We start from the raw sequence: 67,431 nt of genomic DNA on the forward strand, positions 1-67,431 counted from the left end.
CACTAGTAGTGCTGTGCTCCTAGAGACAGACTGCATATTACTGTTAGCCCAGGGACTGGCACGTGCTGCTCTGTGTATTACTGTTAGCCCAGGGACTGGCACGTGCTGCTCTGTGTATTACTGTTAGCCCAGGGACTGGCACGTGCTGCTCTGTGTATTACTGTTAGCCCAGGGACTGGCACGTGCTGCTCTGTGTATTACTGTTAGCCCAGGGACTGGCACGTGCTGCTCTGTGTATTACTGTTAGCCCAGGCACGTGCTGCTCTGTGTATTACTGTTAGCCCAGGGACTGGCACGTGCTGCTCTGTGTATTACTGTTAGCCCAGGGACTGGCACGTGCTGCTCTGTGTATTACTGTTAGCCCAGGGACTGGCACGTGCTGCTCTGTGTATTACTGTTAGCCCAGGGACTGGCACGTGCTGCTCTGTGTATTACTGTTAGCCCAGGGACTGGCACGTGCTGCTCTGTGTATTACTGTTAGCCCAGGGACTGGCACGTGCTGCTCTGTGTATTACTGTTAGCCCAGGGACTGGCACGTGCTGCTCTGTGTATTACTGTTAGCCCAGGGACTGGCACGTGCTGCTCTGTGTATTACTGTTAGCCCGGGGACTGGCACGTGCTGCTCTGTGTATTACTGTTAGCCCAGGGACTGGCACGTGCTGCTCTGTGTATTACTGTTAGCCCAGGGACTGGCACGTGCTGCTCTGTGTATTACTGTTAGCCCGGGGACTGGCACGTGCTGCTCTGTGTATTACTGTTAGCCCGGGGACTGGCACGTGCTGCTCTGTGTATTACTGTTAGCCCAGGGACTGGCACGTGCTGCTCTGTGTATTACTGTTAGCCCAGGGACTGGCACGTGCTGCTCTGTGTATTACTGTTAGCCCAGGGACTGGCACGTGCTGCTCTGTGTATTACTGTTAGCCCAGGGACTGGCACGTGCTGCTCTGTGTATTACTGTTAGCCCAGGGACTGGCACGTGCTGCTCTGTGTATTACTGTTAGCCCAGGGACTGGCACGTGCTGCTCTGTGTATTACTGTTAGCCCAGGGACTGGCACGTGCTGCTCTGTGTATTATTAGCAAAGTCAGAGCCAGTAACAAGGGGCTGGGGGGGGGGGGTGGGGGGACTCGTATCACAGTAAGTATTAGCAAAGTCAGAGCCAGTAACAAGGGGTGGGGGGTGGGGGGGGGGACTCGTATCACAGTAAGTATTAGCAAAGTCAGAGCCAGTAACAAGGGGTGGGGGGTGGGGGGGGGGACTCGTATCACAGTAAGTATTAGCAAAGTCAGAGCCAGTAACAAGGGGTGGGGGGTGGGGGGGGGGACTCGTATCACAGTAAGTATTAGCAAAGTCAGAGCCAGTAACAAGGGGTGGGGGGTGGGGGGGGGGACTCGTATCACAGTAAGTATTAGCAAAGTCAGAGCCAGTAACAAGGGGTGGGGGGTGGGGGGTGGGACTCGTATCACAGTAAGTATTAGCAAAGTCAGAGCCAGTAACAAGGGGTGGGGGGTGGGACTCGTATCACAGTAAGTATTAGCAAAGTCAGAGCCAGTAACAAGGGGTGGGGGGTGGGGGGTGGGACTCGTATCACAGTAAGTATTAGCAAAGTCAGAGCCAGTAACAAGGGGCTGGGGGGGGGGGGGGGGGGGGACTCGTATCACAGTAAGTATTAGCAAAGTCAGAGCCAGTAACAAGGGGTGGGGGGTGGGGGGTGGGACTCGTATCACAGTAAGTATTAGCAAAGTCAGAGCCAGTAACAAGGGGTGGGGGTGGGGGGTGGGACTCGTATCACAGTAAGTATTAGCAAAGTCAGAGCCAGTAACAAGGGGTGGGGGGTGGGGGGGGGGGCTGGGGGACTCGTGCAGTACTTGCCTTGACAGCTGCGGAGACAGCTGCAGTAGCAGCGATACTGAGGCCCTGCTTGCCGAAGGTCACCATGGTCTCGTAGCTACGCTCCTTGGCCTGGACAATGTACTCATCTATCTCCTGGTGACAACAGCCGTTACAGAGAGACAAACAAGAGAGTCACTTTACAGAACAACAACTATAGTATGCAACAACATGTCCACCCATGACAACGCAAAAGATAAATATCTCGTCATCAACTGACAGCAGATCATGTTACGTGTAAGTCAGCTTTTTTAGTAGAAGGATTAAAAACAAATATAGGATTCATATGTATTCTTCTATTGCTTGTCGAGGCTTCATATTCAAACACATTCAATACACCGTTAACAAAGTGCTCAGTATTCAGTCGGTCTGTCTTACCCTCTCTCTTGAGGACAGTAGAGGATGGAGACACTTCCTGTAGATGAGACTAGCTCCTCTGGTGTAGGGAGACAGCAACCAGATAACAAATGCTATCTTGATCTCATAATACAGGGGGAACCTAGAGAGAGACAACACATTACATTGTTAACACAGTGTTAACACTGACCCATAACAGACCAGCTATCTCAGAGTACCTAGAGAGAGCCCAGCTATCTCAGAGTACCTAGAGAGAGCCCAGCTATCGCAGAGTACCTAGAGAGAGCCCAGCTATCTCATAATACAGGGGGAACCTAGAGAGAGACAACACATTACATTGTTAACACAGTGTTAACACTGACCCATAACAGACCAGCTATCTCAGAGTACCTAGAGAGAGCCCAGCTATCTCAGAGTACCTAGAGAGAGCCCAGCTATCTCAGAGTACCTAGAGAGAGCCCAGCTATCTCAGAGTACCTAGAGAGAGCCCAGCTATCTCAGAGTACCTAGAGAGAGCCCAGCTATCTCAGAGTACCTAGAGAGAGCCCAGCTATCTCAGAGTACCTAGAGAGAGCCCAGCTATCTCAGAGTACCTAGAGAGAGCCCAGCTATCGCAGAGTACCTAGAGAGAGCCCAGCTATCTCAGAGTACAGGGGGAACCTAGAGAGAGACCAGCTATCTCATAGTACAGGGGGAACCTAGAGAGAGACCAGCTATCTCAGAGTACAGGGGGAACCTAGAGAGAGACCAGCTATCTCAGAGTACAGGGGGAACCTAGAGAGAGACCAGCTATCTCAGAGTACAGGGGGAACCTAGAGAGAGACCAGCTATCTCAGAGTACAGGGGGAACCTAGAGAGAGACCAGCTATCTCATAGTACAGGGGGAACCTAGAGAGAGACCAGCTATCTCATAGTACAGGGGGAACCTAGAGAGAGACCAGCTATCTCATAGGAACGAGGGTCAGATTAAGGTTAGGAACGAGGGTCAGATTAAGGTTAGGAACGAGGGTCAGATTAAGGTTAGGAACGAGGGTCAGATTAAGGTTAGGGACGAGGGTCAGATTAAGGTTAGGGACGAGGGTCAGATTAAGGTTAGGGACGAGGGTCAGATTAAGGTTAGGAACGAGGGTCAGATTAAGGTTAGGAACGAGGGTCAGATTAAGGTTAGGTATCGTTTCACTGAGGTTCAGGTAAGGGTTAGGGTTAGGGAAAGGCATTGGGTTAGCGTACCGCTGTCCAACGCTATTCATTTTCTGCCAGTCAAATATACACTGCCTAAATCCTATTAACCAGCCGACATGACGCTCCTCATTAAATCTGTACAACAAATTTATAAGACTGGATCTCAATTAAATCTCATTAAGCCTGGATTTTTTTCGGCATAGCGTGATGATCAAAGACAACACGGAAAACTAAATGGGATTGGCTTGTTTGTTTGGCTAAACACATTCAAGGTCAATCAACTAAATGAAGAATTAGCATAAAGTCAATGCCTCTGTCTCCCCAGGCTACAGTGAGGTCTGTGATGGTCTCCACTACAGTGAGGTCTGTATTCAGTCTCCCCAGGCTACAGTGAGGTCTGTATTCAGTCTCCCCAGGCTACAGTGAGGTCTGTGATGGTCTCCCCAGGCTACAGTGAGGTCTGTATTCAGTCTCCCCAGGCTACAGTGAGGTCTGTATTCAGTCTCCCCAGGCTACAGTGAGGTCTGTATTCAGTCTCCCCAGGCTACAGTGAGGTCTGTATTCAGTCTCCCCAGGCTACAGCGAGGTCTGTATCACATCTTACCAGGCTACAGCGAGGTCTGTATCACATCTTACCAGGCTACAGTGAGGTCTGTATTCAGTCTCCCCAGGCTACAGCGAGGTCTGTATCACATCTTACCAGGCTACAGCGAGGTCTGTATTCAGTCTCCCCAGGCTACAGTGAGGTCTGTGATGGTCTCCACTACAGTGAGGTCTGTATTCAGTCTCCCCAGGCTACAGCGAGGTCTGTATCACATCTTACCAGGCTACAGCGAGGTCTGTATTCAGTCTCCCCAGGCTACAGTGAGGTCTGTGATGGTCTCCACTACAGTGAGGTCTGTATTCAGTCTCCCCAGGCTACAGCGAGGTCTGTATCACATCTTACCAGGCTACAGTGAGGTCTGTATTCAGTCTCCCCAGGCTACAGTGAGGTCTGTGATGGTCTCCACTACAGTGAGGTCTGTATTCAGTCTCCCCAGGCTACAGCGAGGTCTGTATCACATCTTACCAGGCTACAGTGAGGTCTGTATTCAGTCTCCCCAGGCTACAGTGAGGTCTGTATCAAGTCTTACCAGGCTACAGCGGGGTCTGTATTCAGTCTTACCAGGCTACAGTGAGGTCTGTGATGGTCTCCACTACAGTGAGGTCTGTATTCAGTCTTACCAGGCTACAGTGAGGTCTGTGATGGTCTCCACTACAGTGAGGTCTGTATTCAGTCTTACCAGGCTACAGTGAGGTCTGTGATGGTCTCCACTACAGTGAGGTCTGTATTCAGTCTCCCCAGGCTACAGTGAGGTCTGTATTCTGTCTTACCTGGCTACAGTGAGGTCTGTGATGGTCTCCACTACAGTGAGGTCTGTATTCAGTCTCCCCAGGCTACAGTGAGGTCTGTATTCTGTCTTACCAGGCTACAGTGAGGTCTGTATTCTGTCTCTCCAGGCTACAGTGAGGTCTGTATTCAGTCTTACCAGGCTACAACGAGGTCTGTATTCAGTCTTACCAGGCTACAGTGAGGTCTGTATTCAGTCTTACCAGGCTACAGTGAGGTCTGTGATGGTCTCCACTACGGTGTAGAGAGCAAACACAATCCAGTACATCATCCAACGGACCTGTTGGAACAGAGAGAGATGGTCAACACTATACATGTTACAGTTCACCTGTTGGAACAGAGAGAGATGGTCAACACTATACATGTTACAGTACACCTGATGGAACAGAGAGAGATGGTCAACACTATACATGTTACAGTTCACCTGTTGGAACAGAGAGAGATGGTCAACACTATACATGTTACAGTACACCTGATGGAACAGAGAGAGATGGTCAACACTTCATACATGTTACAGTACACCTGTTGGAACAGAGAGAGATGGTCAACACTATACATGTTACAGTTCACCTGTTGGAACAGAGAGAGATGGTCAACACTATACATGTTCACCTGTTGGAACAGAGAGAGATGGTCAACACTATACATGTTCACCTGTTGGAACAGAGAGAGATGGTCAACACTATACATGTTACAGTACACCTGTTGGAACAGAGAGAGATGGTCAACACTATACATGTTACAGTACACCTGTTGGAACAGAGAGAGATGGTCAACACTATACATGTTACAGTACACCTGTTGGAACAGAGAGAGATGGTCAACACTATACATGTTACAGTACACCTGTTGGAACAGAGAGAGATGGTCAACACTATACATGTTACAGTACACCTGTTGGAACAGAGAGAGATGGTCAACACTATACATGTTACAGTTCACCTGTTGGAACAGAGAGAGATGGTCAACACTATACATGTTACAGTACACCTGTTGGAACAGAGAGAGATGGTCAACACTATACATGTTACAGTACACCTGTTGGAACAGAGAGAGATGGTCAACACTATACATGTTACAGTATGCTAGACATACACCTGTTGGAACAACAGAGATAGGATATATCTCTATTATGGATAGGAATACTTTGGAACAGATTTCCTAAATTAAAATCACTTGGAGCTGATTGGCTGGTGTCTTACAGTCTTTTATGTCCATAAAGAAGCAGCATTTGGGGAACCCTCCAATAAGGCGAGAGCAGCTCAGGCCTGCAGGCTACAGGCTCCCGTCCAAAGCAAACATTCCTCCCTCTTAGACTCTGGCAGAGGAGATACCTAGCCAACAAGCCATGGGCTCTGAGAAATGACACGTCAACTTGTTCTAGCTAGATTATTCCTCATTTGTAACTAAAGCCTTGTTCACACAGCAGGCCTTCAGGCTAAAAATCAGTTTGGTACGCAGTCTCTCTCTCAAAGTTGTTGAAAATATATTTGTTATAACATGCAAGGCTCTAGCAACAGAAAATAAGTATAAAATCACTTTACATGGGCTCAGCAGTCAACTATAGGCCTATCTGTATGTGTAGTCCTAACTATAGTCCCATCTGTATGTGTAGTTGTAAGGATAGTCCCATCTGTATGTGTAGTCCCATCTGTATGTGTAGTCCTAACTATAGTCCCATTTGTATGTGTAGTCCCATCTGTATGTGTAGTCCTAACTATAGTCCCATCTGTATGTGTAGTCCCATCTGTATGTGTAGTCCTAACTATAGTCCCATCTGAATGTATAGTCCCATCTGTATGAGTAGTCCTAACTACAGTCCCATCTGTATGTGTAGTCCCATCTGTATGTGTAGTCCTAACTATAGTCCCACCTGTATGTGTAGTCCCATCTGTATGTGTAGTCCTAACTATAGTCCCATCTGTATGTGTAGTCCCATCTGTATGTGTAGTCCTAACTATAGTCCCACCTGTATGTGTAGTCCCATCTGTATGTGTAGTCCCATCTATATGTGTAGTCCCATCTGTATGTGTAGTCCTAACTATAGTCCCATCTGTATGTGTAGTCCCATCTATATGTGTAGTCCTAACTATAGTCCCATCTGTATGTGTAGTCCCATCTGTATGTGTAGTCCTAACTACAGTCCCATCTGTATGTGTAGTCCTAACTATAGTCCCATCTGTATGTGTAGTCCCATCTGTATGTGTAGTCCTAACTATAGTCCCATCTGTATGTGTAGTCCCATCTGTATGTGTAGTCCTAACTATAGTCCCATCTGTATGTGTAGTCCCACCTGTATGTGTAGTCCTAACTATAGTCCCATCTGTATGTGTAGTCCCATCTATATGTGTAGTCCTAACTATAGTCCCACCTGTATGTGTAGTCCCATCTGTATATGTAGTCCCATCTGTATGTGTAGTCCCATCTGTATGTGTAGTCCTAACTATAGTCCCATCTGTATGTGTAGTCCCATCTATATGTGTAGTCCGAACTACAGTCCTAGCTGTATGTGTAGTCGTAACAATAGTCCCATCCGTATGTGTAGTCCCATCTGTATGTGTAGTCCCATCTGTATGTGTAGTCCCATCTGTATGTGTAGTCCCATCTGTATGAGTAGTCCTAACTACAGTCCCATCTGTATGTGTAGTCCCATCTGTATGTGTAGTCCTAACTATAGTCCCACCTGTATGTGTAGTCCCATCTGTATGTGTAGTCCCATCTGTATGTGTAGTCCTAGCTATATGTGTAGTTCTAACTATAGTCCCATCTGTATGTGTAGTCCCATCTGAATGTGTAGTCCTAACTATAGTCCCATCTGTATATGTAGTCCCATCTATATGTGTAGTCCCATCTGTATGTGTAGTCCTAGCTATAGTCCTATCTGTATGTGTAGTCCTAACTACAGTCCCATCTGTATGTGTAGTCCCATCTGTATGTGTAGTCCTAGCTATAGTCCTATCTGTATGTGTAGTCCTAACTACAGTCCCATCTGTATGTGTAGTCCTAACTATAGTCCCATCTGTATGTGTAGTCCCATCTGTATGTAGTCCATCTGTATGTAGTCCTAACTACAGTCCTGTATGTGTAGTCCCATCTGTATGTGTAGTCCCATCTGTATGTGTAGTCCCATCTGTATGTGTAGTCCCATCTGTATGTGTAGTCCTAGCTATAGTCCCATCTGTATGTGTAGTCCCATCTATATGTGTAGTCCGAACTACAGTCCTAGCTGTATGTGTAGTCGTAACAATAGTCCCATCCGTATGTGTAGTCCCATCTGTATGTGTAGTCCCATCTGTATGTGTAGTCCCATCTGTATGTGTAGTCCTAGCTATAGTCCCATCTGTATGTGTAGTCCCATCTATATGTGTAGTCCGAACTACAGTCCTAGCTGTATGTGTAGTCGTAACAATAGTCCCATCCGTATGTGTAGTCCCATCTGTATGTGTAGTCCCATCTGTATGTGTAGTCCCATCTGTATGTGTAGTCCCATCTGTATGTGTAGTCCTAGCTATAGTCCCATCTGTATGTGTAGTCCCATCTATATGTGTAGTCCGAACTACAGTCCTAGCTGTATGTGTAGTCGTAACAATAGTCCCATCTGTATGTGTAGTCCCATCTATATGTGTAGTCCGAACTACAGTCCTAGCTGTATGTGTAGTCGTAACAATAGTCCCATCCGTATGTGTAGTCCCATCTGTATGTGTAGTCATAACAATAGTCCCATCTGTATGTGTAGTCCCATCTGTATGTGTAGTCCCATCTGTATGTGTAGTCCCATCTGTATGTGTAGTCCCATCTGTATGTGTAGTCCTAACTATAGTCCCATCTGTATGTGTAGTCCCATCTATATGTGTAGTCCGAACTACAGTCCTAGCTGTATGTGTAGTCGTAACAATAGTCCCATCTGTATGTGTAGTCCCATCTGTATGTGTAGTCCCATCTGTATGTGTAGTCCCATCTGTATGTGTAGTCCCATCTGTATGTGTAGTCCCATCTGTATGTGTAGTCCTAACTATAGTCCCATCTGTATGTGTAGTCCCATCTATATGTGTAGTCCGAACTACAGTCCTAGCTGTATGTGTAGTCGTAACAATAGTCCCATCCGTATGTGTAGTCCCATCTGTATGTGTAGTCCCATCTGTATGTGTAGTCCCATCTGTATGTGTAGTCCCATCTGTATGTGTAGTCCCATCTGTATGTGTAGTCCTAACTATAGTCCCATCTGTATGTGTAGTCCCATCTATATGTGTAGTCCGAACTACAGTCCTAGCTGTATGTGTAGTCGTAACAATAGTCCCATCCGTATGTGTAGTCCCATCTGTATGTGTAGTCCCATCTGTATGTGTAGTCCCATCTGTATGAGTAGTCCCATCTGTATGAGTAGTCCTAACTACAGTCCCATCTGTATGTGTAGTCCCATCTGTATGTGTAGTCCTAACTATAGTCCCACCTGTATGTGTAGTCCCATCTGTATGTGTAGTCCCATCTGTATGTGTAGTCCCATCTGTATGTGTAGTCCCATCTGTATGTGTAGTCCTAGCTATATGTGTAGTTCTAACTATAGTCCCATCTGTATGTATAGTCCCATCTGTATGTGTAGTCCCATCTGTATGTGTAGTCCTAACTATAGTCCCATCTGTATATGTAGTCCCATCTATATGTGTAGTCCCATCTGTATGTGTAGTCCTAGCTATAGTCCTATCTGTATGTGTAGTCCTAACTACAGTCCCATCTGTATGTGTAGTCCCATCTGTATGTGTAGTCCTAGCTATAGTCCTATCTGTATGTGTAGTCCTAACTACAGTCCCATCTGTATGTGTAGTCCTAACTATAGTCCCATCTGTATATGTAGTCCCATCTGTATGTGTAGTCCCATCTGTATGTGTAGTCCTAACTACAGTCCCATCTGTATGTGTAGTCCCATCTGTATGTGTAGTCCTAGCTATAGTCCCATCTGTATGTGTAGTCCCATCTGTATGTGTAGTCCCATCTGTATGTGTAGTCCCATCTGTATGTGTAGTCCTAGCTATAGTCCCATCTGTATGTGTAGTCCCATCTATATGTGTAGTCCGAACTACAGTCCTAGCTGTATGTGTAGTCGTAACAATAGTCCCATCCGTATGTGTAGTCCCATCTGTATGTGTAGTCCCATCTGTATGTGTAGTCCCATCTGTATGTGTAGTCCTAGCTATAGTCCCATCTGTATGTGTAGTCCCATCTATATGTGTAGTCCGAACTACAGTCCTAGCTGTATGTGTAGTCGTAACAATAGTCCCATCCGTATGTGTAGTCCCATCTGTATGTGTAGTCGTAACAATAGTCCCATCTGTATGTGTAGTCCCATCTGTATGTGTAGTCCCATCTGTATGTGTAGTCCCATCTGTATGTGTAGTCCCATCTGTATGTGTAGTCCCATCTGTATGTGTAGTCCTAGCTATAGTCCCATCTGTATGTGTAGTCCCATCTATATGTGTAGTCCGAACTACAGTCCTAGCTGTATGTGTAGTCGTAACAATAGTCCCATCCGTATGTGTAGTCCCATCTGTATGTGTAGTCCCATCTGTATGTGTAGTCCCATCTGTATGTGTAGTCCCATCCGTATGTGTAGTCCCATCCGTATGTGTAGTCATATACACAGATATTTACATAATTTTGATCTCTGTATTTACTTCAGAACAAACAACTATGAAAAGAGCAACAACACAAAGCGTGATTTGTCCAGGCTGTTGTCAGGGGAGGTTTCTCTATTACTAGTCTGCTGTTCACTGTGCATTTAAAAGACAAGCGTAACCACATGACATGTTCTGAAATGGCTTGGTGGTAGAACGCTCTGTACTCTGTGTTCTACAACCAACCCAGCCAGTCTGACTGGAGGATTTACTGAAATTGACTTTCCAAACTGAACACTCAACATTTCAGGAAAATGTTTTGGTGTAGTCCACACGTCCCAGTTACTGCCGTAAACGACAGTCTTATGTAGGCCCTACACTCTTTAACTTGTACATTTAGAAAGGGTCAGACTTGATGGTAACAGAACGTCCTGACTCACTGAGAGAGTGACCCTCATTGGGAAGGTCCGGTCCAAGTGCCGGTCCTTTCCTCATTCTGAAAATGCCTTCTAAGATCAGGTCTGATGGCTCCACTTGTTCGCTGATCACTAGACCCAGTATAACACCTGCTAATGCTATCTAACAACAAATGATAGTCCCACTAGTTCCCTGATCACTAGACCCAATATAACACCTGCTAATGCTATCTAACAACCCACTAGTTCCCTGATCAATAGACCCAGTATAACACCTGCTAATGCTATCTAACAACAAATGATAGTCCCACTAGTTCCCTGATCACTAGACCCAGTATAACACCTGCTAATGCTATCTAACAACAAATGATAGTCCCACTAGTTCCCTGATCACTAGACCCAGTATAACACCTGCTAATGCTATCTAACAACAAATGATAGTCCCACTAGTTCCCTGATCACTAGACCCAGTATAACACCTGCTAATGCTATCTAACAACCCACTAGTTCCCTGATCACTAGACCCAGTATAACACCTGCTAATGCTATCTAACAACCCACTAGTTCCCTGATCACTAGACCCAGTATAACACCTGCTAATGCTATCTAACAACCCACTAGTTCCCTGATCACTAGACCCAGTATAACACCTGCTAATGCTATCTAACAACAAATGATAGTCCCACTAGTTCCCTGATCACTAGACCCAATATAACACCTGCTAATGCTATCTAACAACAAATGATAGTCCCACTAGTTCCCTGATCACTAGACCCTGTATAACAACTGCTAATGCTTATCTAACAACAAATGATAGTCCCACTAAGCGCAAATCAGATGGGATGGCATAACACTGCAGAAGCCATGCTGGTTAAGTGTGCCTAAATTTGTGCTTAGTGGGACTATCATTTGTTTTTCAACAGGACAATGATACAACACACGTCCAGGCTGTGTAAGGGCTATTTGACCAAGAAGGAGAGTCATGGAGTGCTGCATCAGATGACCTGCCCTCCACAATCCCCCGACGTCAACCAAATTGAGATGGTTTGGGATGAGTCGGACCGCAGAGTGAAGGAAAAGCAGCCAACAAGTGCTCAGCATATGTGGGAACTCCTTCAAGACTGTTGGAAAAGCATTCCAGGTGAAACTGGTTGAGAGAATGCCAAGAGTGTGCAAAGCTGTCATCAAGGCAAAGGGTGGCTATTTGAAGAATCCCAAATATATTTTGATTTGTTTAACACTTTTTTTGGTTACTACATGATTCCATATGTGTTATTTCATAGTTGATGTCTTCACTACTATTCACCAATGTAGAAAATAAAGAAACACCCTTGAATGAGTAGGTGTCCTAAAACTTTTGACCGGTAGTGTAGACAGGTGTGTGCCTTTCCATATCATGTCCAATCAATTTAATTTACCACAGGTGGACTCCAATCAAGTTGTAGAAACATCTCCAGGCTGATCAATGGAAACAGGATGCACCTGAGCTCAATTTCAAGTCTCATAGCAAAAGGTCTGAACACTTTAAGTAAATTAGCAAAATATTATAATAACCTGTTTTCCCTTTGTCATTATAGGGTACTGTGTGTAGATGGATGGGGGAAATGTTTTATTTAAACACATTTAGAGCAAGGCTGTAGTGTAACAATGTGGGGAAAGGGGTCTGAGTACTTTTCGAATGCACTGTATGTAGTGCTATGAATATTATGTATTCCATTTATGGTGTTGTTTCCTGTTTGGACCCCAGGAAGAGCAGCCGCTGCCTTGGAAACAGATAGAGATCCTAATAAAATACTACCAAAACTCCACTTCTGCCTAGATAGATATGATGCTCTGTCTATGAAACGGAGACAGGCAACAATACTACACAACACAATTCTTTGAAGAGAAGTTGTCTGGGTGTAGGCTGGGCGATATAACCCAAATATCCTAATGCTTTAGGAGTAGAGAGTGACAACACATACATTCTAAGTGATTTCAATGAGTCTTTTCTCCATTCTGATTGTTTTATACTGTTCAAATAAACTTCAAACCAATTTACATTTCTTAATTTCCTGCACTCATTTGAGATTATTTCCACACTGCCATGTAGGGCTGCACGATACGGGCAAATAATCTAGGCCTTATTTTTAACCAAACGTTGCAATTGAGATTTAGATCAGAACACTTGTGTGAACTGTCGGAATAATGGAAAAATTATTATTCTAATTATGTAGTTAGAAGATAAGTAGGCACTTTGAATAAAGTGTTGTTTGACATGACAATTAATTAAAATGCCAGAGGCATTATTGTGACATGGTAGGAACCAAAGTGTTGGTCAGGGTTTCCTAGGGGACCCTATAATCTTTGGTTACATTAAACGTTCTCTCTTAGCTACTTCATGTAGCTAACATTCATGCTTCGCCTTTCCCTCTTTAAAGTAGAAGATACTGTTGCACAAACATGCTGCTTTAGGTCCACACCATCAATGGTATTATCAGGCTATATAGCTAGCTATGTTTGCTCCGACTCAGTACATTTATTAGCTGAGGAGAGGAGGGAGGGAGAGACGGAGGACAAGGGGAGGGAGAGACGGAGGACAAGGGGAGGGAGAGACGGAGGACAAGGGGAGGGAGAGACGGAGGACAAGGGGAGGGAGAGACGGAGGACAAGGGGAGGGAGAGATGGAGGAGAGGAGAAAGGGCTGAGGAGAGGAGAAAGGGCTGAGGAGAGGAGAAAGGGCTGAGGAGAGGAGAAAGGGCTGAGGAGAGGAGGGAGAGATGGAGGAGAGGAGAAAGGGCTGAGGAGAGGAGGGAGAGATGGAGGAGAGGAGACCGATGATATCCTCATAAAGAACCTCTCCTAAACCTGTTGGCCACACGCTCAATATAGCATTCCTGTAAGGCACCTGCTTGGATGATTCTAGTAAGAACAGGAGCCCAGCCTTCACAGTGTCCTGCTACACGTCTCCACAGACAGGCATGTCAATGTGTTGGTTCCAGTCATAGGCAGTTAACTCCCATTCACATGCCTGGACTTGTTCTCAATACCGTCAGACCAGACATGGGCTGCTTTTCAAACTCATAAAAAAGACACACCCTCGTCCACTTACCCTCGCTTTACGCCCTTGGGGGAACCCCACACACACACACACACACACACACACACACACTAGTATGATGAAATCAATGATGTTGAAATAAGGGTCTTTGTACTTACATATTCCTTGACATTTTTGGTTTTCACTGCTTTGTATGAATAGTACGCAGGATACAGGGTCCCGAAGACGAGCCTGTGTAGAGACCAGAGAAATAGGAAACGATCAGCGTCAAATCATTTACCACCAAGAGAACACAGAAAGGACACATTCAGTTCAACTACAGCAACAAGCTGAAACACCGAAAGCATCATAAATCACAGGCTGCTAAGAGCTGCTGTACTGAACCAGGCTCCTGAGTTTCCTGTAGTCCTCCATGTAGCCTGGTGTTAGGGTGCACTACCACTCCCTACACATGGGGGAGCTGTGGCTGTTTCACAACAGTCTCCTGAGTTTCCTGTAGTCCTCCATGTAGCCTGCTGTTAGGGTGCACTACCACTCCCTACACATGGGGGGAGCTGTGGCTGTTTCACAACAGTCTCCTGAGTTTCCTGTAGTCCTCCATGTAGCCTGCTGTTAGGGTGCACTACCACTCCCTACACATGGGGGGAGCTGTGGCTGTTTCACAACACAGATTTGATCCAACATGTGCTCTTCATTTACATCCTGGGGTCCAAGCTTGTCTGGGGGGGGTATTGGGTTCAGTGGGGACTCAGGGAGAGAACCCAGCACGTCCCCGTGAGTGGACGACCCCACCAGATGTAAAGCCTGGTTGTATGCCAAATGGCATCCTATTCCCTTTATAGTGAGACCCTATAGGCCCTGGTCTAAAGTAGTGCACTACCCATGGGGCCCTGGTCAAAAGTAGTGCACTACCCATGGGGCCCTGGTCAAAAGCAGTGCACTACCCATGGGGCCTGGTCTAAAGTAGTGCACTACCCATGAGCCCTGGTCAAAAGTAGTGCACTACCCATGAGCCCTGGTCAAAAGTAGTGCACTACTCATGAGCCCTGGTCTAAAGTGGTGCACTACCCCATGAGCCCTGGTCTACAGTGGTGCACTACCCCATGAGCCCTGGTCTAAAGTAGTGCACTATACAGGGCATGCTGCCATATGGGCTGTCCACCATGTATTATATATAGTCCCTATAGGATTCTCTATGAGCTGATCTGAGACAGGGCTGCAGTGAGGAGTCACACTGTACGTAACTATACACGTACAAAACTCTGAAAATATTCAGACCCCTCGACTTCTTCCACGTTACAGCCCTATTCTGAAAGGTTTATAGTCCCCCCCCCCTTACAGCCAGACAGGAGGACACTAACACACAGCCATACAGGAGGACACTAACACACAGCCAGACAGGAGGACACTAACACACAGCCATACAGGAGGACACTAATAGTCCCCCCCCCTTCCTCAACACCACCACATACGACAAAGCAAAAACTGTTTTTCTATTTAAAAAAAAAAACTGAAATATCACTTTACATACAGTACCAGTCAAAAGTTGACACATCTACTCATTCCAGGGTTTTTCCTTTATTCAAGGTCCCTTTATAAAAAAAAAAAAATGGAGCAAATTTATTCCCCGAAGAATTCACAGTGTTCTGGAGGCAAAGGTGTGTCCAACCCAGTACTAGATGGGTGAACCTAATAAACTGTCCACTGAGCGTATAAGAGTGAAATTCTCTTCCTGTTCGTTTTATGTTTCATGGCCTCCGTCCAGGGATCCACCATGCCCCGCCTCCATGACAGAGTTTATGTAGCTGTTGCCATAGAAACAGCAGAGGGTCTCTATGAATAGTCCTGGTTGGCTGTAGTCAGACAGTCCTTTCTCTAAGCCTCCAACAGGGAAGGAAGGCTGTCATTGGTAAAAGTCCTTCCATGTAACAGCTACTTGTTGAATTAAAACGGTGGTCTGACTAGTTAATAGGCGGCTGCTGTTCTTAAAGCAGCTTAATGTAGCGTCACCCACAACACAGACAGCAGGAGGGTAGACACACCATAGAAGTAGATTTACACTGGGAAGAAACCACCAGGAGGGTAGACACACCATAGAAGTAGATTTACACTGGGAAGAAACCACCAGGAGGGTAGACACACCATAGAAGTAGATTTACACTGGGAAGAAACCACCTCAGAGAGAGGGCTGCCTTAATGAGTCTTCTGTATTTAACCCAACCCCACTGGTTCAGAGAGAGGGCTGCCTTAATGAGTCTTCTGTATTTAACCCCTCTGGATCAGAGAGAGGGCTGCCTTAATGAGTCTTCTGTATTTAACCCCTCTGGATCAGAGAGGGCTGCCTTAATGAGTCTTCTGTATTTAACCCCTCTGGATCAGAGAGAGGGCTGCCTTAATGAGTCTTCTGTATTTAACCCCTCTGGATCAGAGAGAGGGCTGCCTTAATGAGTCTTCTGTATTTAACCCCTCTGGATCAGAGAGGGCTGCCTTAATGAGTCTTCTGTATTTAACCCCTCTGGATCAGAGAGAGGGCTGCCTTAATGAGTCTTCTGTATTTAACCCCTCTGGATCAGAGAGAGGGCTGCCTTAATGAGTCTTCTGTATTTAACCCCTCTGGATCACAGAGAGGGCTGCCTTAATGAGTCTTCTGTATTTAACCCCTCTGGATCACAGAGAGGGCTGCCTTAATGAGTCTTCTGTATTTAACCCCTCTGGATCACAGAGAGGGCTGCCTTAATGAGTCTTCTGTATTTAACCCCTCTGGATCACAGAGAGGGCTGCCTTAATGAGTCTTCTGTATTTAACCCCTCTGGATCAGAGAGAGGGCTGCCTTAATGAGTCTTCTGTATTTAACCCAACCCCTCTGAATCACAGAGAAGGCTGCCTTAATGAGTCTTCTGTATTTAACCCAACCCCTCTGGATCAGAGAGAGGGCTGCCTTAATGAGTCTTCTGTATTTAACCCCTCTGGATCAGAGAGGGCTGCCTTAATGAGTCTTCTGTATTTAACCCCTCTGGATCACAGAGAGGGCTGCCTTAATGAGTCTTCTGTATTTAACCCCTCTGGATCAGAGAGAGGGCTGCCTTAATGAGTCTTCTGTATTTAACCCCTCTGGATCACAGAGAGGGCTGCCTTAAAAATCGACGGTGTCGGCGCCCGGGGAGCAGTTGTTGTGAGTTAACTGCCAGCTCGGGGATTCGAACCAGCGATCTTTCGGTTACCGTGCCAACACTTAACCGCTAGGCTACCTGCCACCCTTGGGGTTAGAAGCTGCTCAGGGTCCTATTGGTTCCAGACTCAGTGTATCAGTACCACTTGCCGTGCGGAAACAGAGAACAGTCTATGACTAGGGTGGCTGGAGCCTTTGACAGTTTTTTGTGCCTTCCTCTGACACCGCCTGGTATAGAGGTCCTGGATGGCAGGAAGCTTGGCCCCAGGGATGTACTGGGCCGCACACACTACCCTCTGTAGTGCCTTGCGGTGGGATGTGAAGCAGGTGTCATACCAGGCGGTGACGCAGTCAGTCAAGACGCTCTCAACGGTGCAGATGAAGAACTTTGAGGATCTGAGGGTACCATCTTCACCACTGCGTAGGTGTGTTTGGACCACGATAGATTGTTATTGATGCGAACACAGCGGAACTTGACGCTCTCGACCCGCTCCACTACAGCCCCGTCGATGTGAACGGGGGCGTGCTCGACCCTCCGTTTCCTGTAGTCCACGATCAGCTCCTTTGTCTTGCTGACGTTGAAGGAGAAGTTGTTGTCCTGGTAACCCACGGTCAGGTCTCTTGGGACACAATCATTGGGTCACGCTTCATTTGGATAATCCAGATTTTCCATCTGTAGATGCTTACAGGATGGTCATACTATCAACAAACTACCTGCAATTACTTGCTAGGGTTAGGGTAAGGGTTAACGTTAAGGCTAGGGTTAGGATAAGGGTTAGGATAAGGGTTAGGATAAGGGTTAGGATAAGGGTTAGGGTAAGGGTTAACGTTAAGGCTAGGGGTAAGTTTAGGCTAGGGTTAAGGGTTAACGTTAAGGCTAGGGTTAAGTTTAGGCTAGGGTTAAGGGTTAACGTTAAGGCTAGGGTTAAGTTTAGGCTTAGGAGAAGGGTTAAGAGGTTAGGGTTCAGGTTAAGGGTAAGGATAAGGGTTAAGAGGTTAGGGTTCATGTTAAGGCTAGGGTAAGGGTTAAGAGGTTAGGGTTCAGGTTCAGGTTAAGGGTAAGGATAAGGGTTAAGAGGTTAGGGTTCAGGTTAAGGCTAGGGTAAGGGTAAGGGTTAAGAGGTTAGGGTTCATGTTAAGGCTAGGGTAAGGGTTAAGAGGTTAGGGTTCATGTTAAGGGTAAGGGTAAGGGTTAAGAGGTTAGGGTTCATGTTAAGGCTAGGGTAAGGGTTAAGAGGTTAGGGTTCAGGTTCAGGTTAAGGGTTAGGAGAAGGGTAAGGGTTAAGAGGTTAGGGTTCATGTTAAGGGTTAGGAGAAGGGTTAAGAGGTTCAGGTTCAGGTTAAGGGTAAGGAGAAGGGTTAAGAGGTTAGGGTTCATGTTAAGGGTAAGGGTTAAGAGGTTAGGGTTCAGGTTAAGGGTTAGGAGAAGGGTTAAGAGGTTAGGGTTCATGTTAAGGGTTAGGATAAGGGTTAAGAGGTTAGGGTTCATGTTAAGGGTTAGGAGAAGGGTTAAGAGGTTAGGGTTCATGTTAAGGGTTAGGAGAAGGGTTAAGAGGTTAGGGTTCATGTTAAGGGTTAGGAGAAGGGTTAAGAGGTTAGGGTTCATGTTAAGGGTTAGGAGAAGGGTTAAGAGGTTAGGGTTCAGGTTAAGGGTTAGGAGAAGGGTTAAGAGGTTAGGGTTCATGTTAAGGGTAAGGAGAAGGGTTAAGAGGTTAGGGTTCAGGTTAAGGGTAAGGATAAGGGTTAAGAGGTTAGGGTTCATGTTACGGGTTAGGAGAAGGGTTAAGAGGTTAGGGTTCATGTTAAGGGTTAGGAGAAGGGTTAAGAGGTTAGGGTTCATGTTAAGGGTTAGGATAAGGGTTAAGAGGTTAGGGTTCATGTTAAGGGTAAGGAGAAGGGTTAAGAGGTTAGGGTTCAGGTTAAGGGTTAGGAGAAGGAGAAGGGTTAAGAGGTTAGGGTTCAGGTTAAGGGTAAGGAGAAGGGTTAAGAGGTTCAGGTTCAGGTTAAGGGTTAGGAGAAGGGTTAAGAGGTTAGGGTTCATGTTAAGGGTAAGGAGAAGGGTTAAGAGGTTAGGGTTCAGGTTAAGGGTTAGGAGAAGGATAAGGTTAGAGCTAGTGTTAGTAGATCGTCTGTAGAGCATCTACAGGTGGACTATCCAAATCAAACATTAATCATTGTTTGCCTGCAGAAATAGACCCTGTCCCGCTCGGGGCAGGCAGCAGTATTTTCACACAGGGAAGGAGGAATATTTCTCCATAAACCTTGAACATGAAGGAGACAGAGCCTGCAGAGAGGCTTCTTGAAACAATTGTGTGAAATGGGGCCTCTAGCAGCATGCAGCTGAAAAAAGACACCCGTACAAAAGCCTTGACATTCTGTTTCAGATTAACTTTCCCAGTTCTGGTAAAAAAATACAAATAATGTAATCACTGACAACCCACCGCTCGCTCACGGCTCCTAGCATGACGCCTGGGAGAGAGTCAGCGGTAGAGTTACTGGGATAAAGACAGAGCCACCGCTCGCTCACGGCTCCGATCATGACGTCTGGGAGAGAGTCAGCGGTAGAGTTACTGGGATAAAGACAGAGCCACCGCTCGCTCACGGCTCCTAGCATGACGCCTGGGAGAGAGTCAGCGGTAGAGTTACTGGGATAAAGACAGAGCCACCGCTCGCTCACGGCTCCGATCATGACGTCTGGGAGAGAGTCAGCGGTAGAGTTACTGGGATAAAGACAGAGCCACCGCTCGCTCACGGCTCCTAGCATGACGCCTGGGAGAGAGTCAGCGGTAGAGTTACTGGGATAAAGACAGAGCCACCGCTCGCTCACGGCTCCGATCATGACGTCTGGGAGAGAGTCAGCGGTAGAGTTACTGGGATAAAGACAGAGCCACCGCTCGCTAACGGCTCCTAGCATGACGCCTGGGAGAGAGTCAGCGGTAGAGTTACTGGGATAAAGACAGAGGAAGGATTTTAAGATCCAGAGATCTCAACTCCAACATCTGGTTTCAGCTACAGGGTTAAAGGGGCTAATGGCGTTCCTCTGTGGAAATACACAGCTGTTGCTACAGCACAATTTACCAGTGGTCCTTTCAGCCATCTTTTGTGGTTAAAAATGGCGTCTTTCGTTTCCCCCCCAACGCAGTTAAGCCAAAACTACGCCCCGGTATTCAGAGGGGCGTATTACTACGCTCCCATTGGCTAGCTAGCGTTGTCTGACTCACAGGCGACCGGCGCAGAGACAGTGACCTTCTACGTTGAGGATGGAAAGTGTAATTTAACAGTTAGCTGCCTACCATAATTCAGGCCTATTATCATGTTTGGTAACATTTGCCCATGTATTTATTTACAGAGTTTCAATGAGTTGTAAAAATGTCTCAGAGAACTCTGCTGAAATCCCTGTATTGAAGGTCAGCTAAGTTAACCGAGGCTACTTAACGTTACCAGCTCGGTATTTGAAGTTGTTTTTATTAATCATTGGTAGTCTATTGTCATGTAAAAACATATGCTTATTATTCATAATTTCTCTAGTATTTATTAGCTAATCATTTGAATACGCTATGTGTAGTATCCTTAAAGGCTTCTTAGAATTACGACTCATGAGACTTACGTACGGTTTAGTATTTAATTGTAACTTAGATTTACATTATCTTATGCACCTGGCTTAAAACTACCTGAAGCTTTCTTAATCATAGTTAAATAGGCAGACATAGGAAATAGCTACGGATAGCGGGAAGCAAACCCCCGTCTTGAGTCAATACTGCCATCTATTGGTAAACATAAATATACCAGGTTACTACACTATGCTACAGCCATTGAATCTGAATGAGCGTTACAGGATGTTTAACGGCTAGTTCGGTCCACGTCATTATGGTAATATATTTATCAGTCTTGAAATAAAAGGGCAAATGTTATTAAATCATTGACTGAAATTTCACGCTACGTGATATTCACTTCCTGACTTGGAGAGGCTCAAAGCATTGTAGGACCCCCCTCTGAATAACGGGCCGTGGTTTTGGATTAACTACGTTGGGGGGAAAGAAAGACCCGTTAAAATTACAGCCATTTCTAACCAGATCGGTCCTGGTCATTATCCCAACTAAAATTACAGCCATTTCTAACCAGATCTGTCCTGGTCATTATCCCAACTAAAATTACAGCCATTTCTAACCAGATCGGTCCTGGTCATTATCCCAACTAAAATTACAGCCATTTCTAACCAGATCGGTCCTGGTCATTATCCTAACTAAAATTACAGCCATTTCTAACCAGATCGGTCCTGGTCATTATGCCAACTAAAATTACAGCCATTTCTAACCAGATCGGTCCTGGTCATTATCCCAACTAAAATTACAACGTTCCAGTAGAGGTAGAAACAATAGTAAAACAAGTGTTGGTCCCATGTGCCAAAATAAAAGATCACAGACATTTTCCATAGGCACAAAAAGGCTTATTTGTGTGCACAAATTAGTTTACATCCGTGTTAGGGAGCATTTCTCCTTTGCCAAGATAAGATGACAGAGCATGCCAATTGGCATGCCGACTGCAGGAATGTCCACCAGAGCTTCTGCCAGAGAAGCCGCCTCCAAAGTCAATTTAGATAATTTGTCATTACATCCAACCGGCCTCAACCACAGACCACATGTAACCACGCCAGCCCAGGACCTCTACATCGTCTTTGCCTCCTGCGGGATCGTCTGAGACCAGTCATCTGTCCAGTAGAGTGGCCAGACGGAAGCCACTCCTCAGTAAAAGGCACATAACAGCCCGCTTTGAGTTTTCCAAAAAGGCACCTAAAGACTCTCAGACCAGGAGAAACAAGATTCTCTGGTCTGATTAAACCAAGATTGAACTCTTTGTCCTGAAGGCCAAGCGTCACATCTGGAGGAAACCTGGCACCATCCCTACGGTGAGGCATGGTGGTGGAAGCATCATGCTGTGGGGATGTTTTTCAGTGGCAGGAACAGAGAGAATATAGCTATGCAACAACACTCCCCATCCAACCTGACAGAGCTTGAGAGGATCTGCAGAGAAGAATGGGAGAAACTCCCCAAATACAGGTGTGCCAAGCTTGTCGCGTCATACCCAAGATGACTCGAGGCTATAGTCGCTGCCAAAAGGTGCTTCAACAAAGTACTGCGTAAATTAGTTTTCTAAATATAAATTAACAACCATTTCTAAAAACCAGTTTTTGCTTTGTCATTATGTGGTATTGTGTGTAGATTGATGAGGGTGGAAAAAAAGTAATTTTAGAATAAGGCTGTAACATAAAAATGTGGAAAAAGTCAAGGGGTCTGAATACTTTCCGAAGGCTCTGTGTATATGTGACCAACAGCTGCATATCGGTATTCCCAGTCATGTGCAATCCATAGATTAGGGCCTAATTTATTTCAATTGACTGATTTCCTAATATGAACTGTAACATGGAAATAGTTGCATTTTGCGTTTATATTTTTGTTCAGTGTAGTTAGAAAAACTAAAGTTGCCCCCCCCAACATATCCATTGATGTAAACAAATGTAATCATCCATAAACAGTGAGTAGACTCCATTGTATATTACATGACTAATTTCACATTCCTATTCCACCAAGCCTCAAAAACAAGTCAATCATGAACACACCTTATAAATGACAAACCAATGGAAAGATATGAAAAGGACCCAGCCAACACAAACCAATGGAAAGATATGAAAAGGACCCAGCCAACACAGCCAATGGAAAGATATGAAAAGGACCCAACACAGCAGTCTGGAAAAACCTTATAAATGACAAACCAATGGAAAGATATGAAAACGACCCAACACAGCAGTCTGGAAAAACCTTATAAATGACAAACCAATGGAAAGATATGAAAAGGACCCAACACAGCAGTCTGGAAAAACCTTATAAATGACAAACCAATGGAAAGATATGAAAAGGACCCAGCCAACACAGCAGTCTGGAAAAACCTTATAAATGACAAACCAATGGAAAGATATGAAAAGGACCCAGCCAACACAGCAGTCTGGAAAAACCTTATAAATGACAAACCAATGGAAAGATATGAAAAGGACCCAGCCAACACAGCAGTCTGGAAAAACCTTATAAATGACAAACCAATGGAAAGATATGAAAAGGACCCAGCCAACACAACAGTCTGGAAAAACCTTATAAATGACAAACCAATGGAAAGATATGAAAAGGACCCAGCCAACACAACAGTCTGGAAAAACCTTATAAATGACAAACCAATGGAAAGATATGAAAAGGACCCAGCCAACACAGCAGTCTGGAACAACTGGTTTTACACATGCTTACATGGTTCCCCGTGACTTGGGAGACAAGACAATCCACTAACCCATAACCTGCTTAAACTGTAATAACCACTTAAAGAAGGCTGTACAATACACGCCCCAGTACCTTGAAGTTACTTCTGTCATTGGTGGATTAAATCACGTGATCAGACACATGATCAGGTTCATTTGATTAGGTGAAACCAGAGAGGAAGAGACGTCGGAATCAGTGCAGGAGCCTAGTTCTGCCCTCACGACTTCAGACTTAGAAACTGGAAACGCTAAACGTGGATACAGGCAGACCATAACTGCCAAGTTAACTTGTCTGCAGCATAATATGGCTACTAGCCCTGTAGACCAGAACATGTGTTATCTAATGCATATGGCTACTAGCCCTGTAGACCAGAACATGTGTTATCTAATGCATATGGCTACTAGCCCTGTAGACCAGAACATGTGTTATCTAATGCATATGGCTACTAGCCCTGTAGACTACAACATGTTATCTAATGCATATGGCTAGCTAGCCCTGTAGACCAGAACATGTGTTATCTAATGCATATGGCTACTAGCCCTGTAGACTACAACATGTTATCTAATGCATATGGCTAATTGCCCTGTAGACTACAACATGTTATCTAATGCATATGGCTAGCTAGCCCTGTAGACCAGAACATGTGTTATCTAATGCATATGGCTACTAGCCCTGTAGACTACAACATGTTATCTAATGCATATGGCTACTAGCCCTGTAGACTACAACATGTGTTGTCTAATGCATATGACTACTAGCCCTGTAGACTACAACATGTTATCTAATGCATATGACTACTAGCCCTGTATACTACAACATGTTATCTAATGCATATGACTACTAGCCCTGTAGACTACAACATGTTATCTAATGCATATGGCTACTAGCCCTGTAGACTACATGTTGTCTAATGCATATGACTACTAGCCCTGTAGACTACAACATGTGTTGCCTAATGCATATGGCTACTAGCCCTGTAGACTACAACATGTTATCTAATACATATGACTACTAGCCCTGTAGACTACAACATGTGTTGTCTAATGCATATGACTACTAGCCCTGTAGACTACAACATGTTATCTAATGCATATGACTACTAGCCCTGTAGACTACAACATGTGTTGTCTAATGCATATGACTACTAGCCCTGTAGACTACAACATGTTATCTAATGCATATGACTACTAGCCCTGTAGACTACAACATGTTATCTAATACATATGACTACTAGCCCTGTAGACTACAACATGTGTTGTCTAATGCATATGGCTACTAGCCCTGTAGACTACAACATGTTATCTAATGCATATGGCTACTAGCCCTGTAGACTACAACATGTTATCTAATGCATATGGCTACTAGCCCTGTAGACTACAACATGTTATCTAATGCATATGACTACTAGCCCTGTAGACTACAACATGTTATCTAATGCATATGACTACTAGCCCTGTAGACTACAACATGTGTTGTCTAATACATATGACTACTAGCCCTGTAGACTACAACATGTTATCTAATGCATATGGCTACTAGCCCTGTAGACTACAACATGTGTTGTCTAATGCATATGGCTACTAGCCCTGTAGACTACAACATGTGTTGTCTAATACATATGACTACTAGCCCTGTAGACTACAACATGTTATCTAATGCATATGGCTACTAGCCCTGTAGACTACAACATGTTATCTAATGCATATGGCTACTAGCCCTGTAGACTACAACATGTTATCTAATGCATATGGCTACTAGCCCTGTAGACTACAACATGTGTTGTCTAATGCATATGGCTACTAGCCCTGTAGACTACAACATGTTGTCTAATGCATATGGCTACTAGCCCTGTAGACTACATGTTATCTAATGCATATGACTACTAGCCCTGTAGACTACAACATGTGTTGTCTAATGCATATGGCTACTAGCCCTGTAGACTACAACATGTGTTGTCTAATGCATATGACTACTAGCCCTGTAGACTACAACATGTGTTGTCTAATGCATATGACTACTAGCCCTGTAGACTACAACATGTGTTGTCTAATGCATATGGCTACTAGCCCTGTAGACTACAACATGTTATCTAATACATATGACTACTAGCCCTGTAGACTACAACATGTTATCTAATACATATGACTACTAGCCCTGTAGACTACAACATGTTATCTAATGCATATGGCTACTAGCCCTGTAGACTACAACATGTTATCTAATGCATATGACTACTAGCCCTGTAGACTACAACATGTTATCTAATGCATATGACTACTTGCCCTGTAGACTACAACATGTGTTGTCTAATGCATATGACTACTAGCCCTGTAGACTACAACATGTTATCTAATGCATATGACTACTAGCCCTGTAGACTACAACATGTGTTGTCTAATGCATATGGCTACTAGCCCTGTAGACTACAACATGTTATCTAATACATATGGCTACTAGCCCTGTAGACTACAACATGTTATCTAATACATATGACTACTAGCCCTGTAGACTACAACATGTTATCTAATGCATATGGCTACTAGCCCTGTAGACTACAACATGTTATCTAATGCATATGGCTACTAGCCCTGTAGACTACAACATGTTATCTAATGCATATGACTACTAGCCCTGTAGACTACAACATGTGTTGTCTAATACATATGACTACTAGCCCTGTAGACTACAACATGTTATCTAATGCATATGGCTACTAGCCCTGTAGACTACAACATGTGTTGTCTAATGCATATGGCTACTAGCCCTGTAGACTACAACATGTGTTGTCTAATGCATATGGCTACTAGCCCTGTAGACTACAACATGTTATCTAATACATATGACTACTAGCCCTGTAGACTACAACATGTTATCTAATACATATGACTACTAGCCCTGTAGACTACAACATGTTATCTAATGCATATGGCTACTAGCCCTGTAGACTACAACATGTTATCTAATGCATATGGCTACTAGCCCTGTAGACTACAACATGTTATCTAATGCATATGACTACTAGCCCTGTAGACTACAACATGTTATCTAATGCATATGACTACTTGCCCTGTAGACTACAACATGTGTTGTCTAATGCATATGACTACTAGCCCTGTAGACTACAACATGTTATCTAATGCATATGACTACTAGCCCTGTAGACTACAACATGTTATCTAATGCATATGGCTACTAGCCCTGTAGACTACAACATGTTATCTAATGCATATGGCTACTAGCCCTGTAGACTACAACATGTGTTGTCTAATGCATATGGCTACTAGCCCTGTAGACTACAACATGTTGTCTAATGCATATGGCTACTAGCCCTGTAGACTACATGTTATCTAATGCATATGACTACTAGCCCTGTAGACTACAACATGTGTTGTCTAATGCATATGGCTACTAGCCCTGTAGACTACAACATGTGTTGTCTAATGCATATGACTACTAGCCCTGTAGACTACAACATGTGTTGTCTAATGCATATGACTACTAGCCCTGTAGACTACAACATGTGTTGTCTAATGCATATGACTACTAGCCCTGTAGACTACAACATGTGTTGTCTAATGCATATGACTACTAGCCCTGTAGACTACAACATGTTGTCTAATGCATATGACTACTAGCCCTGTAGACTACAACATGTTGTCTAATGCATATGGCTACTAGCCCTGTAGACTACAACATGTTATCTAATGCATATGACTACTAGCCCTGTAGACTACAACATGTGTTGTCTAATGCATATGACTACTAGCCCTGTAGACTACAACATGTGTTGTCTAATGCATATGACTACTAGCCCTGTAGACTACATGTTATCTAATGCATATGACTACTAGCCCTGTAGACTACAACATGTGTTGTCTAATGCATATGACTACTAGCCCTGTAGACTACAACATGTGTTGTCTAATGCATATGACTACTAGCCCTGTAGACTACAACATGTGTTGTCTAATGCATATGACTACTAGCCCTGTAGACTACAACATGTTGTCTAATGCATATGGCTACTAGCCCTGTAGACTACAACATGTTATCTAATGCATATGGCTACTAGCCCTGTAGACTACAACATGTTATCTAATGCATATGGCTACTAGCCCTGTAGACTACAACATGTTGTCTAATGCATATGGCTACTAGCCCTGTAGACTACAACATGTTGTCTAATGCATATGACTACTAGCCCTGTAGACTACAACATGTTATCTAATGCATATGACTACTTGCCCTGTAGACTACAACATGTGTTGTCTAATGCATATGACTACTAGCCCTGTAGACTACAACATGTTGTCTAATGCATATGGCTACTAGCCCTGTAGACTACAACATGTGTTGTCTAATGCATATGGCTACTAGCCCTGTAGACTACAACATGTGTTGTCTAATGCATATGACTACTAGCCCTGTAGACTACATGTTATCTAATGCATATGACTACTAGCCCTGTAGACTACAACATATGTTGTCTAATGCATATGACTACTAGCCCTGTAGACTACAACATGTGTTGTCTAATGCATATGACTACTAGCCCTGTAGACTACATGTTATCTAATGCATATGACTACTAGCCCTGTAGACTACAACATGTGTTGTCTAATGCATATGACTACTAGCCCTGTAGACTACAACATGTGTTGTCTAATGCATATGACTACTAGCCCTGTAGACTACAACATGTTATCTAATGCATATGACTACTAGCCCTGTAGACTACAACATGTTATCTAATGCATATGACTACTAGCCCTGTAGACCTCAACATGTTGTCTAATGCATATGGCTACTAGCCCTGTAGACTACAACATGTGTTGTCTAATGCATATGGCTACTAGCCCTGTAGACTACAACATGTGTTGTCTAATGCATATGACTACTAGCCCTGTAGACTACATGTTATCTAATGCATATGACTACTAGCCCTGTAGACTACAACATATGTTGTCTAATGCATATGACTACTAGCCCTGTAGACTACAACATGTGTTGTCTAATGCATATGACTACTAGCCCTGTAGACTACATGTTATCTAATGCATATGACTACTAGCCCTGTAGACTACAACATGTGTTGTCTAATGCATATGACTACTAGCCCTGTAGACTACAACATGTGTTGTCTAATGCATATGACTACTAGCCCTGTAGACTACAACATGTTATCTAATGCATATGACTACTAGCCCTGTAGACTACAACATGTTATCTAATGCATATGACTACTAGCCCTGTAGACCTCAACATGTTATCTAATGCATATGGCTACTAGCCCTGTAGACTACAACATGTTGTCTAATGCATATGACTACTAGCCCTGTAGACTACATGTTATCTAATGCATATGACTACTAGCCCTGTAGACTACAACATGTTATCTAATGCATATGACTACTTGCCCTGTAGACTACAACATGTTATCTAATGCATATGACTACTAGCCCTGTAGACTACAACATGTGTTATCTAATGCATATGGCTACTAGCCCTGTAGACTACAACATGTGTTGTCTAATGCATATGACTACTAGCCCTGTAGACTACAACATGTTGTCTAATACATATGACTACTAGCCCTGTAGACTACAACATGTTGTCTAATACATATGACTACTAGCCCTGTAGACTACAACATGTGTTATCTAATGCATATGGCTACTAGCCCTGTAGACTACAACATGTTGTCTAATACATATGGCTACTAGCCCTGTAGACTACAACATGTTATCTAATGTATATGGCTACTAGCCCTGTAGACTACAACATGTGTTGTCTAATGCTTTCACTTTTGTATTACTTTTAAATGAATTGTCTGATTGTTTTGAAGCATTGACAGGATGCCTTTACCAGTGACTCGTGTCCAGTGTAGGCTACAGTGGAAGAACATGACACCGTGTAGACTGTAAATACTGTGCTGTCTCTTCTCCCAATTGCACCTGAAGCAGTCTCCCCCGTCCATGTACTGTAGCCTACAGTAGTTATGTAATTGTACCGGAACATGAGTTGTGACGGAGGAAGCTCAGGGTAAAAACTGGGGCGCTTACTTTCTCTAAAATGTACAAACTCATCCATAATCTGATCTCACATACTTGTGTGGTCAGCAAGCTAACTAGTAGTCATGGGACACAACACTGGGAGTCTGTATTGGTTAGGCTACTTGAGTTGTGCATTATTCTGGTGGACGGCGGCAGAAAATAACCCTACCACAATATAGCCGGCTTTAACAAACAAAAAAAGTTTCCCGTCAGCAAAGGCATAACATTTATGTATTCTCTCTAGGAACTCTACTTGATGTAAAGTGAAATGTGTCCTTCGCTATCAAATAAACATCTGAATCCAACTTTTGTACGAACCGCACCACATTCCGTGCTTCAATTAGACCACAGAACTTCACCCGAAACATCCTACCACGAAATCTATCACTGTCCACACAGCCGGGATGTAGTGCGGTTCCAACGCTAACTAACTTAACTAAATAGTTTCCAGATAGCATAACTTACTGACCTGCTTCTAGCTAGTTAAGACGTGGCTAAACGACATCCTTTGGTACAACTCTTACAGGGCCAAAAACGTAAACAACAATAAGCTAACGTTAGGCAGCTTGCTAGCTAACGTTAGGTAATAGTTGTCAATGTTGACAATATTATGAGTTTACATTTTTACACAACTTTTACAAACATAACTTCGAAATGAATACCATACAATAAGCGAAATTGCTTTGCTTAAAAGTAATTTCAAGTGCCATGCTAAAATGTGCGTTAGCATGGCTAATTGGTTAGCTAGCTAAACTTGGAACGTTGGCTACCTATCCAGCTAACTATAGAAAACAGCTTTTAAAAAAGTAGTCTGCTATAATAATTTCAGCAAGATACATATAAAATTCGCCCCTAACTTACACAACGCTTCTGGAGATCATCCACGACACCATATTTCCAGATCGAGGTTAGTTGAGAGGCAGAAGAGAGAGGGCCCCGGGGCTGGAGAGGTAACGGCTACACCGGAGTGGTGGTAACCACGGTAAACACTTCAGCAACAAGTTAACTACGAGCTATCTTCTCAACCATGTCCGTGACTTTAAAAAAATAAAACGTGTTGATTCACGAATCTAAGATAAAGCAGCCATCGGCTAAAGCGAGAGGTTACGACTTAGCTAGCTATGTTTAAATGATTTTATTAAAGCTAGCCCAACTCCTTCGGGTCCACCTCCTTCACCTCTCTTATGTCTGTGCTTGGCACGAAGAACGGCGCTGCACACCAGCTGACCTGAGATCAGATAGACCTTCCTCCTGCTTTATCTAATTGGACAGAAGTGCCTGTTTACACCAATGCCGCATAACTATTGGCTAGTGAAGATGGTCCATGTGAGATATGGTGAAATATCATACCCAACTCTGATTGGTGTAGATTCGATGCGTGGCGAGTATGAACCAATCATAGTACAAAGCGTTGAGAATAGTATTGTTGCTTTACGATGCGCTGTTGTCGCAAGGAAGTACTGTAAAATAATAACCTCATCGGTTAGCAGTGATTTATTTAAAAATAGACAAATTATACTGGATCAATGCTCATCACATAGGTTTCATTTGCAGAGAGAGCACATAAAGAGCCATAACACCTATATCTGTAATTATGGGAAAATATTATATGTGTATAATTATATACTCCAGAGTGGCGCAGCAGTCTAAGGCACTGCATCGCAGTGCTAGAGATGTCACTACACACCCTAGTTCAAATCCAGGCTGTATCACAACCGGCCGTGATTGGGAGTCCCATAGGGCGGTGCAAAATTGGCCCAGCGTCGTTAGGGTTGGGCCGGTATAGGCCGTCATTGTAAATAAGAATTTGTTCTTAACTGACATGCCTAGTTAAATAAAAAAAAATATATATTGATTAATTTCATGCCCTGTACTATAAAGTATTCTCTCTTGTAGAACATTGTACAAAGTCCAACAACAAAACCATTTGAGGTATTAAGCCGTATCATAGGGTTTAGGAAAATATAATGATATGCGCAGTAGAGTAGATCAATAATGAATCTTTAACATGTTGATTACTACAATCACAAAAACAAAGTGTCTGGTCAGGTTTATGATGAACCGTATTCTGTTCTGGTCAGTAGCCTACAGATGGGAGGTCAGAGGTAAACTAGCACACAGGGACCCTCCCCTTCCATGCAGTGGATTTAGTCTGTGAACAGGGGAAAGCCCTACAGTGGATTTAGTCGGTGAACAGGGGAAAGCACTGCAGTGGATTTAGTCTGTGAACAGGGGAAAGCCCTACAGTGGATTTAGTCTGTGAACAGGGGAAAGCCCTACAGTGGATTTAGTCTGTGAACAGGGGAAAGCCCTACAGTGGATTTAGTCTGTGAACAGGGGAAAGCCCTACAGTGGATTTAGTCTGTAAACAGGGGAAAGCCCTACAGTGGATTTAGTCTGTAAACAGGGGAAAGCCCTACAGTGGATTTAGTCTGTGAACAGGGGAAAGCCCTACAGTGGATTTAGTCTGTAAACAGGGGAAAGCCCTACAGTGGATTTAGTCTGTGAACAGGGGAAAGCCCTAGTGGATTTAGTCTGTGAACAGGGGAAAGCCCTACAGTGGATTTAGTCTGTAAACAGGGGAAAGCCCTACAGTGGATTTAGTCTGTGAACAGGGGAAAGCCCTACAGTGGATTTAGTCTGTGAACAGGGGAAAGCCCTACAGTGGATTTAGTCTGTGAACAGGGGAAAGCCCTACAGTGGATTTAGTCTGTGAACAGGGGAAAGCCCTACAGTGGATTTAGTCAGTGAACAGGGGAAAGCACAATAGTGGATTTAGTCTGTGAACAGGGGAAAGCCCTACAGTGGATTTAGTCGGTGAACACGTGTAACGGATGTGAAATGGCTAGCTAGTTAGCGGGTACGCGCTAGTAGCGTTTCAATCAGTTACGTCACTTGCTCTGAAACCTATTAGTAGTGTTGCCCCTTGCTCTGCAAGGGCCGCGGCCTTTGTGGAGCGATCGGTAACGATGCTTCGTGGGCGACCGTTGTTGATGTGTGCAGAGGGTCCCTGGTTCACGGCCGTGTCGGGGCGAGGGGACGCCGTAAAGTTATACTGTTACATTGGTGCCGTGACCCGGATCACTGGTTGCTGCGGAAAAGGAGGAGGTTGAAAGGGGGGTGAGTGTAACGGATGTGAAATGGCTAGCTAGTTAGCGGGTACGCGCTAGTAGCGTTTCAATCAGTTACGTCACTTGCTCTGAAACCTATTAGTAGTGTTGCCCCTTGCTCTGCAAGGGCCGCGGCCTTTGTGGAGCGATGGGTAATGATGCTTCGTGGGCGACCGTTGTTGATATGTGCAGAAGGTCCCTGGTTCGCGCCCGTGTCGGGGCGAGGGGACGGTTTAAAGTTATACTGTTACACAGGGGAAAGCCCTACAGTGGATTTAGTCGGTGAACAGGGGAAAGCACAATAGTGGATTTAGTCTGTGAACAGGGGAAAGACCTGCAGTGGATTTAGTCGGTGAACAGGGGAAAGCCCTACACTGGATTTAGTCTGTGAACAGGGGAAAGCCCTACAGTGGATTTAGTCTGTGAACAGGGGAAAGCCCTACACTGGATTTAGTCTGTGAACAGGGGAAAGCCCTACACTGGATTTAGTCTGTGAACAGGGGAAAGCCCTACACTGGATTTAGTCTGTGAACAGGGGAAAGCCCTACACTGGATTTAGTCTGTGAACAGGGGAAAGCCCTACACTGGATTTAGTCGGTGAACAGGGGAAAGCCCTAAATCCAAAGGGTTTCACATACTTTTTCTTGCCACTGTAGATAATATTGAATGTTATTCATGAACACGCCAGTAGGCTAGAGAGATTCCCCACGGGATCCCGGGTCTCACAAAGCGAAACTGAACACAGATGCCACATTTGTGCATTGAAGAGACAAGGCTTAAACTCTCCATGAACTGCCAGTGATGATGTTGCTGCACAATGGCAACATTACAAGGCTATTCAAAATGTGGAATCTTTACAATAACGATAAGGATAATGAAATTCCTCTTTAAGTCAGACAATTGCATTTTTCTCTGTACGCTACATGTGAGGATTTGATTAATCCACGAAGAAGCAATTGCAGAAATAATTTAGTGATTGCTTCTGACTGAAAGCATGATACCACTGAAGGGTCCGATGCCATTTCTAATTGCAATCATTGGTGTTCAAGTGGCTGAAAATTAGACTGGTGGAATTGCCTGCTCTGCTTTGGTACATCTCGGGCTGGTTGGACTCCTCTGTTTTCAGGAGGAGAGTGTATCTGGGTCCCAAAAGGCACCCTAGCCCCTATATAGTGCACAACGTTTGACCAGGGCCCATAGAGTAGTGCACTATGTAGGGAATAGGGTTCCGTTTGGCCAAGCAGCACAGTTTAACAGCCGTCTCAGGTGATGTGTAATTCTATCAGCAGTGGGGTTATGTTTCTCCATCTACTGCCCTGACCTGAAGGTAACACAAGGCTGATTGGCTCCAGTGGACAGGCGTTACATACAGCGAGGCCTGCCCTGACCTGAAGGTAACACAAGGCTGATTGGCTCCAGTGGACAGGCGTTACATACAGCGAGGCCTGCCCTGACCTGAAGGTAACACAAGGCTGATTGGCTCCAGTGGACAGGCGTTACATACAGCGAGGCCTGCCCTGACCTGAAGGTAACACAAGGCTGATTGGCTCCAGTGGGCAGGCGTTACATACAGCGAGGCCTGCCCTGACCTGAAGGTAACACAAGGCTGATTGGCTCCAGTGGGCAGGCGTTACATACAGCGAGGCCTGCCCTGACCTGAAGGTAACACAAGGCTGATTGGCTCCAGTGGGCAGGCGTTACATACAGCGAGACACCTTCTCCTTTATATTACAGGCAGCACAGCCACAAGGCCAGCCTCAGGGGCAGAGCTGTAAAGGGATAAACAGAGGAACACAATAGCACAAAACGTATAATAGATGTTTCCCTCAACGGTGGTGGAGCTGCATCAACAAGAGAAAATAAAGCTTCAATAAAAGAGAAGAAAACAAACATCAACATAATTTCCTACATTTTAAATATCTATTGTCTTATGCATCTTATTTGATATCTATCAAGTTATTATCAAAATATAGCCGGACATCACTAATATTCAATATAATAATACATCATTTAATTTTTTTGGGGGACAAATGTACATAATGTTTCTGCCGCCGTCTCTTATGACCGAAAAGAGCTTCTAGAAATCAGGACAGTGATTACTCACCTCGTATTGAAGGACAATTTTTTTTCTTTAACGAGTCAGACGCGAGGGATTTACTCCAGTCACCCGACAAGGCCCTCATCCACGTCATTCGCAGGAGAAAAAGACGGAGGTATCGAGGACGAAGTTCGGGGTGCCATGTAAGGATCCGGCAACGAGTGGGTAATTTGCCTTTACCATCAGTCCTATTAGCCAACGTACAATCATTGGATAATAAAATAGACAAACTATGATCACGTAAAGTATATCCAGCGGGACACTAACTGTAATATCTTATCGAGTTGTGGCTGAACGACGACATGAATAACACAGCTGGCAGGTTATACACTGTATCAGCAGGATAGAACAGCAGCCTCTGGTAAGACAAGGGGTGGCAGGTTATACACTGTATCAGCAGGATAGAACAGCAGCCTCTGGTAAGACAAGGGGTGGCAGGTTATACACTGTATCAGCAGGATAGAACAGCAGCCTCTGGTAAGACAAGGGGTGGCAGGTTATACACTGTATCGGCAGGATAGAACAGCAGCCTCTGGTAAGACAAGGGGTGGCAGGTTATACACTGTATCAGCAGGATGGAACAGCAGCCTCTGGTAAGACAAGGGGTGGCAGGTTATACACTGTATCAGCAGGATAGAACAGCAGCCTCTGTTAAGACAAGGGGTGGCAGGTTATACACTGTATCAGCAGGATAGAACAGCAGCCTCTGGTAAGACAAGGGGTGGCAGGTTATACACTGTATCAGCAGGATAGAACAGCAGCCTCTGGTAAGACAAGGGGTGGCAGGTTATACACTGTATCAGCAGGATAGAACAGCAGCCTCTGGTAAGACAAGGGGTGGCAGGTTATACACTCTATCAGCAGGATAGAACAGCAGCCTCTGGTAAGACAAGGGGTGGCAGGTTATACACTGTATCAGCAGGATAGAACAGACACCTCTGGTAAGACAAGGGGTGGCAGGTTATACACTGTATCAGCAGGATAGAACAGACACCTCTGGTAAGACAAGGGGTGGCAGGTTATACACTGTATCAGCAGGATAGAACAGCAGCCTCTGGTAAGACAAGGGGTGGCAGGTTATACACTGTATCAGCAGGATAGAACAGACACCTCTGGTAAGACAAGGGGTGGCAGGTTATACACTGTATCAGCAGGATAGAACAGCAGCCTCTGGTAAGACAAGGGGTGGCAGGTTATACACTGTATCAGCAGGATAGAACAGCAGCCTCTGGTAAGACAAGGGGTGGCAGGTTATACACTGTATCAGCAGGACAGAACAGCAGCCTCTGGTAAGACAAGGGGTGGCAGGTTATACACTGTATCAGCAGGATAGAACAGCAGCCTCTGGTAAGACAAGGGGTGGCAGGTTATACACTGTATCAGCAGGATAGAACAGACACCTCTGGTAAGACAAGGGGTGGCAGGTTATACACTGTATCAGCAGGATGGAACAGCAGCCTCTGGTAAGACAAGGGGTGGCAGGTTACACACTGTATCAGCAGGATAGAACAGCAGCCTCTGGTAAGACAAGGGGTGGCAGGTTATACACTGTATCAGCAGGATAGAACAGCAGCCTCTGGTAAGACAAGGGGTGGCAGGTTATACACTGTATCAGCAGGATAGAACAGCAGCCTCTGGTAAGACAAGGGGTGGCGGGTTATACACTGTATCAGCAGGATAGAACAGCAGCCTCTGGTAAGACAAGGGGTGGCTGGTTATACACTGTATAGGCAGGATAGAACAGCAGCCTCTGGTAAGACAAGGGGTGGTGGTCTATGTATATTTGTAAACAACAGCTGGTGCATGATATCTAAGGAAGTCTCAAGGTTTTGCTCGCCTGAGGTAGAGTATCTCATGATAAGCTGCAGACCACACTATTTACCAAGAGAGTTTTCATCTGTGTTCTTCGTAGCTGTCTATTTACCACCACAAACCAATACTAGCACTAAAACCGCACTCAATGAGCTGTATACGGCCATAAGCAAACAGGAAAATGCTCATCTAGAGGTGGCGCTCCTAGTGGCCGGGGACTTTAATGCAGGGAAACATAAATCCGTTTGACCTCATTTCTACCAGCATGTTAAATGGGCATCCAGAGGGAAAAAGACTCTAGACCACCTTTACTCCACACACGCGTACAAAGCTCTCCCTCTCCCTCCATTTGTCAAATCTGACCATAATTCTATCCTCCTGATTCCTGCTTACAATCAAAAACTAAAGCAGGAAGCACCAGCAACTCGGTCAATAAAAAAGTGGTCAGGGCCAACCAGGCAGGATATAACCCCACCCACTTTGCCAAAGCACAGCCCCCACACTACTAGAGGGATATCAACAGACCACCAACTTACTACCCTGAGACAAGGCTGAGTATAGCCCACGAAGATCTCCCCCACGGCACGATCCCGAGGGGGGCGCCAAACCCGGACAGGAAGATCACGTCAGTGACTCAACCCACTCAAGTGACGCACCCCTCCTAGGGACGGCATGGAAGAGCACCAGTAAGCCCGTGACTCAGCCCCCATAATAGGGTTAGAGGCAGAGAATCCCGGTGGAGAGAGGGGAACCGGCCAGGCAGAGACAGCAAGGGCGGTTCGTCGCTCCAGCGCCTTTCCGTTCACCTTCACACTCCTGGGCCAGACTACACTCAATCATAGGACCTACTGAAGAGATGAGTAGGTGAGTAGAGTAGAGTCTGCTTCTCTCACATGGATAGGCAGATCATTCCATAAAAATGGAGCTCTATAGGAGAAAGCCCTGCCTCCAGCTGTTTGCTTAGAAATTCTAGGAACAATAAAGAGGCCTGCGTCTTGTGACCGTAGCGTACGTGCAAGTATGTACGGCAGGACCAAATCGGAGAGACAGGTAGGAGCAAGCCCATGTAATGTTTTGTAGGTTAGCAGTAAAACCTTGAAATCAGCCCTAGCCTTAACAGGAAGCCAGTGTAGAGGGGCTAGCAATGGAGTAATGTGATCACATTTTTTGGTTCTAGTCAAGATTCTAGCAGCCGTGTTTAGCACTAACAGATTTTTGAAATGTTACGAAGATTAAAAAAAGCTGTCCTTCAAATAGTCTTGATATGTTCGTCAAAGAGAGATCAGGGTCCAGAGTAACGTCGAGGTCCTTCACAGTTTTATTTGAGACGACTGTACAACCATCAAGATTAATTGTCAGATCCAACAGAAGATCTCTTTGTTTCTTGGGACCTAGAACAAGCATCTCTGTTTTGTCCGAGTTTAAAAGTAAAAGATTTGCCGCCATCCACTTCCTGATGTCTGAAACACAGGCTTCCAGGGTGGGCAATTTCGCGGCTTCACCATGTTTCATCTAAATGTACGGCTGTGTGTCGTCCGCATAGCAGTGAAAGTTAACATTATGCTTCCGAATATGTAGTGAAAACAATAGTGATCCTAGAACGGAAACTTGAGGAACACCGAAATGTACAGTTGATTTGTCAGAGGACAAACCATCCACAGAGACAAACTGATATCTTTTCCGACAGATAAGATCTAAACCAGGCCAGAACTTGTCCGTGTTGATCAATTTGGGGTTTCCAATCTCTCCAAAAGAAAGTGGTGATTGATGGTGTCAAAAGCAGCACTAAGGTCTAGGAGCACGAGGACAGATGCAGAGCCTTGGTCTGACGCCATTAAAAGGTCATTTACCACCTTCACGAGTGCAGTCTCAGTGCTATGATGGGGTCTAAAACCAGACTGAAGCATTTCATATACTGCGCAACAGCTTTTTCTAAAAGTTTTGAGAGCAATGTAGGATTCGATATTGGCCAATAGTTTCTAATAGTTTTTGGGTCATGGTTTGGTTTTGTCAAGAGAGGCTTTATTACTGCCACTTTTAGTGAGTTTGGTGGATAGAGAGCCGTTTATTATGTTCAACATAGGAGGGCCAAGCACATGAAGCAGCTCTTTCAGTAGTTTAGTTGGAATAGGATCCAGTATGCAGCTTGAAGGTTTAGAGGCCATGATTATTTTCATCATTATGTCAAGAGATACAGGATAAAAAAACTTGAGTGTCTCCCTTGATCCTAGGTCCTGGCAGTGTTGTGCAGACTCAGGACAACTGAGCTTTGGAGAAATAGGGACATTTAAAGGATCATGATCTTTTCATCAAAGAAGTTCATGAATGTATCACGACTGAAGTGAAAGCAATCCTCTCTTGGGGAATGCTGCTTTTTAGTTAGCTTTGCAACAGTATCAAAAATAAATGCTGGATTGTTCTTATTCTCCTCAAATAAGTTGGAAAAATAGGATGATCGAGCAGCAGTGAGAGTTCTTCGATACTGCACGGTACTGTCTTTCCAAGCTAGTCGGAAGACTTCCAGTTTGGTGGAGTGCCATTTCCGTTCCAATCATCTAGAAGCTTGCTTCAGGGCTCTGGTATTTTCTGTATACCAGGGAGCTAGTTTCTTATGACAAATGTTTTTTGTTTTTAGGGGTGCGACTGCATCTAGGGCATTACGCAAGGTTAAATTTAGTTCCTCAGTTAGGTGGCTAACTTTTTTTTTTTGTCCTCTGACGTCCTTGGGTAGGTGGAGGGAGTCTGGAAGTGCAACTAGGAATCTTTGGGTTGTCTGAGTATTTATAGCACGGCTTTTGATGATCCTTGGTTGGGGTTTAAGCAGATAATTTGTTGCGATTGCAAATTTAAGAAATTGGTGGTCCAATAGTCCAGGATTATGAGGAAAAACATTAAGATCCACAATATTTATTCCACGGGACAAAACTAGGTCCAGAGTTTGACTGTGGCAGTTAGTAGGTCCGGAGACATGTTGGACGAAACCCACTGTCATGACGTTGGCCTGTGGGTAAGGTTTATGACCTCCCCCATAAATACCTTTCTCCCTTTCCTCTCTTGACTCTACTGAAGGACTCTTGAAAAGCCTTTGTTAAACATAGAGAGTCGGTGAACATCAAAAGGTGGGGGGAAAGGAACCATATTTCGGTAATCCAACCAGTTGAAAATATGCGTTGGTACTCAATGAATATGATGTCAGTTCAGTTGTCATCTGAGACATTCTTATTAAAACTTCTTTGGGAAAGGTATTGAGTAGCTTGAATGAATAAGGTGCCCAGAGTAAACTTGCTTGTTACCCAGGCCCAGAAGCTATGATATGCATACAAGTAGTAGATTGGGATAGAAAACACTCTAAAGTTTCCAAAACTGTTAAATAATGTCTGTGAGTATAACAGAACTCATATGGCAGACGAAAACTTGAGACAAATCCAACCAGGAAGTGGTAAATCTGAGGTTTGTAGTTTCATTTAAGTGATTGCCTATCCAATATGCTGTATCTATGGGGCCAGATTGCACTTCCCAAGGCTTCCAGCAGATGTCAACAGTCTTTAGAAAGTTGTTTGAGGCTTCTATTGTGGAAGGTGGTCGAATAAGAGCTGTTTCAACAAGTGGACTAAGCTGTGGCCAATGAGTTGTTTACTGCGCGGTCACGCGGGCACGCCGTTCCTTCTTTTTCCTCTGTAATGGATACGCTATTGTCCGGTTGGAATATTATTGAAGATTTATTATAAAAATACCTTAAGGATTGATTGTAAACATCGTTTGACATGTTTCTACAAACTGTAATGGAACTCTTTAGACTTTTCGTCTGGATTTTTGCGCTCGCGCATTGTGCCTTTGGAATAGTGAACTAAACGCGCGAACAAAACGGAGGTATTTGGACATAAATATGGACGTAATCGAACAAAACAAACATTTCTTGTGGAATGGGAGTCCTGGGAGTGCATTCCGACGAAGATCAGCAAAGGTAAGTGAAGATTTATAATGCTATTTCTGACTTTTGTTAACTCCAGAATTTGGCGGGTAACTGTATGGCTTGCTTTGGTGGCTGAACACTGTACTCAGATTATTGAATATTGTGCTTTGCCGTAAAGCTTTTTTGAAATCTGACACAGCGGTTGCATTAAGAACAAGTTTATCTTTAATTCTATGTAAAACATGTATCTTTCATCAAAGTTTATGATGAGTATTTATGTTATTTGATGTGGCTCTCTGCAATTTCTCCGGATGTTTTGGAGGCATTTCTGAACATGGCGCCAATGTAAACTGAAGTTTTTGGATATAAATATGAACTTTATCGAACAAAACATACATGTATTGTGTAACATTGAGTCCTGGGAGTGTCATCTGATGAAGATCGTCGAAGGTTAGTGATTCATTTTATCTGTATTTCTGCTTTTTGTGACACCTCTCTTTGGTTGGAAAATGGCTGAATGCTTTCTGTGACTAGTTGCTGACCTAACATAATGATATGTTCTGCTTTCGCCGAAAAGCCTTTTTGAAATCAGACACTGTGGTTGGATTAACGAGAAGTGTATCTTTAAAATGGTGTAAAATACTTGTATGTTTGAGGAATTTTAATTATGAGATTTCTGTTGTTTTGAATTTGGCGCCCTGCAATTTCACTGGCTAGTTTCACGCTAGCGTCCCGAACGATCCCAGAGAGGTTAATGATAGGATGACATAAACTGTATCGTGGAAAGTCTACACATTATAGTTATCAGATTCACATGGAATTGTTGTGCAATTTAAATGTTTAAATATGAAACTATTTGTGAAATGATTAAATTTTAGGTTCCAAATGAGAGAATTGGGTTTTCATAAGGTTAGAGCTCTGCTCAATCAGTGGCCCGCCCCTGTGAAGAGACATGGGTTATAAACTATGAAACACACCCTTCTCTCCCTCCACTATGACGAAAATGTAACCTCCTGTTCCAGGTACATTAGGGCGACGGTCCGATGTCAGAAGGATTCAGATAATAAGCTGTTCCGGGTACATTAGGGCGACGGTCCGATGTCAGAAGGATTCACATAATAAGCTGTTCCGGGTACATTAGGGCGACGGTCCGATGTCAGAGGGATTCACATAATAAGCTGTTCAGGGTACATTAGGGCGACGGTCCGATGTCAGAAGGATTCAGATAATAAGCTGTTCCGGGTACATTAGGGCGACGGTCCGATGTCAGAAGGATTCAGATAATAAGCTGTTCCGGGTACATTAGGGCGACGGTCCGATGTCAGAAGGATTCAGATAAGCTGTTCCGGGTACATTAGGGCGACGGTCCGATGTCAGAAGGATTCAGATAATAAGCTGTTCCAAGGACGTGAGGATGACGTTCCCACGTTAAAAGGATTAACATGTCAACTACAGAACTAAGCCAACCTCAGCGTGAGCTTTGGTTGCGAATGGTATGAACTTTGAACTCTTATTCACTACAGAAGTGATACCTCCTAGCCGTTGAGTTAGCAACGTCCGCTGTTAACGTGGGCTAGGAAAGGACGGACAAAGGATCTGTCCTAACAAACAACATGATACAACCAAGTATCCAGTTTACCACCTGAGACACTCTTCAAAGGACAAGGAAGATCTCTGTTGGGCAACACGGCCAGCATCTACGACCAACCTACCGAAGCTCAGAGTAAATATTTATTGCATTTGCCTTTTCCAAAATGGCGGTAATTTAGAATGCATTGTATTGTATTTACGATAGCATAGCTTCTACCTTTGTTCCTCAGTCTTCCCGCTCTTTCACTCAAACCCAACCCCCTTTCCTTTGTGTAACCAGCCGCCATGTCGGCTTCGTCCACCAGGGACGTTTTCTGTATTACATAATTTGCATTCTGTGTATATGTAATTTTGTGTGATTATTTAGGTATTTAGTAAATAAATAATTAAACCAAAGTTTGTATTGCTGATTCAACTTGTTAGCCAGGGTTCGTGAAGATAACCAAGAATTTACAACTTTCAGATGAGACAGAAATAAGGTGACGATTAATATTGACTGCTATTGATGTAAAATATTACTAGGTTTATAAGAGTTTATTCGAAAGATAACAGCTCTATAAACACTCTTTCGTGGTACCCCGACTTTCTAGTTAAAACCTGTTAGGGCTGCAAGCCCGATATCGGTACACCTCTGACAACATCCAGCTCAAGTGCAGGGCGCGAAATTCAAAATCTATTTTTTTTTAAATATTTAACTTTCACACATTAACAAGTCCAATACAGCATTTGAAAGATAAACATCTTGTCAATCCAGCCAACATGTCCGATTTTTTAAATGTTTTACAGAGAAAACACCACATATATTTATGTTAGCTCACCACCAAATAAAAAAGAGGACAGACATTTTTCACAGCACAAGTAGGATGAAGTAGCATGCACAAGCCAACCTAACTAACCTAAAACCAACTTAAATAACCTAGAAAAAACTACATCAGATGACAGTCCTATAACATGTTACACAATAAATCTATGTTTTGTTCAAAAAAATTGCATATTTTAGCTATAAATCAGTTTTACATTACTGCTACCATCAAAGCTACAGTCAGAAATCGCACGGGAGTAGCCAGAGAAAATACAGACACCAACGTCAACTACTAATTACACATCAGAAAACATTTCAGAGAAATATATGGTGGATAGCTAATGAAAGACAAAGATCTTGTGAATAAAGCCAATATTTCAGATTTTTAAAATGTTTTACAGCGAAAACACCACATATATTTATGTTAGCTCACCACCAAATACAAAAGACAGACAGACATTTTTCACAGCAACGGTAGCATGCAAGTAGCATGCACAAAGCTAACCAAACTAACCTAGAACCAACCTAAATAACCTAGAAAAAACTCCCTCAGATGACAGTCCTATAACATGTTACACAATAAATCTATGTTTTGTTCGAAGAATTTGCATATTTTAGCTATAAATCAGTTTTACATTACTGCTACCATCTTAGCCACCATCATAGCTACAGTCAGAAATCGCACGGCAGTAGCCAGAGAAAATACAGACACCAACGTCAACTACTAATTACACATCAGAAAACATTTCAGAAAAATATATGGTGGATAGCTAATGAAAGAGAAAGATCTTGTGAATACAGACAATATTTCCGATTTCTGAAGTGTTTTACAGCGAAAACACAATATATCGTTATATTAGCTTACTACAATAGCTAACACACAGCAGCATTGATTCTAGTCAAACGCTAGCGATAGCACAGTTCGACAGATATATGAAAAAGCATCCCAAATTGGGTCCTTATCTTTGTTGATTTTCCATCAGAATGTTCTCCAAAGGGTCCTTTGTTCAGAACCGTCTTCATTTGGACCCAGAACGAACGATGTCCCTCTTGAATTAGCATGGCACACTGGCCATGCCGTGCTAACCTCTCCGTCTTGACAAAATTCTTGCGTCGCATCACGTCTAAAGTCCAGAATAAATTTCAATAATATAATTAAAGTATATTGAAAAAACATACTTTAGGATGATATTGTGACATGTATCAAATAATATCGAAGTCGGAGGTCATATTCACCTATAACGAGGGTTTTCCAGGAGCGCAGTCCAGTTCCTACTTCGCGCCCAGAAAAAAAAATAAAGTGCGCACTTCTCACTCCAAGATGTTGTTTTCAGTCCCTGACAGAGATAATCAAGTCATTTTTTCTCTCACTTCCGCATGACACCCAGGGGAAGGCGTGTGACGTGTTTCTACAGTCCTAAGTGCCAAGGCCTTTTATAGAGAGTATCTTGAAGAGAGACATAGCTTCTTGGAAATTTCACTTCCGGATAGAAAATGGGCTGTAAAAAGAGTTATGTTTCACTTAGAGAAATAATTAAACCTGTTTTAGAAACTAGACAGTGTTTTCTATCCAATTGTAATAATAATATGCATATTGTAAGAGCAAAAATTGATTAAGAGGCCGTTTGAAAATGGGCACATATTTTTCCAGTTTTTCAATACGCCCCCTGCAGCCATAAGTTAATTACATTTACATGATTAGCTTAATCAGGTAATATTAATTACAGAGAAAGGATTTTATAAAATAGCATGTTATATCACTTAATCCGGCATAGCCAAAGACACGACACCACTGAGTCGATGATGGCTGGTGAAGCAAATGCTAAGCTACAGGACTGTTTTGCTAGCACAAACTGGAATATGTTCCGGGATTCTTTCGATGGCATTGAGGAGTACACCACATCATTCACTGGCTTCATCAAGAAGCGCATCGATGACGTTGTCCCCACAGTGACTGTACGTACATACCCCAACCAGAAGCCATGGATTACAGGCAACATCCGCACTGAGCTAAAGGGTAGAGCTCCCGCTTTCAAGGAGCGGGACTCTAACCCGGAAGCTTATAAGAAATCCCGCAATGCCCTCTATTGAACCATCAAACAGGCAAAGCTATAATACAGGACTAAGACGGAATCGTTCTACACCAGCTCCGACGCTCGTCGGATGTGACAGGGCTTGCAAACCATTACAGACTACAAAGGGAAGCACAGCCGAGAGCTGCCCAGTGACACGAGTCTACCAGACAAACTAAATTACTTCTATGCTCGCTTCAAGAAAAGTAACACAGAAACATGCATGAGAGCATCAGCTGTTCCGAACGACTGTGTGATCATGCTCTCCGTAGCCGACGTGAGAAAAACCTTTAAACAGGTCAACAAGGCCGCAGGGCCAGACGGATAACCAGGAAGTGTACTCCGAAAATGCGCTGACCAACTGGCAAGTGTCTTCACTGACATTTTCAACCTCTCCCTGTGTGAGTCTGTAATACCAACATGTTTCAAGCAGACCACCATAATCCCTGTGTCCAAGAACACTAAGGTAACCTGCCTAAATGACTACCGGACCCGTAGCACTCACGTCTGTAGCCATGAAGTGATTTGAAAGGCTGGTCATGTCCCAAATCAACACCATTATCCCAGAAACCTTAGACCCACTCCAATTTGCAAACCGCCCCAACAGATCCACAGATGATACAATCTCTATTGCACTCAACACTGCCCTTTCCCACCTGGACAAAAGGAACACCTATGTAAGAATGCTATTCATTGACTACAGCTCAGTGTTCAACACCATAGTGCCCTCAAAGCTCATCACTAAGCTAAGGACCCTGGGACTAAACACCTCCCTCTGCAACTGGATCCTGGACTTCCTGACGGGCCGCTCCCAGGTGGTGAGGGTAGGTAACAACACACCCGCCACGCTGATCCTCAACACAGGAGCCCCTCAGGGGTGCATGCTCAGTCCCCTCCTGTACTCCCTGTTCACTCATGACTGCACGGCCAGGCACGACTCCAACACCATCATTAAGTTTGCTGATGACACAACAGTGGTAGGCCTGATCACCGACAACGATGAGACAGCCTATAGGGAGGAGGTCAGAGACCTGGCCGTGTGGTGCCAGGACAACAACCTCTCCCTCAACGTGATCATAACAAAGGAGATGATTGTGGACTACAGGAAAAGGAGGACAGAGCACGCCCCCATTCTCATTGATGGGGCTGTCGTGAAACAGGTTGAGAGCTTCAAGTTCCTTGGTGTCCACATCACCAACAAACTATCATGGTCCAAATACACCAAGACAGTCGTAAAGAGGGCTCAACAAAACCTATTCCCTCTCAGGAGACTGAAAAGATTTGGCATGGGTCCTCAGATCCTCAAAAGTTTCTACAGCTGCACCATCGAAAGCTTCCTGACTGGTTGCATCACTGCCTGGTATGGCAACTGCTCGGCCTCCGACCGCAAGGCACTACAGAGGGTGGTGCGAACGGCCCAGTATATCACTGTGGCCAAGCTTCCTGCCATCCAGGACCTCTATACCAGGCGGTGTCATAGGAAGGCCCAAAAAATTGTCAAGACTCCAGCCACCCTAGTCATAGGCTGTTCTCTCTGCTACCGCACGGCAAGCGGTACCGGAGCGCCAAGTCTAGGTCCAAGAGGCTTCTCAACAGCTTCTACCCCCAAGCCATAAGACCCCTGAACAGCTAATCAAATGGCTATTTGCATTGCCCTCCCCCCCTTTTACGCTGCTGCTACTCTCTGTTTATTATCTGTTGCATAGTCACTTTAACTCTACCCATATGTACATATTACCGCAATTACCTCGACTAACCGGTGCCCCCAGCATATTGACTCTGTACCGGTACCCCCTATACATAGCCTCGCTATTGTTATTTTACTGCTGCTCTCTAATTATTTGTTACTTTTATTTCTTATTTTTTACTTAGCTATTTTTTTTACTTAACACGTATTTTTCTTAAAATTGCAATGTTGGTTAAGGGCTTGTAAGTAAGCATTTCACTGTAAGGTAACAGTGGTAGAGAATGGATCTGTGTCTGGCGGATGGAGAAGTCTGCTACTGCAGTGTTACACGGTTGTCTGCCTCGGGGAGCGGAGGGATACCATGTATCACCACGGCAGTGATGTGGGAGCGGAGGGATACCATGTTTCACCACGGCAGTGATGTGGGAGCGGAGGGATACCATGTTTCACCACGGCAGTGATGTGGGAGCGGAGGGACACCATGTTTCACCACGGCAGTGATGTGTTCCAGTGTTCGTTTCCACGGAGCTGAAGATCGACTATTTACGGGTGGAGACGGCAAGGAATTTAAATCCCCCGGGTTGTGCGCTACACTTTAAAGACGAAATAACACTTTTAGTTGATTTGTTTCTTTGGTTGGATTATTTAGTACAGTTTAATGTAGTACATGTCAGATCGATAGGGCGTCGGTGTTAAAGTTTTCGAGGGTTTCTTTTCGCTCTCAGTGGATGGCCATGGCGGTGGAAACGCGACCGGAGCTGGTTGGGAAGCGGTTCCTGTGTGTCAGTGGAGACGAGCCGCTGGATCTCGGGGATATCGGCCGCTGGGGCTGGCGAGCTGGGGTCATCCGAGCCGTTACTCACCGAGACAACAACAATTCAGAGTTAACGGTAAGGAATTTATATTATTTTTAACGGTTTGTCCGACAGTAGACCGATGAGGCATTTGGTATTGGTTTGGCTTTGTAAAACTGAAGTTAGCTGCTTAACGTTGTTAGCTAAATACGTTTTAATTGTTAGCTAGCTGGTTTTCAGTCGCTATTGGCATATAATTATAATAAACACATAGCTAATGTATCTTGTATGACGTAAATTAGCTTTGTATTTTAACTAATTTGTCAGTAACGTTAGTCTTGAGCTATCTATCTACCTCACGTAAACCTAACGTTATCTGGCCGTTAGTAGCGCGCTTGTCAGCAATGTCAAAATTCTAAGAGCAAATAAACTCGAGATAGCTAGCAGAGAGATAGCTAGGAGAGATAGCTGGGCCCGGTTTCCCAAAATCATATTAAGGCTAAATGAATCGTCAGAACCATTGACCTGTGATTAAATGAGCTAACTAGTGAGCCAACGACGAGTCGACCATTACAGACACAGCTCTAGCGACCCTTTCCACGATTTAAACATCAAGGCTGAAATTCCATGACTTGTACAATAATTAGCTAGAACCTGAAGTGCATATTAACTACTGGTATGTCCACCAGTTGTATAGACGACCAACATTTAGAATGTGCTGGCTAAATAGGTAAATCATTCCAGATTTGTCCTAAATCACAGGGCCCGTGTAAAAAGAAAAACACTATCGTTTTTTTGTGCCAGATTACTAATGGTAAATGCACAGGCAGTGTTGCTAATGTAGCCGACATGAATACTGTCAGACATCCAGCTAAATGAATAGTTGCATTTACATTGGCCCCGTTTTATTAGCCAGGAATGAACAGCTGAGTGAACACAAGGATTTAAGATTAGATCATCATGTCACACACAACAGCCATTGTACTAGTGTCAGTAGCTAGAATAGCAACACAATTACACTAAAAAGCTTGCCTGCTGCTGTAATTTACGTAGCTAGGTCAATGCACTATTTTCTTTGAAAATGGACTACCTTTACTGGTCTTTACGTTGTTTTTTCGCTCATCATAATCTGTATTTGATTTGGGATGACCAAAAAATGCACTATCGTTTAGAAATACTTTGACTATGGCACCAAGATGACTATCAATAATGAGCTATATCATATTAGTGAGTACAATTTTAATATGCAAGACAAGCATGAATACCTGAAGGGAAATACATTCTAGTGTCCTGCATTGTAGTTGTCAGTCAGTGTTTATAGAAGTGCAGGCGATGAGTTAAAAGTCCAGCGGCAGCGTGGCTCTCTATATGCATCAACAACACAGCCCTCATTTGGATTGAGATGAATGGTGTAGGGTGGTGGTGCAGGCATTCCATTGAGATGAATGGTGTAGGGCCGTGGTGCAGGCAGTCCATTGAGATGAATGGTGTAGGGCCGTGGTGCAGGCAGTCCATTGAGATGAATGGTGCAGGCAGCCCATTGAGATGAATGGTATAGGACCGTGGTACAGGCAGTCCATTGAGATGAATGGTGCAGACAGCCCATTGAGATGAATGGTGTAGGGCCGTGGTGCAGGCAGCCCATTGAGATGAATGGTGTAGGGTGGTGCAGGCAGTCCATTGAGATGAATGGTGTAGGGTGGTGCAGGCAGTCCATTGAGATAAATGGTACAGGCAGCCCATTGAGATGAATGGTATAGGACCGTGGTACAGGCAGCCCATTGAGATGAATGGTGTAGGGCCGTGGTACAGGCAGCCCATTGAGATGAATGGTGTAGGGCCGTGGTGCAGGCAGCCCATTGAGATGAATGGTGCAGGCAGCCCATTGAGATGAATGGTGTAGGGCCGTGGTGCAGGCAGCCCATTGAGATGAATGGTGTAGGGCCGTGGTGCAGGCAGCCCATTGAGATGAATGGTGCAGACAGGCCATTGAGATGAATGGTGCAGGGTGGTGGTGCAGGCAGCCCATTGAGATGAATGGTGTAGGGCCGTGGTGCAGGCAGCCCATTGAGATGAATGGTGTAGGGCCGTGGTACAGGCAGGCCATTGAGATGAATGGTGCAGACAGGCCATTGAGATGAATGGTGCAGGCAGTCCATTGAGATGAATGGTATAGGGCTGTGGTGCAGGCAGTCCATTGAGATGAATGGTATAGGGCTGTGGTGCAGGCAGTCCATTGAGATGAATGGTATAGGGCTGTGGTGCAGGCAGTCCATTGAGATGAATGGTGTAGGGTGGTGGTGCAGGCAGTCCATTGAGATGAATGGTGTAGGGCCGTGGTACAGGCAGGCCATTGAGATGAATGGTGCAGACAGGCCATTGAGATGAATGGTGTAGGGCTGTGGTGCAGGCAGTCCATTGAGATGAATGGTGTAGGGCCGTGGTGCAGGCAGCCCATTGAGATGAATGGTGCAGACAGGCCATTGAGATGAATGGTGTAGGGTGGTGGTGCAGGCAGTCCATTGAGATGAATGGTGTAGGGCCGTGGTACAGGCAGTCCATTGAGATGAATGGTGTAGGGCCGTGGTACAGGCAGCCCATTGAGATGAATGGTGTAGGGCCGTGGTACAGGCAGTCCATTGAGATGAATGGTGTAGGGTGGTGGTGCAGGCAGCCCATTGAGAATAATGGTGTAGGCAGTCCATTGAGATGAATGGTGTAGGGTGGTGGTACAGGCAGCCCATTGAGATGAATGGTGTAGGGCCGTGGTGCAGGCAGCCCATTGAGATGAATGGTGTAGGGCCATGGTGCAGGCAGCCCATTGAGAAGAATGGTGTACGGCCGTGGTGCAGGCAGCCCATTGAGATGAATGGTGTAGGCCCGTGGTGCAGGCAGCCCATTGAGATGAATGGTGCAGGCAGCCCATTTTAATTCTCAGTGTGTACTGTACAGTATGATGGTTTGTTTTCAGGCCTGAGGGCACCAACTGGAGCCGGCAGAGAGAGCTACTAATCAGCACAGACTGACTGGGCCGGGGGAAAGAATGTTCCACCGTGAATAGAGGCCTGTCTGGCTGTGTGTTGCTGAGCTGGGAATCTGTAAACGTGTAGCTAGCTCGGCTGTGACACGCTGTTGTGCCAACGCTAGCTTCTATAAGTCTTTGGTTCAGAGTACTGTGTGTGGAGGGAGAATCAACGTACAGTATGTTTCTAGGAGTTAGGTTCTGAACACCTTGGCTACACTCATTCATTCCTATCACTGTTAAAACAATACTGCATGTAGGACAGCTAGTTGTTCCAATGGCTTTTGTTTCAGAGAGAATAAACCAAACATTTTACTCTGACAATAAAGGTACTTGAAATGAACGTGTTATTTTGTTGCCCTAGGAGACAGAATGTAACATGAGACTGGTGGGGGCCAGCAGCTCCCCCTCCCCCACCGGTACCACAACATAAGGCAGCCATGTCTGTGTTCTATGACAGTAGGCTCTCTCTGGTTTCCAGATTGCAAAACCGGGTTTCGGGCTCCTGTCTGGAGGCCAAGCCGGGTTTCGGACTCCTGTCCGGAGGCCAAGCCGGGTTTCGGACTCCTGTCCGGAGGCCAAGCCGGGTTTCGGACTCCTGTCCGGAGGCCAAGCCGGGTTTCGGACTAGGCTAGCACTACATTTCCACAGCCGGTGATTACCAGACAATGCCTTTCCAACGTAGGTCTAATAGTTCTCCTAGATTCTAACTTCCAAAATAGGATCGGTCATGTCAATAACATTACTGTTAATAATAGTGTTGGGGAAAATATGTTGACATGATTCCTACTACCGCCAGTACAGCCCTGGGAATGAAGAATTAACGCTCTGTCCCTCTTCACCAGATTGTAACATTTAGTTTCAGACAGTTGAAGGACACTATAAAGACAGACAGAAATAGAGAACTGAAAACACAGCGTAGTAGAAACATCAAGACATGTCTTTCACAATACAGGCTCTTCAAATGTCTGCATAGCCCCACCCTCTGCAGGGAAGAGTTTCATTGGGGTAACAGTGGGACATAGCCCCACCCTCTGCAGGGAAGAGTTTCATTGGGGTAACAGTGGGACATAGCCCCACCCTCTGCAGGGAAGAGTTTAATTGGGGTAACAGTGGGACATAGCCCCACCCTCTGCAGGGAAGAGTTTCATTGGGGTAACAGTGGGACATAGCCCCACCCTCTGCAGGGAAGAGTTTCATTGGGGTAACAGTGGGACATAGCCCCACCCTCTGCAGGGAAGAGTTTCATTGGGGTAACAGTGGGACATAGCCCCACCCTCTGCAGGGAAGAGTTTCATTGGGGTAACAGTGGGACATAGCCCCACCCTCTGCAGGGAAGAGTTTCATTGGGGTAACAGTGGGACATAGCCCCACCCTCTGCAGGGAAGAGTTTCATTGGGGTAACAGTGGGACATAGCCCCACCCTCTGCAGGGAAGAGTTTCATTGGGGTAACAGTGGGACATAGCCCCACCCTCTGCAGGGAAGAGTTTCATTGGGGTAACAGTGGGACATAGCCCCACCCTCTGCAGGGAAGAGTTTCATTGGGGTAACAGTGGGACATAGCCCCACCCTCTGCAGGGAAGAGTTTCATTGGGGTAACAGTGGGACATAGCCCCACCCTCTGCAGGGAAGAGTTTCATTGGGGTAACAGTGGGAAGGAATTGATTGTTTGGATAAACAGTAACTGTGTGTGCTGCCGTAACTCTGTGTAAATCCATAAATACCTTTTAAAGAACGGCCTCTTAAAGAACCCGTTTAGTTATCTTGGTAGGCTGTAGGCCAGGTGGTCTCAGTAACCTGGAGTGTGACCCACTTCCTGTTTACAGTCAGATACATGTTGGAATCAGTGGGTCCTGTTGAGTTGTCCAGTAGATGGAAACATGCCTTTGACGTCGTAGGGACCATATAGCCATATAGCTTTATATAGCTTTATTTACACCATGACTGCTTGTTTCAGACGTCTAGTGGGGCGGCAGGTAACCTAGTGGTTAGAGCATTGGACTAGTAACCGGCAGGTAACCTAGTGGTTAGAGCATTGGACTAGTAACCAGCAGGTAACCTAGTGGTTAGAGCATTGGACTAGTAACCAGCAGGTAACCTAGTGGTTAGAGCATTGGACTAGTAACCAGCAGGTAACCTAGTGGTTAGAGCATTGGACTAGTAACCAGCAGGTAACCTAGTGGTTAGAGCATTGGACTAGTAACCAAAAGGTAACCTAGTGGTTAGAGCATTGGACTAGTAACCAAAAGGTAACCTAGTGGTTAGAGCGTTGGACTAGTAACCAAAAGGTAACCTAGTGGTTAGAGCGTTGGACTAGTAACCAAAAGGTAACCTAGTGGTTAGAGCGTTGGACTAGTAACCAGCAGGTAACCTAGTGGTTAGAGCGTTGGACTAGTAACCAGCAGGTAACCTAGTGGTTAGAGCGTTGGACTAGTAACCAGCAGGTAACCTAGTGGTTAGAGCGTTGGACTAGTAACCAGCAGGTAACCTAGTGGTTAGAGCGTTGGACTAGTAACCAGCAGGTAACCTAGTGGTTAGAGCGTTGGACTAGTAACCAGCAGGTAACCTAGTGGTTAGAGCGTTGGACTAGTAACCAGCAGGTAACCTAGTGGTTAGAGCGTTGGACTAGTAACCAGCAGGTAACCTAGTGGTTAGAGCATTGGACTAGTAACCAGCAGGTAACCTAGTGGTTAGAGCATTGGACTAGTAACCAAAAGGTAACCTAGTGGTTAGAGCGTTGGACTAGTAACCAAAAGGTAACCTAGTGGTTAGAGCGTTGGACTAGTAACCAAAAGGTAACCTAGTGGTTAGAGCGTTGGACTAGTAACCAAAAGGTAACCTAGTGGTTAGAGCGTTGGACTAGTAACCAAAAGGTAACCTAGTGGTTAGAGCGTTGGACTAGTAACCAAAAGGTAACCTAGTGGTTAGAGCGTTGGACTAGTAACCAGCAGGTAACCTAGTGGTTAGAGCGTTGGACTAGTAACCAGCAGGTAACCTAGTGGTTAGAGCGTTGGACTAGTAACCAGCAGGTAACCTAGTGGTTAGAGCGTTGGACTAGTAACCAGCAGGTAACCTAGTGGTTAGAGCATTGGACTAGTAACCAGCAGGTAACCTAGTGGTTAGAGCATTGGACTAGTAACCAGCAGGTAACCTAGTGGTTAGAGCATTGGCCTAGTAACCAGCAGGTAACCTAGTGGTTAGAGCATTGGACTAGTAACCAGCAGGTAACCTAGTGGTTAGAGCATTGGACTAGTAACCAAAAGGTAACCTAGTGGTTAGAGCGTTGGACTAGTAACCAAAAGGTAACCTAGTGGTTAGAGCGTTGGACTAGTAACCAAAAGGTAACCTAGTGGTTAGAGCATTGGACTAGTAACCAAAAGGTAACCTAGTGGTTAGAGCATTGGACTAGTAACCAAAAGGTAACCTAGTGGTTAGAGCGTTGGACTAGTAACCAAAAGGTAACCTAGTGGTTAGAGCGTTGGACTAGTAACCAAAAGGTAACCTAGTGGTTAGAGCGTTGGACTAGTAACCAAAAGGTAACCTAGTGGTTAGAGCGTTGGACTAGTAACCAGCAGGTAACCTAGTGGTTAGAGCGTTGGACTAGTAACCAGCAGGTAACCTAGTGGTTAGAGCGTTGGACTAGTAACCAGCAGGTAACCTAGTGGTTAGAGCGTTGGACTAGTAACCAGCAGGTAACCTAGTGGTTAGAGCGTTGGACTAGTAACCAGCAGGTAACCTAGTGGTTAGAGCGTTGGACTAGTAACCAGCAGGTAACCTAGTGGTTAGAGCGTTGGACTAGTAACCAGCAGGTAACCTAGTGGTTAGAGCGTTGGCCTAGTAACCAGCAGGTAACCTAGTGGTTAGAGCATTGGACTAGTAACCAGCAGGTAACCTAGTGGTTAGAGCATTGGACTAGTAACCAAAAGGTAACCTAGTGGTTAGAGCGTTGGACTAGTAACCAAAAGGTAACCTAGTGGTTAGAGCGTTGGACTAGTAACCAAAAGGTAACCTAGTGGTTAGAGCGTTGGACTAGTAACCAAAAGGTAACCTAGTGGTTAGAGCGTTGGACTAGTAACCAAAAGGTAACCTAGTGGTTAGAGCGTTGGACTAGTAACCAAAAGGTAACCTAGTGGTTAGAGCGTTGGACTAGTAACCAAAAGGTAACCTAGTGGTTAGAGCGTTGGACTAGTAACCAAAAGGTAACCTAGTGGTTAGAGCGTTGGACTAGTAACCAGCAGGTAACCTAGTGGTTAGAGCGTTGGACTAGTAACCAGCAGGTAACCTAGTGGTTAGAGCGTTGGACTAGTAACCAGCAGGTAACCTAGTGGTTAGAGCGTTGGACTAGTAACCAGCAGGTAACCTAGTGGTTAGAGCGTTGGACTAGTAACCAGCAGGTAACCTAGTGGTTAGAGCGTTGGACTAGTAACCAGCAGGTAACCTAGTGGTTAGAGCATTGGCCTAGTAACCAGCAGGTAACCTAGTGGTTAGAGCATTGGCCTAGTAACCAGCAGGTAACCTAGTGGTTAGAGCATTGGACTAGTAACCAGCAGGTAACCTAGTGGTTAGAGCATTGGACTAGTAACCAAAAGGTAACCTAGTGGTTAGAGCATTGGACTAGTAACCAAAAGGTAACCTAGTGGTTAGAGCATTGGACTAGTAACCAAAAGGTAACCTAGTGGTTAGAGCATTGGACTAGTAACCAAAAGGTTGCAAGATCGAATCCCTGAGCTGACAAGGTGAAAATATTTAGTTCTGCCCCTGAACAAGGCAGTTAACCCACTGTTCCCCGGTAGGCCGTCATTGTAAATAAGATTGTGTTCTTAACTGACTTGCCTCGTTAAATAAAGGTCAAATAATAAAATAAAAATAGTAGTGGTTTCTAGAATGTCTCCTAAATCTTCTGGACTAAATGTTTCTGATTCTAGTTGCTATTGTCTTATTTACTGTTGGTACAATAACACACAGTATGATTTGACATAATGGTATAAAAACTGCACTAGAACATTGTACGTCCCTGAAAGTATATTACTGCCTTGTTTATTCTGTAGCAGTGTGAGTCACTGGCTTGGTACTCTGATATTTCAGACAGCAGAGCTCTCATTAGGAGTGGAGAGGGAGAGAGAGACTCTGTTTCACCAATGGCTGGACTGTATCCCGTAGCAACAGCGGCTTAGCCATGTGAATGACAGGTTCCTCTGAGTTCACCAGCTCTAGTTAGCTCCACGTTGCTCCACATCAGGACACGATCAGATTCAGATCCTATTTAACACGGTCTGTTCTGCACTCTTAGACATATTAACCTAATGAGAAGGACAAGGCAAGTGTTGGATATAGCATAGAGTATTGATGGTGTGTTTTACCGTATAGGCTCGCCTACATGTCAACATGTCCTGTATCATCTGTGTTGACTGATATAAAGGATTGCTACACCAGATAAGCCCAACCATCATCATTTACACTTCTGTTTGTCAAACTATTTCCCTCCTTTTCCCCCAGGAAATACATGCTGATCACCCTGTGGTCTTTATGCCCAGTTAGTGGGCTGTGTTTTCCTCTGTACTGACCCTGTTCTCTGAGACGGCCCAGTCTCCCCAGACCTTCCAACCCATCTCTGTACTGACCCTGTTCTCTGAGACGGCCCAGTCTCCCCAGACCTTCCAACCCATCTCTGTAGTGACCCTGTTCTCTGAGACGGCCCAGTCTCCTCAGACCTTCCAACCCATCTCTGTAGTGACCCTGTTCTCTGAGACGGCCCAGTCTGCCCAGCCCTTCCAACCCATCTCTGTAGTGACCCTGTTCTCTGAGACGGCCCAGTCTCCCCAGACCTTCCAACCCATCTCTGTACTGACCCTGTTCTCTGAGACGGCCCAGTCTCCCCAGACCTTCCAACCCATCTCTGTAGTGACCCTGTTCTCTGAGACGGCCCAGTCTCCCCAGACCTTCCAACCCATCTCTGTTCTGACCCTGTTCTCTGAGACGGCCCAGTCTGCCCAGACCTTCCAACCCATCTCTGTACTGACCCTGTTCTCTGAGACGGCCCAGTCTCCCCAGACCTTCCAACCCATCTCTGTAGTGACCCTGTTCTCTGAGACGGCCCAGTCTCCTCAGACCTTCCAACCCATCTCTGTACTGACCCTGTTCTCTGAGACGGCCCAGTCTCCTCAGACCTTCCAACCCATCTCTGTACTGACCCTGTTCTCTGAGACGGCCCAGTCTCCTCAGACCTTCCAACCCATCTCTGTAGTGACCCTGTTCTCTGAGACGGCCCAGTCTCCCCAGACCTTCCAACCCATCTCTGTAGTGACCCTGTTCTCTGAGACGGCCCAGTCTCCCCAGACCTTCCAACCCATCTCTGTAGTGACCCTGTTCTCTGAGACGGCCCAGTCTGCCCAGCCCTTCCAACCCATCTCTGTACTGACCCTGTTCTCTGAGACGGCCCAGTCTGCCCAGACCTTCCAACCCATCTCTGTAGTGACCCTGTTCTCTGAGACGGCCCAGTCTGCCCAGACCTTCCAACCCCATCTCTGTAGTGACCCTGTTCTCTGAGACGGCCCAGTCTGCCCAGACCTTCCAACCCCATCTCTGTAGTGACCCTGTTCTCTGAGACGGCCCAGTCTCCCCAGACCTTCCAACCCCATCTCTGTAGTGACCCTGTTCTCTGAGACGGCCCAGTCTGCCCAGCCCTTCCAACCCATCTCTGTACTGACCCTGTTCTCTGAGACGGCCCAGTCTGCCCAGCCCTTCCAACCCATCTCTGTACTGACCCTGTTCTCTGAGACGGCCCAGTCTCCTCAGACCTTCCAACCCCATCTCTGTAGTGACCCTGTTCTCTGAGACGGCCCAGTCTCCTCAGACCTTCCAACCCATCTCTGTACTGACCCTGTTCTCTGAGACGGCCCAGTCTGCCCAGCCCTTCCAACCCATCTCTGTACTGACCCTGTTCTCTGAGACGGCCCAGTCTGCCCAGCCCTTCCAACCCATCTCTGTAGTGACCCTGTTCTCTGAGACGGCCCAGTCTCCCCAGACCTTCCAACCCCATCTCTGTAGTGACCCTGTTCTCTGAGACGGCCCAGTCTCCCCAGCCCTTCCAACCCATCTCTGTAGTGACCCTGTTCTCTGAGACGGCCCAGTCTGCCCAGCCCTTCCAACCCATCTCTGTACTGACCCTGTTCTCTGAGACGGCCCAGTCTCCCCAGACCTTCCAACCCCATCTCTGTAGTGACCCTGTTCTCTGAGACGGCCCAGTCTCCCCAGACCTTCCAACCCCATCTCTGTAGTGACCCTGTTCTCTGAGACAGCCCAGTCTGCCCAGCCCTTCCAACCCATCTCTGTACTGACCCTGTTCTCTGAGACGGCCCAGTCTCCTCAGACCTTCCAACCCCATCTCTGTAGTGACCCTGTTCTCTGAGACGGCCCAGTCTCCCCAGACCTTCCAACCCCATCTCTGTAGTGACCCTGTTCTCTGAGACGGCCCAGTCTCCCCAGACCTTCCAACCCCATCTCTGTAGTGACCCTGTTCTCTGAGACGGCCCAGTCTCCCCAGACCTTCCAACCCATCTCTGTAGTGACCCTGTTCTCTGAGACGGCCCAGTCTCCCCAGACCTTCCAACCCATCTCTGTACTGACCCTGTTCTCTGAGACGGCCCAGTCTGCCCAGACCTTCCAACCCATCTCTGTACTGACCCTGTTCTCTGAGACGGCCCAGTCTCCCCAGACCTTCCAACCCCATCTCTGTAGTGACCCTGTTCTCTGAGACGGCCCAGTCTCCCCAGACCTTCCAACCCATCTCTGTAGTGACCCTGTTCTCTGAGACGGCCCAGTCTGCCCAGACCTTCCAACCCATCTCTGTACTGACCCTGTTCTCTGAGACGGCCCAGTCTCCTCAGACCTTCCAACCCCATCTCTGTAGTGACCCTGTTCTCTCTGCTCTTGTTGAATATGGCCAGATGTCTTTGGTTTAGAGCCAACTGTATATTAGTTTTTCAGGGCATACTTTCACTAATCAAATAAACGGTATGTTAGTCTAACGGCTCCACTCCAAATGTTTTGGCAGCTGATATTAAAAACACGATGGTGTTTGAGGCGTTTTCTCTGTGGTGTCAGAGTGCGTATTTGACGAGCCTGCCGGAATGCATCAGTAATTAAACCAAGCAGGACCTGAACAAGTTAACTCTTGTTACTTCATGAAGGTACCTTGTTTTCATAGTAAATCCAGGCCATCCTTCTGCGTGACCAATATCATATTGTTCTGCAATATTATCTCGCTGTAGCACAACTGAAAATCATTTCCACTTCCTGTTTTATTGCTCCCACTTGTGTATTGCTCAGTCTGTCTGTTTTGGAAATATGAGCTAGTCTGTCTGAGGATCCATCAAACCATGTTGTTGTTAGTGTCCTGCCTCTGTCCTGTACGCTGCTTCACTTCCTGCCGTTAGCATCGTGTGTGGATGGATCCTTATTCTCTATGTAGTGGACTACTGTTGACCAGGGCCCATGGGCTAGTGGGCTACTGTTGACCAGGGCCCATGGGCTAGTGGGCTACTGTTGACCAGGGCCCATGGGCTAGTGGGCTACTGTTGACCAGGGCCCATGGGCTAGTGGGCTACTGTTGACCAGGGCCCATGGGCTAGTGGGCTACTGTTGACCAGGGCCCATGGGCTAGTGGGCTACTGTTGACCAGGGCCCATGGGCTAGTGGGCTACTGTTGACCAGGGCCCATGGGCTAGTGGGCTACTGTTGACCAGGGCCCATGGGCTAGTGGGCTACTGTTGACCAGGGCCCATGGGCTAGTGGGCTACTGTTGACCAGGGCCCATGGGCTAGTGGGCTACTGTTGACCAGGGCCCATGGGCTAGTGGGCTACTGTTGACCAGGGCCCATGGGCTAGTGGGCTACTGTTGACCAGGGCCCATTCGTCTCAGAGACTGAGGGAGGAAGAGGGGGATCCAGCCAACGAAGGAATGGGAGGCGTGTAGGTTCCTGGGGGGGGGGCTGGGAGGTGTAACTGGTTTCTACTAGGGCTGGGTATTACTGGGGACCTCACGATATGATAATATCATGGTACTTTAGGTGCTGATATGATATTTACTGACACTGGGACATTTTCTATGCTGTGATTTGACATGTTAGAGAGGCAGACAGGGACATTTTCTATGCTGTGATTTGACATGTTAGAGAAGCACACAGGGACATTTTCTATGCTGTGATTTGACATGTTAGAGAAGCAGACAGGGACATTTTCTATGCTGTGATTTGACATGTTAGAGAAGCAGACAGGGACATTTTCTATGCTGTGATTTGACATGTTAGAGAAGCAGACAGGGACATTTTCTATGCTGTGATTTGACATGTTAGAGAAGCAGACAGGGACATTTTCTATGATGTGATTTGACGTTAGAGAAGCAGACAGGGACATTTTCTATGCTGTGATTTGACATGTTAGAGAAGCAGACAGGGACATTTTCTATGCTGTAATTTGACATGTTAGAGAGGCAGACAGGGACATTTTCTATGCTGTAATTTGACATGTTAGAGAGGCAGACAGGGACATTTTCTATGCTGTGATTTGACATGTTAGAGAAGCAGACAGGGATTCATACATCCTGTAGTGGGTCTAGCAGTCTGTTTCCGATGGCTTGGTTTCTGTTTTTAACAATGACCGAGACAGATTATGGTAGTAATATGATTTACTACAGGTCTGACACGTCAAACCCTTGAATGACAAAGTACCTGTTTGTACTTGCAGGAAGTTATGGAAACTAACCGGTGAATCTACTGGGGTTTGGTCTGACACACTGGGGTTTGGTCTGACACACACACTGGGGTTTGGTCTGACACACACACTGGGGTTTGGTCTGACACACACACTGGGGTTTGGTCTGACACACACACTGGGGTTTGGTCTGACACACACACTGGGGTTTGGTCTGACACACACACTGGGGTTTGGTCTGACACACACACTGGGGTTTGGTCTGACACACACACTGGGTAGTATCTGGAGCTCTGTCTAAATATTCAGTTTGGGGATTAGTTGGGGGTGGCCCAGCCTCTGCTGTGGGGCGGCCCAGCCTCTGCTGTGGGGCGGCCCAGCCTCTGCTGTGGGGCGGCCCAGCCTCTGCTGTGGGGCGGCCCAGCCTCTGCTGTGGGGCGGCCCAGCCTCTGCTGTGGGGCGGCCCAGCCTCTGCTGTGTGGCGGCCCAGCCTCTGCTGTGGGGCGGCCCAGCCTCTGCTGTGGGGCGGCCCAGCCTCTGCTGTGGGGCGGCCCAGCCTCTGCTGTGGGGCGGCCCAGCCTCTGCTGTGGGGCGTCTATAGTTTGCTGTGGATTAACAATTGATGCGTTTAGTACAAAGTACTTGTTGACATTGCATCAGTCATTGTGCAGTAGATTTAAGCCGGTAGATTCCGCAAGGTTGTATTCTTAAAGGAATCCTACCACTTTATTTCACATAAAACCAGTAGTAAAATGTACTACCTTAAAGGCCTATTGCTTTATGAAATAATGTCTTATAGACCTAAATCATTACGATTTTTTTTATTTTTTAAAGTAGGGTTGGGTGCTATCCGGATTTTCATATCTACCGTCGTCCTCTCATCCTGGGATTTACAGTATTACCGACTTTGTACGCAAGGGGGCGCCAAAGAAATGGATTAAAGCCCATTGGCCGTCTATTACCAGAATGCTAACAAAATTAGCACAAGTGATAGCGAATTTCCATGGAGGCTGCTAGCTAGGGTCGCGTTAATGCAGGATTCAGAATTTTTCACTCACAAAAAAAGAACTCATAAGAAATAGATACATTTTGTCCATTCTAATGAGTATTCACTAACGGGGCATTCTATCAACAGACACATCACATGTTATTTGTCACACACACCGAATACAACAGACCTTACCGTGAAATGCTTACTTACAAGCCCTTAACCAACAATGCAGTTTTAAGAAAATAAGAGTAAATAAAAAATAAGTGACAATAAGGAGGCTATATACAGGGGGGGTACCATTACTGAGTCAATGTGTGGGCTACAGGTTAGTGGAGGTAATATATACAGGGGGTACCATTACTGAGTCAATGTGTGGGCTACAGGTTAGTGGAGGTAATATATACAGGCGGGGTACCATTACTGAGTCAATGTGTGGGCTACAGGTTAGTGGAGGTAATATATACAGGGGGGGTATCATTACTGAGTCAATGTGTGGGCTACAGGTTAGTGGAGGTAATATATACAGGGGGTACCATTACTGAGTCAATGTGTGGGCTACAGGTTAGTGGAGGTAATATATACAGGCGGGGTACCATTACTGAGTCAATGTGTGGGCTACAGGTTAGTGGAGGTAATATATACAGGCGGGGTACCATTACTGAGTCAATGTGTGGGCTACAGGTTAGTGGAGGTAATATATACAGGGGGGTACCATTACTGAGTCAATGTGTGGGCTACAGGTTAGTGGAGGTAATATATACAGGGGGGTACCATTACTGAGTCAATGTGTGGGCTACAGGTTAGTGGAGGTAATATATACAGGGGGGTACCATTACTGAGTCAATGTGTGGGCTACAGGTTAGTGGAGGTAATATATACAGGGGGGTACCATTACTGAGTCAATGTGTGGGCTACAGGTTAGTGGAGGTAATATATACAGGGGGTACCATTACTGAGTCAATGTGTGGGCTACAGGTTAGTGGAGGTAATATATACAGGGGGGTACCATTACTGAGTCAATGTGTGGGCTACAGGTTAGTGGAGGGAATATATACAGGCGGGGTACCATTACTGAGTCAATGTGTGGGCTACAGGTTAGTGGAGGTAATATATACAGGGGGGGGTACCATTACTGAGTCAATGTGTGGGCTACAGGTTAGTGGAGGTAATATATACAGGGGGTACCATTTCTGAGTCAATGTGTGGGCTACAGGTTAGTGGAGGTAATATATACAGGGGGTACCATTTCTGAGTCAATGTGTGGGCTACAGGTTAGTGGAGGTAATATATACAGGGGGGTACCATTACTGAGTCAATGTGTGGGCTACAGGTTAGTGGAGGTAATATATACAGGGGGGGTACCATTACTGAGTCAATGTGTGGGCTACAGGTTAGTGGAGGTAATATATACAGGGGGGGTACCATTACTGAGTCAATGTGTGGGCTACAGGTTAGTGGAGGTAATATATACAGGGGGTACCATTACTGAGTCAATGTGTGGGCTACAGGTTAGTGGAGGTAATATATACAGTGGGTGTACCATTACTGAGTCAATGTGTGGGCTACAGGTTAGTGGAGGTAATATATACAGGGGGGGTACCATTACTGAGTCAATGTGTGGGCTACAGGTTAGTGGAGGTAATATATACAGGGGGTACCATTACTGAGTCAATGTGTGGGGTACAGGTTAGTGGAGGGAATATATACAGGGGGTACCATTACTGAGTCAATGTGTGGGCTACAGGTTAGTGGAGGTAATATATACAGGGGGTACCATTACTGAGTCAATGTGTGGGGTACAGGTTAGTGGAGGGAATATATACAGGGGGTACCATTACTGAGTCAATGTGTGGGGTACAGGTTAGTGGAGGGAATATATACAGGGGGTACCATTACTGAGTCAATGTGTGGGCTACAGGTTAGTGGAGGGAATATATACAGGGGGGTACCATTACTGAGTCAATGTGTGGGGTACAGGTTAGTGGAGGGAATATATACAGGGGGTACCATTACTGAGTCAATGTGTGGGGTACAGGTTAGTGGAGGGAATATATACAGGGGGTACCATTACTGAGTCAATCTGTGGGGTACAGGTTAGTGGAGGGAATATATACAGGGGGTACCATTACTGAGTCAATGTGTGGGCTACAGGTTAGTGGAGGTAATATATACAGGGGGGGTACCATTACTGAGTCAATGTGTGGGCTACAGGTTAGTGGAGGTAATATATACAGGGGGTACCATTACTGAGTCAATGTGTGGGCTACAGGTTAGTGGAGGTAATATATACAGGGGGTACCATTACTGAGTCAATGTGTGGGCTACAGGTTAGTGGAGGTAATATATACAGGGGGTACCATTACTGAGTCAATGTGTGGGCTACAGGTTAGTGGAGGTAATATATACAGGGGGTACCATTACTGAGTCAATGTGTGGGGTACAGGTTAGTGGAGGTAATATATACAGGGGGGGTACCATTACTGAGTCAATGTGTGGGCTACAGGTTAGTGGGGGTAATATATACAGGGGGTACCATTACTGAGTCAATGTGTGGGCTACAGGTTAGTGGAGGTAATATATACAGGGGGGGTACCATTACTGAGTCAATGTGTGGGCTACAGGTTAGTGGAGGTAATATATACAGGGGGTACCATTACTGAGTCAATGTGTGGGGTACAGGTTAGTGGAGGTAATATATACAGGGGGTACCATTACTGAGTCAATGTGTGGGCTACAGGTTAGTGGAGGTAATATATACAGGGGGGGTACCATTACTGAGTCAATGTGTGGGGTACAGGTTAGTGGAGGTAATATATACAGGGGGTACCATTACTGAGTCAATGTGTGGGGTACAGGTTAGTGGAGGTAATATATACAGGGGGTACCATTGACTCAGTAATGTGTGGGCTACATGTTAGTGGAGGTAATATATACAGGGGGTGTACCATTACTGAGTCAATGTGTGGGCTACAGGTTAGTGGAGGTAATATATACAGGGGGGTACCATTACTGAGTCAATGTGTGGGCTACAGGTTAGTGGAGGTAATATATACAGTGGGTGTACCATTACTGAATCAATGTGTGGGCTACAGGTTAGTGGAGGTAATATATACAGGGGGTACCATTACTGAGTCAATGTGTGGGCTACAGGTTAGTGGGGGTCATTGAGGTAATATATACAGGGGGTACCATTACTGAGTCAATGTGTGGGCTACAGGTTAGTGGAGGTAATATATACAGGGGGTACCATTACTGAGTCAATGTGTGGGCTACAGGTTAGTGGGGGTAATATATACAGGGGGTACCATTACTGAGTCAATGTGTGGGCTACAGGTTAGTGGAGGTAATATATACAGGGGGTACCATTACTGAGTCAATGTGTGGGCTACAGGTTAGTGGAGGGAATATATACAGGGGGTACCATTACTGAGTCAATGTGTGGGCTACAGGTCAGTGGAGGTAATATATACAGGGGGTGTACCATTACTGAGTCAATGTGTGGGCTACAGGTTAGTGGAGGTAATATATATAGGGGGGGTACCATTACTGAGTCAATGTGTGGGCTACAGGTTAGTGGAGGTAATATATACAGGGGGTACCATTACTGAGTCAATGTGTGGGCTACAGGTTAGTGGAGGGAATATATACAGGGGGTACCATTACTGAGTCAATGTGTGGGCTACAGGTTAGTGGAGGTAATATATACAGGGGGGGTACCATTACTGAGTCAATGTGTGGGCTACAGGTTAGTGGAGGTAATATATACAGGGGGTACCATTACTGAGTCAATGTGTGGGCTACAGGTTAGTGGAGGTAATATATACAGGGGGGTACCATTACTGAGTCAATGTGTGGGCTACAGGTTAGTGGAGGTAATATATACAGGGGGTACCATTACTGAGTCAATGTGTGGGCTACAGGTTAGTGGAGGTAATATATACAGGGGGTACCATTACTGAGTCAATGTGTGGGCTACAGGTTAGTGGAGGTAATATATACAGGGGGTACCATTACTGAGTCAATGTGTGGGCTACAGGTTAGTGGGGGTCATTGAGGTAATATATATAGGGGGTACCATTACGGAGTCAATGTGTGGGCTACAGGTTAGTGGAGGTAATATATACAGGGGGTACCATTACTGAGTCAATGTGTGGGCTACAGGTTAGTGGGGGTCATTGAGGTAATATATACAGGGGGTACCATTACTGAGTCAATGTGTGGGCTACAGGTTAGTGGAAGTCATGTATACAGGGGGTATTTCCAAATAACCCTAGTATATGGTGTGTGTTCTGAATGCAGCCCTAGCCAACCTTTTTAAAGTTCAGACACACAGATCAATAAAGTGTATTGTATTTTCTCTCTGTCGTCATGTTTACTGTGGCGTCCTGAAGGTTATCTAGCCTGAAGGACCTGGGCTAGACATCTGGAACACCAAGTGGCCCTTTACATTTAGGCCTCAAGGTTTGTTTCTCTGGTGTGAAACAGAATGATTTGTTTGGCGCTCTGGAACTCTGGCAGTGTTCCACGGGTTCCGTTGATGGGTTCCAGACAGCGGAGGGGAACTTGACCCGTTAACAGATGTTTGAGCCTGAGCCAAGGAGCTGCAGTGTGACCTGTAACCCAGAAACGGGCAGCTTTCTCCTTGTTGTGGCCGATCACTCACTGAGGAGAAGAGCCCTATTCCCACTAGGAACCTGGTCTAAAGTAGAGGAGAAGAGCCCTATTCCCACTAGGAACCTGGTCTAAAGTAGTACCATATGAGACGGAATCCTTATCCTCCTCAGTGAGTTAAAACATTTAGCTGGGTCTTTGTTGTTATTGACTATTCAAATGAGCGTAGGGCTTAATCAGTTTGTAACAAAATGTTGGGACACTATATATATAATAAACACGGTTATTACTGGAGCACATCCCAGATATTATCCTGTAAATATCACCGCACAACAGGGTTTGCCTTGACAATGGACTGCCTGCAATGTATGGTGTGTATGGTGGAGACGCCTCGCGTCCCGAGGGAGATGGGATGCTCCTGGTCTCCATTGAAGGACAAAACCAACACAGCACCAATGGACTGCCTGCAATGTATGGTGTGTGTGGTGGAGATGCCTCGCGTCCCGAGGGAGATGGGATGCTTCTGGTCTCCATTGAAGGACAAAACCAACACAGCACCTGATTTTAAAGGCTTGTTTCTGCTGGGAAAAGAAAACAGACCCGTATTCAGCCATGTCCTGGTTATTGTTTCAACACAGCAAAAGATACGGGTCTGTTATTGTTTCAGCACAGCAAAAGATACGGGTCTGTTGTATCTTTAGCTGTGCTGAAACAATAACCAGGACATGGCTGAATACGGGTCTGTTGTATCTTTAGCTGTGCTGAAACAATAACCAGGACATGGCTGAATACGGGTCTGTTGTATCTTTAGCTGTGTTGAAACAATAACCAGGACATGGCTGAATACGGGTCTGTTGTATCTTTAGCTGTGTTGAAACAATAACCAGGACATGGCTGAATACGGGTCTGTTGTATCTTTAGCTGTGCTGAAACAATAACCAGGACATGGCTGAATACGGGTCTGTTGTATCTTTAGCTGTGCTGAAACAATAACCGGGACATGGCTGAATACGGGTCTGTTGTATCTTTAGCTGTGTTGAAACAATAACCAGGACATGGCTGAATACGGGTCTGTTGTATCTTTAGCTGTGCTGAAACAATAACCGGGACATGGCTGAATACGGGTCTGTTGTATCTTTAGCTGTGCTGGAACAATAACCGGGACATGGCTGAATACGGGTCTGTTGTATCTTTAGCGGTGCTGAAACAATAACCAGGACATGGCTGAATACGGGTCTGTTGTATCTTTAGCTGTGTTGAAACAATAACCGGGACATGGCTGAATACGGGTCTGTTGTATCTTTAGTGGTGCTGAAACAATAACCGGGACATGGCTGAATACGGGTCTGTTGTATCTTTAGCTGTGCTGAAACAATAACCAGGACATGGCTGGATACGGGTCTGTTGTATCTTTAGCTGTGCTGAAACAATAACCAGGACATGGCTGAATACGGGTCTGTTGTATCTTTAGCTGTGCTGGAACAATAACCGGGACATGGCTGAATACGGGTCTGTTGTATCTTTAGCTGTGTTGAAACAATAACCGGGACATGGCTGAATACGGGTCTGTTGTATCTTTAGCTGTGCTGAAACAATAACCGGGACATGGCTGAATACGGGTCTGTTGGATCTTTAGCTGTGCTGAAACAATAACCGGGACATGGATGAATACGGGTCTGTTGTATCTTTAGCGGTGCTGAAACAATAACCAGGACATGGCTGAATACGGGTCTGTTGTATCTTTAGCTGTGCTGAAACAATAACCAGGACATGGCTGAATACGGGTCTGTTGTATCTTAGCTGTGTTGAA

The 67,431-nt window shown here is 45.4% G+C and overlaps 1 protein-coding gene across 1 annotated transcript; it reads right to left on the bottom strand.

Annotated features, from left to right (window-relative positions):
• Positions 1 to 1,871: 1,871 nt before the first annotated feature.
• On the bottom strand, positions 1,872 to 30,611 carry reep3b (receptor accessory protein 3b; the record flags this gene model as incomplete). The annotated part of the gene is made up of 5 exons (XM_038982995.1): positions 30,269 to 30,611; positions 14,042 to 14,114; positions 5,022 to 5,098; positions 2,268 to 2,388; positions 1,872 to 1,985 (listed from the first exon to the last, which is right to left on the bottom strand). Coding segments are annotated over exons 1-5 (417 nt in total), but the record flags the coding sequence as incomplete, so codon positions are not given.
• Positions 30,612 to 67,431: the final 36,820 nt, after the last annotated feature.

The sequence above is a fragment of the Salvelinus namaycush genome, unplaced genomic scaffold (assembly GCF_016432855.1).
Source record: "Salvelinus namaycush isolate Seneca unplaced genomic scaffold, SaNama_1.0 Scaffold1393, whole genome shotgun sequence".
NCBI classification, from domain to species: domain Eukaryota; kingdom Metazoa; phylum Chordata; class Actinopteri; order Salmoniformes; family Salmonidae; genus Salvelinus; species Salvelinus namaycush.